Source organism: Coregonus clupeaformis, unplaced genomic scaffold (genome assembly GCF_020615455.1).
Source record: "Coregonus clupeaformis isolate EN_2021a unplaced genomic scaffold, ASM2061545v1 scaf0041, whole genome shotgun sequence".
Classification (NCBI taxonomy): domain Eukaryota; kingdom Metazoa; phylum Chordata; class Actinopteri; order Salmoniformes; family Salmonidae; genus Coregonus; species Coregonus clupeaformis.
The window spans coordinates 999,327-1,071,415 of record NW_025533496.1 but is presented as its reverse complement, the minus strand read 5'-3'; the positions used below and the strand labels follow the sequence as shown (position 1 = coordinate 1,071,415).

Below are 72,089 nucleotides of genomic sequence, written 5' to 3'. Positions count from 1 at the left end.
TTACCATTTTCTTTTACAGTATTACTGTGTGTGTGGCCAGCTCTTCACTGGGCCGTAGTGTACTGAAGTGTACCTCCTCCTCTTCACTGGGCCATAGTGTACTGAAGTGTACCTCCTCATCTTCACTGGGCCGTAGTGTACTGAAGTGTACCTCCTCCTCTTCACTGGGCCGTAGTGTACTGAAGTGTACCTCCTCCTTCTCACTGGGCCATAGTGTACTGAAGTGTACCTCCTCCTCTTCACTGGGCCATAGTGTACTGAAGTGTACCTCCTCCTCTTCACTGGGCCATAGTGTACTGAAGTGTACCTCCTCCTCTTCACTGGGCCATAGTGTACTGAAGTGTACCTCCTCCTCTTCACTGGGCCGTAGTGTACTGAAGTGTACCTCCTCCTGTTAGGCCTACTGCTGCTAGGTAGCTCTCTCTCTGCTCTCCCCCTCCCCTCTGTCTGTTCTTGATTGCAGGAGTGAAGTCTGGTGTGCGGGAGTCAGGGTTCCAGCTGCAGCTCATTCACCATAATCACCTCAGCCTTAAAGACCCGGTCAAACTTGCCACTCATCGTCAGATCATAGTCAAGACGACCATGTTAGTCTCGCTGCTGATTCAACCTGCTTGTTTTCGCTCTTTGTGTTTTTGGCCTGTTCTATTTACATTTCTCCTGTGCCACAGATTATTGGAACCTGACTCCTGCCTCCGCTTCACTCCTGCCACCACCATCCTGTTTACCACTACTGGACTTCCCTTTTGGACTCACCCCGGACACTAGGACGTTACGGTACCACTCCTGCTCAGTACCTGGATCTGTTACCCTCCCTGTAGACCTGGACTTGCTCTTCCCCCCTACTTTTGGAAACCTGGACAAGTTTACTTTGTAATAAACCTGTTAAACCTTCTCTGGCTCGGTGTAGTTGTCTGCATTTGGGTTCCTATCCAGTTAAATCATGACGCCTCCTCTTCACTGGGCCATAGTGTACCTCCTCCTCTTCACTGGGCCATAGTGTACTGAAGTGTATCTCCTCCTCTTCACTGTGCCATAGTGTACTGAAGTGTACCTCCTCCTCTTCACTGGGCCATAGTGTACTGAAGTGTACCTCCTCCTCTTCACTGGGCCATAGTGTACTGAAGTGTACCTCCTCCTCTTCAATGGGCCAAAGTGAACCAAAAGTCCTCACAAGAATAATAAACCAACTCAAATTCAGAGAAGTGAGGACATTTTGCCGGTCCTCAACTGAAAAAAGGCTATTTCAGGGTTAGAATTAGTGGTTAGGTTAGGGTAAAGGTTAGGGTTAGTGTGTGTGTGTGTGTGTAATCATCAATAACACTAACAGCTCTGAGCAGACTGCTAATGAGATATGTGATTGCCTGTGAAGTAGAAGACTGGTTAACTTGATTAGATCGAATCCCAGGCTAGCCTCTCCAAAATGATACAGTGGCTTACGATATTATTCACCCCCTTGGCATTTTTCCTATTTTGTAGCCTTACAACATGGAATTAAAATGGATTTTTGGGGGGTTTGTATCATTTGATTTATTTTTTTGTGTGAAACAAACAAAAAATAAGACATAAAAACAGAACTTGAGCGTGCAAAACTATTCACCCCCCCAAAGTCAAGACTTTGTAGAGCCACCTTTTGCAGCAATTACAGCTGCAAGTCTCTTGGGGTATGTCTCTATAAGCTTGGCACATCTAGCCACTGGGATTTTTGCCCATTCTTCAAGGTAAAACTGCTCCAGCTCCTTCAACCCCTACAACTTATCCAGAACGCTGCAGCCCATCTGGTGTTCAACCATCCCAAGTTCTCTCATGTCACCCCGCTCCTCCGCACACTCCACTGGCTTCCAGTTGAGGCTCGCATCTACTACAAGACCATGGTGCTTGCCTACGGAGCTGTGAGGGGAACGGCACCTCCTTACCTTCAGGCTCTGATTAGACCCTACACCCAAACGAGGGCACTACGTTCATCCACCTCTGGCCTGCTAGCTCCCCTACCTCTACGGAAGCACAGTTCCCGCTCAGCCCAGTCAAAGCTATTCGCTGCTCTGGTACCCCAATGGTGGAACAAGCTCCCCCACGATGCCAGGACAGCGGAGTCACTGACCACCTTCCGGAGACACTTGAAACCCTACCTCTTTAAGGAATACCTGGAATAGTATAAAGTAATCCTTCTACCCCCCCCATTCTTCAAGGCAAAACTGCTCCAGCTCCTTCATGTTGGATGGGCTCCGCTGGTGTACAGCAATCTTTAAGTCATACCACAGATTCTCAATTGGATTGAGGTCTGGGCTTTGACTAGGCCATTCCAAGACATTTAAATGTTTCCCCTTAAACCACTCAAGTGTTGCTTTAGAAGTATGCTTAGGGTCATTGTCCTGCTGGAAGGTGAACCTCCGTCCCAGTCTCAAATCTCTGGAAGACTGAAACAGGTTTCCCTCAAGAATGTCCCTGTATTTAGCGGCATCCATCATTCCTTCAATTCTGACCAGTTTCCCAGTCCCTGCCGATGAAAAACATCCCCACAGCATAATGCTGCCACCACCATGCTCCACTGTGGGGATGGTGTTCTAGGGGTGATGAGAGGTGTTTGTCTTGTTTGGTCTTTATTGTTTACACCTGTTTCCCATTATGTTGTATTGTATTCCCTATATTAACCCCTGTCTCTCATTGGTTATTGTGTGTGATTGTTCTTTGTCATTCCGGCAGTTGCTTTGGTGTTCGGGTTATTGTGTTTTCCTCCCTGTTTGGAGGTTTGTTGTTTTGTACATTATTTTACTGTGTTCAGTAAAAGTACGTTGCCAGCCGCTCTGTGTCCTGCGTTGACTTCGCTGACCGCATACACGTCGCGTGACAGCAACAAAATAGGAAAAACACCAAGGGGGATGAATACTTTTGAAAGGCACTGTATGTATGTCATGAGTTAGAATTGTTTATTATTTATTTATTGCAGTAATTGTATTTAAAACATCAGGGGTTGTAACAGCAGTGAGAAGTGAACAACATGAACAAAAAGAGCCCATAGTGTCCATTCATGCTGATTACGTGTTGGAGATTTTATAGTTATGGAAACCTAGCTGTTATACAGTGGGATGGCAGGATCACTACAATGGTTTCAGGTCATATTTTGTGTGGTTGTTATTCGTGGCACTGTCCTCCAATTTACTGCATAGAAAAGCTAATGAGATTCCACCATATTTCGAATTCCACCATTTCAGACATTTCAGAGGTATTTCAGGTAGTAATGGCAGTTACTGTCTGGAGAGGGAGTTGTCCCTCAGGGATAACACTCACTATCCTTCCCTTCTCTCTCCAACCCCCCCCCCTCTCTTTCTCTCTCTCACTCTCGCTCTTGCTCTCTCTCTCCATTTATCTTTCTTCATTTATTTTCTCCTGCCAGACCTGCTCCTCAAGACAAGACAGGCACATTCCCGTTCTGGAGTTCCGGAACAAGACAGGAGAAGAGAATTACTGAACATTCCCGGAGTCAGGTCTGGACAGGATTCTGTTCCCCCTTTAGCGAAAATATTAGCACTGTGCTAGTGTCATCACCCGTAAGTAACTCCTCCTCCTCTGACTCCTCAGATGGCCTACAGAAACCCGTATTTATGGTACTGTAACTGTATATATACAAACACAAACACTCATAGCTAATGGAATTGGATACAGAAATCCAAGTAGTCAGGTTATGTTGACACCAAATCATCCTCCCCCCTAAAGGAATCTCTCTGCCCTCTGCTCTTTTTCTGCCCTCCCCTCTTTTTCTGCACCCCCAGAGTGGGAATGCAGCTGGATGCAGCAGTCAACAGTCATGCAGGGAAACTCCCCCCCCGCTCTCTCCATTGTCAGGAAATTATTTGTGTTCCGACACTGTGAAATATGCAAGGTGCTGAAATTCTCTGTCCCTGCCCCGCCTCCCATTGCCATAGTCTACATTACATGTCAAATGGAGGAGTGGGTGGGGGAGTTTCCCTGCATGACTGTTGACTGCTGCATCCAGCTGCATTCCCACTCAACAGCTCAACAGCTCCTCCACACATCTGGCTCCTGGGCTGAGGGCTCTCCTCAGCAGGCACAGCTGGATGGACTGGTAGAGTAGAACTGACCCCTTCCCTATGGAGTAGACCTAAACCCCATAGGGCTCTGGACAAAAGTAGTGAACTATATAGGCAATAGGTTGCCATTTGTGCCACAACCATAGAGGCAGGCTGTGATAGTAGAGAACCCCTCACAGCCCTGCTCACCTCACATCCATTAGATGAAATCCAAATAGAAATCCATTTAAATTACAGGTTATAATGCAACAAAATAGGAAAAACACCAAGGGGGATGAATACTTTTGCAAGGCACTGTATATACTGAACAAAAATATTAACGTGTAAAGTGTTGGTCCCCATGTATCATGAGCTGAAATAAAAGATCCCAGAAATGTTCCATATGCACAAAAGCTTGTTTCTCTCAGATTTTGTGCACATATTTGTTTACATCCCTGTTAGTTTCTCCTTTGCCAAGATAATCCATCCTCCTGACAAGTGTGGCATAGCAAGAAACTGATTAAACAGCATGATCATTACACAGGTGCACCTTGTGCTGGGGACAATAAAAGGCCACTCTAAAATGTGCAGTTTTGTCACACAACACAATGCCACAGATGTCTCAAGTTTTGAGGGAGCATGCAATTGGCATGCTGACTGCAGGAATGTCCACCAGAGAATTGTTCATTTCTCTACCATAAGCCGTCTCTAACGTCGTTTTAGAGAATTTGCCAGCCCAGGACCTCCACATCCAGCTTCTTCACCTGCGGGATCGTCTGAGACCAGCCACCCAGACAGCTGATGAAGCAGGAGTATTTATGTCGTTAATAAAGCCCTTTTGTGGGGAAAAACTCATTCTGATTGGCTGGGCCTGGCTCGCCAGTGGGGGGGCCTATGCCCTCCCAGGACCACCCATGGTTGCGCCCCTGCCCAGTCATGTGAAATCCATATATTAGGGCCTAATGAATTTATTTCAATTGACTAGTTTCCTTATATGAACTGTAACTCAATGAAATCTTTGAAATTGTTGCATGTTGCATTTATATTTTTGTTCTGCCCCCTCTGTGGTGTGTAAAACAACTGATTACTGTATAATCACTGTGTGTGTGTGTGTGTGTGTGTGTGTGTGTGTGTGTGTGTGTGTGTGTGTGTGTGTGTGTGTGTGTGTGTGTGTGTGTGTGTATGTGTCACTCAGGGAGAGGGGGGGGAGAGGGAGAGAGAGGGGGGAGAGCGAGAGAGAGCATTTATGAGGTTGTATATGTGGAGAGATACATAGTCACGACGTGTAACATTTTGATGGATATTCCTCTCGCTAAAAGAGGCTTCCTTGAAGAAGAACTCCAATTGCATAAATTATTGATGCTCTCCTTTCAAGCTCTTTCTGTAGGAGCCAATCTCTGTGTCCCAAATGGCACCCTATTCGCTATTTAATGCACTACTTTTGACCAGGACGCAGTCACCGCTTTCTCTTTCTTCTGAGAGGGGTTCCTCTTTGCTGCTGAAGGCTGCTAGTCTACAGTACAGAGCCAGGCATGTGACACACACGTGATGGGAGAACATCCTTCCTTCTAAGATGGCCTCTTTCATACTCTCATAGAAGAAAACAACAACCCACACAAGCACGCAGTATGAGGCCAGATTTGAAGCTCCTTTGGGTGGAGGACCATTCTTGATACACACGGGAAACTGTTGAGCGTGAAAAACCCAGCAGCGTTGCAGTTCTTGACACACTCGAAACGGTGCGCCTGGCACCTACTACCATACCCCGTTCAAAGGCACTTAAATATTTTGTCTTGCCAATTCACCCTCTGAATGGCCCACATACACAATCCATGTCTCAATTGTCTCTAGGCTTAAAAATCCTTCTTTAACCTGTCTCCTCCCCTTCATCTACACTGATTGAAGTGGATTTAACAAGTGACATCAATAAGGGATCATAGCTTTCCCCTGGATTCACCTGGTCAGTCTATGCCATGGAAATGTTTTGTAGACTGAGTGTATTTTTGCTTATCAGATCTCACTATGAAGGACATCATTTGAGCCCCTCTATTCGTGCGTCCAGCGTCCACCCTATTCCCTATGTAGTGCGCTATGTTTGACCAGGGTCCATAGGGCTCAGGTCAAAAGTAGTGCACTATATAGGGAATAGGGTGCCATTTGGGACGCCGCCTATGTCCAGTCAGAGGGGTGTTGTGTACGATCCCGTCATGGCTAAATCTTGACGCTACACTAAATACCCCATGCCAAATTATCCCCCATTTAATTAGAGTATTCTATCAGAGAGAGCATTGCCTTTTCATTTCAGCCAGAGCAAATGTGCAAGCTGCAGCAAAACCAATTACTAGACAGACTTTGATATAAATAACAGCCTATTCTCCCAATCACTGCAAGACAATGTCTGCATGACAGAAACAGGTTTGGACATTTTGTGGTTGGAATACTCAATAGTGAAGAATATTAACCATAATCACTGTATGATGACAATGATGACAATGACATAAATATACTGTGCATAGTTTGATGGATTCTCTGTCTGTATTAAACCTTGGTGCTGTTTCACTGTGTTTTCTGTTGTAAACTGTGAATACAGGGGGTGAATACATTTCAGCATTTGACATGAGAACAAAACACTACTTGCTTTCTCAGATCTGCCATATAGTTAGAATGGAATCAGGAAGTAGGTCTAACAGGGATGATGAGGTCAAGGGGGCTTCCATATCTTCTCTCTGCTCAGAATAGATTATTAACTTTGAAAGATTAACCCTTTAAATATTTAAAGATTATTATAAACTGGGTGGTTCGAGCCCTGAATGCTGATTGGCTGACAGCCGTGGTATATCAGATCGTGTACCACGTGTATGACAAAACTTTTATTTTTACTGCCGTAATTACATTGGTAACCAGTTTATAATAGCAATATGGCACCTCTGGGGTTTGTGGTATATGGCCAATATTCCACGGCTAAGGGCTGTATCCAGGCACTCCATGTTGCGTCGTACATAAGAACAGCCCTTAGCCGTGGTATATTGGCCATATACCACACCCCCTCTGGCCTTATTGCTTAATTTATGTTGAACACAGGCCTTCTGTGCCTGACTTCTTCTGTGACTTCTCACCGTACTCTTCTGTGACTTCCTCTGTGACTTCTCACCGTACTCTTCCGTAACTTCTTCTGTGACTTCTCACCGTACGCTTCTGTGACTTCCTCTACGACTGTCACACCCTGGCTCTGGGGACTCTTTAATGTTGAGCCAGGGTGTTAGTTCCTATGTTTAGTTGTTCCTTGTTTTCTGTCTAGATCGTTTGGATCTATGTTGGCCAGGGTGGTTCCCGATCAGAGGCAGCTGTTGCTCGTTGTCTCTGATTGGGGACCATACTTAGGCAGCCTGTTTTGCACTGTTGATTGTGGGATCTTGTTCTGTATAGGTTTGTGTTGGTGAACCTTTAGACTTCACGTATCGTTTTGTTGTTTTGTTATTGTGTAAAGTACTCATTAAAAGATGTACGCCTATCACGCTGCGCCTTGGTCTGCCTCTTACAACGATCGTGACAGAAGATCCCACCAATATAGGACCAAGCAGCGTGTGCAGGAGCAAACGCCGGGTATGGAACAGGAGGTTATTCTGGTAGATGTCCTGCTCGGTTGGGGGAGAATCACAGAGGAGGAGGCCGTCCGCTACCGGAGGGTGATGAGGGAGGATGCCCAGGCAGGAGAGGAGAAGCGAGAGGCAACCCCAAGTAATATTTTGGGGGGGCACACGGCATGGACGACGGGGCTGCTGGAGGCAGCTACAGGGCGAGTTTGCGGACTAGGAGAGGAGGCCACCAGGTTACGGGGGCCATTGGTCATGAGGGGGAAGGAGAGTGTAGAGGCACGGAGAGGTACTGGGGGTGTGTTACCAGTCCGGTCCGGCCCGTTCCTGATCCCCGCACAAGGCCAGTGGTGTGTGTTCCCTGTACGGTCCGGCCTGTTCCTGCTCCCCGCACCAAGCCTGTGGTGCGCGTCGCCAGCCCGGTCAGGCCGCTCCTGCTCCCGCACCAAGCCAGTGGTGCGCGCCGCCAGCCCGGTCCGGCCTGTTCTTGCTCCCGCACCAAGGCAGTGGTGCGCGGTCGCCAGCCCGGCCCGGCCCGTTCCTGCTCCCCGCACCAAGCCAGTGGTGCGCGTTGCCAGCCCGGCCCGGCCTGTTCCTGCTCCTCGCACCAAGCCTGTGGTGCGCGTCGCCAGCCCGGTTCGGCCTGTTCCTGCTCCCGCACCAAGCCAGTGGTGCGCGTCGTCAGCCCGGTCTGGCCCGTTCCTGCTCCCCGCACCAAGCCAGTGGTGCGGCGTGCCAGCCCGGTCCGGCCTGTTCCTGCTCCCGCGCACCAAGCCTGTGGTGCGCGTCGCCAGCCCGGCCCGGCCCGTTCCTGCTCCCCGCACCAAGCCAGTGGTGCGCGTCGCCAGCCCGGTCCGGCCTGTTCCTGCTCCCGCACCAAGGCAGTGGTGCGCGTCGCCAGCCCGGTTCGGCCTGTGCCTGCTCCCGCACTAGCCAGTGGTGCGGCGTCGTCAGCCTGGTCGGCCCGTTCCGCTCCCGCACCAAGCCAGTGGTGCGCGTCGATCAGTCCGCCCGGTCCGTGCCTGTTCCACCTGTGCCTGGTCCGGCACCGGTCAGCTTCTCCCACGCCGGAGCCAGAGCAATCCGCTCCACCGGTGTTCAGTCCAGCTCCGGCCAGCAGGGCCAGACCACGGGGGCGAGAGAGAGTGGTGGTCAATCCGGAGCCGGATCCGCCTCCGAGGCGGAATGCCCACCCGGCCCCTCCCCTGTGGTGTTTGGTTGGCGCGGTCGCAGTCCGCGCCTTTGGGGGGGGAGGGTACTGTCACGCCCTGGCTCTGGGGACTCTTTAATGTTGAGCCAGGGTGTTAGTTCCTATGTTTAGTTGTTCCTTGTTTTCTGTCTAGATCGTTTAGATCTATGTTGGCCAGGGTGGTTCCCGATCAGAGGCAGCTGTTGCTCGTTGTCTCTGATTGGGAACCATACTTAGGCAGCCTGTTTTGCACTGTTGATTGTGGGATCTTGTTCTGTATAGGTTTGTGTTGGTGAACCTTTAGACTTCACGTATCGTTTTGTTGTTTTGTTATTGTGTAAAGTACTCATTAAAAGATGTACGCCTATCACGCTGCGCCTTGGTCTGCCTCTTACAACGATCGTGACAATGACTTCTCACGGTACTCTTCCGTGACTTCTACTGTGACTTCTCACTGTACTCTTCCGTGACTTTCCTCTGTGACTTCTCACTGTTGTATTTATAACAGTGGCCTTGAACCCTTTGTATTCTATTTCAGGGTGTGCCGTTGCTAAAATTAGATTTGTATCTTCTCTCCAACTCTAAATGTCCACCTGGTTGCATCTCCATGAGAGGAAGAAACAGAGGAAGAAGACGGTGGACGCCTGAGAGAGATATTGCTACATTATTTTCCAGTCTAGCAGCTGCATCCTCCTTCCCTGCCTAGACGAGTCAGCATAGACATAAAGGAATTTGCATTGTAAATGGCACCCTATTCCCTTTATAGTGCATTTCTACCATAGGGCTCTGGTCAAAGGTGCACTATGAAGGAAATTGGGTGCCATTTGGGACAGAACTGACATAATTTTAACACTGATGAACTCCAAACAACCACTTTGGGGGTTAGGCTCACCGTCACCCTGAGAGATGGTAAAAACACATGGTGTAAACAGACACTTGATCATGAGACGTTTGTACAGTAATTTACCCAGAACGCTGCAGCCTACCAACTTCTCCCATGCCACCCCACTCCTCGACACACTCCATTGGCTTCCAGTTGAAGCTCGTATCCACAACAAGACCATGGTGCTTGCCTACGGAGCAGCAAGGGGAACTGCCCCTCCCTACCTTCAGGCTATGCTCAAGCTCTACACCCCCAACCCGAGCTCTCCGTTCTGCCACCTCTGGTCTCTTGGCCCTCCTACCCCTACGGGGGTCAGCTCCCGCTCAGCCCAGTCAAAGCTCTTCCCTGTCCTGGCACGCCAATGGTGGAAGGAGCTTCCCCCATCTTCCGAAAATGTCTCAAACCCTACCTCTTGAAAGAGTATCTTAGAGTGTTTTCACATAGTCCTCTAAAATAACCTATCTCAGTCCTCTTTAAAGTGAACTCTCGGGTAAAAAAAAGAAGCAAAATAACTCAGTTCTCTTTGTATTCACACTGCCCTTCCCTTTGAATGAGGACTCAACTCTTTTGCCAGTTCACTTCACCTATTTTATGGACCGAGTCCTCTTTGCATTCACATTGCTATGTTTAGAAAGGAACCAAGATCTTTTTCCAACATTCACTCAATGCCCTCTGGATTTGTACAAAGTGCAGGACAAGCCATTCCATCAGAACGCGTTATCAGACCTACTTATAAACATTTTGGAAGCTAATAGATTGCATTTAGTTAAAATATGAGACACAATAATTGTAATCAGAAGATACTATTAACATGTACATTTGATTGGTAACAGAATAAATAGCAATAGAATAACTGCAGAATAAATAATGCTGTAATTTAAAATTGTACACCCAAGGTAGTTTACTGCCCCGTTAAGAGATAGGGGACAAAATCAATTCTATGTTGTGATTCTCACCAAATATATTGTCTTCTCACACTATTCAAAACCCACAATCAATAAACAGTTTATGAAGCTCTCTTAGCCTATAGATCACATATTGCAAAAAAATAATCTGAGCTAAAAACACACATTTTGGCATTTCTGTGCATCCTTGACAATCGCTTATCAATATCCAATAACAGCACACATTTTTTTTCCGCAAACCTGCACATCATTTACGTCATTTTAGCAGACGCTCTTATCCAGAGCGACTTACAGTTAGTGAGTGCATACATTATTTTTTATACTGGCCCCCCGTGGGTATCAAACCCACAACCCTGGCGTTGCAAACGCCATGCTCTACCAACTGAGCTACATCCCTGCCGGCCATTACCTCCCCTACCCTGGGCCAATTGTGCGCCACCCCATGGGTCTCCCGGTCACGGCCGGCTACGACAAAGCCTGGATTCAAACCAGGATCTCTAGTGGCACAGCTAGCACTGCGATGCAGTGCCTTAGACCACTGCGCCACTCGGGAGGCAGTTCCCCCACATCATCATCATCTTCTCTGTTTTGTGGCACCAATGTGAGGGTTTATGGCAAGGGAAACGCTGTTGCAGTAGTCTAGTGTGTGGTGCGGAAATAATGACAAGCGAACCTGGGGAGCTTTGTGTTCATATTGTCCTGAAAAAGGAAACCGGACCGCAGAATTCACGCGAACTGAACTCAGACCACCTCTCGAGATGGTCTCAGATCCTTTAGCTTCGGGGGCTCTTTTGAGGGGTCTGAGTTCCTTTGGAGTGTTCACACTGCACAAAAAATTCAGCGAACCGCACTGAGTTCACAGAAATTGGCTAAAAGGGACCATGTGTGAAAACCCTCTTAAATAATCCCACAGGACTTACTATGACTGAGATATGTGGTTGCTCTACAGCAGACTTGCACAACTCAATCCAATCGCTGGTTGAAAACTGTTTTCTGCCCCTCCCAAAATATAGAAGTTGTAGATAACTGGTCCTCTTTCTGGGACTCACCCACAAACAGGACCAAGCCGGGCCTGCTGAGGAGTGACGGACTCCATCCTAGCTGGAGTGGTGCTCTTATCTTATCTATCAACATAACAGGGCTCTAACTCCTCTAGCTCCACAATGAGATAGGGTGCAGGCCAGGCAGCAGGCTGTTAGCCAGCCTGCCAGCTTAGTGGAGTCTGCCCCAGCACGGTCAGTGTTGTCAGCTCAGTTTTCCCCGTTGAGACCATGTCTGTGCCTTGATCTAGGTCAGGCAAAACTAAACATGGCGATGTTCGCCTTAGCAATCTCACTGGAATAAAGACCTCCTCCATTCCTGTCATTATAGAAAGAGATTGTGATAATACCTCGTATCTCAAAGTAGGACTACTTAATATTAGATCCCTCACTTCCAAGGCAGTTATAATCAATGAACTAATCATTGATCCTAAACCTGATGTGACTGGCCTGACTGAAACATGAATTTACTCCGTTAAATGAGGCCTCTCCTCCTGGTTACACTATATATCCCCCGCGCATCCCCTGAAGGCGGAGGTGTTGCTAACATTTATGACAGCAAATTTCAATTGACAAAATAAAGACTGCGTTTTTGTCTTTTGAGCTTCTAGTCATGAAATCTATGCAGCCTACTCAATCACTTTTTATAGCTACTGTTTACAGGCCTCCTGGGTCCTCGCTGAGTTCCCTGAATTCCAAAGGACCTTGTAGTCATGGCAGATAATATTCACATTTTTGTTAACTTCAATATTCACATGGAGAAGTCCACAGACCCACTCCAAAAGGCTTTCGGAGACATCATCGACTCAGCGGGTGTTGTCCAATATGTCTCGGGACCTAGGCATTGCCACAATCATACCCTGGATCTAGTTTTTCCCCCCTCATAATCCTGGACTCATTTACTCAGATCCCAACCAAGGATTATCAAACGCTGCTCTATAAATTCTCGGATTACCCAAAGATTCCTAGATGCCCTTCCAGACTCCCTCCACCTACAATGCATTCGGAAATTATTCAGACCCCTTGACTCTTTCCACTTTTTGTTACGTTACAGCCTTATTCTAAAATGGATTAAATAGTTTTTCCCCCTCATCAATCGACACACAATACCCCATAATGACAAAGCAAAAACAGGTTTTTAGAAATTTTTGCAAATGTATTAAAAATATAAAACGGATATTACATTTACATAAGTATTCAGATGCTTTACTCAGTACTTTGTTGAAGCACCTTTGGCAGTAAATAAGGTATTTCAGTTTTTTTATTTTTAATACATTTGCAAGAGAATCTAAAAACCTGTTTTTGCTTTGTTATTATAGGGTATTGTGTGTAGATTGATGAGGATTTTTTATTTATTTAATCTATTTTAGAATAAGGCTGTAACGTAACAAAATTTGGAAAAGGGGAAGGGGTCTGAATACTTTCCGAATGCACTGTACCCAAGGACGCCGGAGTACGAAAATCAGTTAACCACCTAACCGAGGATCTAAACGTAACCTTGATGCAGTCGCATCAAATACCAGAGCCCTGAAGCAAGCTTCCAGAAAATTGGAACGGAAATGACGCTCCACCAAATTGGAAGTCTTCCGACTATCTTAGAAAGACAGTACCGTACAATATGGAAAGCCCTCACTGCTGCTCGATCAGCCTACTTCTCCAACCTGATTGAGGAGAAGAAAAACGATCCAACATTTATTTTGGAAACTGTCACAAAGCTAACTAAAAAGCAGAATTCCCCAAATCAGGATGGCCTTCACTTCCGCAGCGATGAATTCATGAACTTCTTTGACGAAAAGATCATGATCATTAGGAAGCAAATTACGGACTCCTCTTTGAATACGCGTATTTCTCCAAAATGTACTTGTCTTGAGTCTGCACACAACTGCCAGGACCTCGAATCAATGGAGACACTCAATTGTTTTAAATTCTGTATCTCTCGACACATTCACGAAAATAGTCATGGCTTCTAAACCTTCCAGCTGCCTACTGGACCCTATTCCAACTAAACTAGTGAAAGAGCTACTTCCTGTGCTTGGCCCTCCTATGTTGAACATAATAAACGGCTCCCTATCCTCCAACACAAACTTAGGCACAGACACATGCATACACATGGATCTTGTACTGTAGATATGTGGTAGTGGTGGATAACTATGGCAAAAAAGCAGAGGTTGAATTGGGCTTTTTTTGTGTATAGTGGATCTGTATATTATATTTTCTACTGTATGCAGTTGTCCCCCAATCAAACTCCTACAAACCAGTTTACACTGTAGTAGGCTACTGTTCACTTATTCCCGACAGTAGATAACTATTTCCAGCTCTAGTATGTGAAATGTGCAGTTACAACTAAGATCAATAGCCCAGTTACAACTGATGTTAGACAACTAACTGACAGAGAGAGAAATAGAGTAAAAGAAACCCTAGACGTATGGGCTAATTGTGTGGGCAAATTTTGTGGGCTAATTGTGTGGGCTAATTGTGTGGGCTAATTGTGTGGGCTAATTGTGTGGGCTAATTGTATGGGCTAATTGTGTGGGCTAATTGTGTGGGCTAATTGTGTGGGCTAATTGTGTGGAGAGTGTCTCTGTATGGGCCACTCAGTAGGGCAGTGTTCTCTGAGAGCTGTTCCACCAGCATGAGACAAGCTGTAGTGATGACGAGATGGACTCCACAGAGCCATACATTCTCAAGTGAGGAGAGGGGCTGTTTGGATGGCTACTGTTGTCACTGCTCGACAGGACAGCGAAATCTGTGTGTGTGTGCGTGAGTGTGTGCGAAAGCTTGGGCTAAAACAACTGGAGTCCATTATCTGACAAGCTTCAAGATGTTCAACCTGTTATCGGTCAGCTTAGTCAAATGGGCTGACCGTAATGACAACAGTTTGTTGGCTAACAGTAATGAAAACAGTTTGTTGGCTGACCGTAATGACAACAGTTTGTTGGCTGACCATAATGACAACAGTTTGTTGGCTGACCATAATGACAACAGTTTGTTGGCTAACAGTAATGAAAACAGTTTGTTGGCTGACCGTAATGACAACAGTTTGTTGGCTGACCGTAATGACAACAGTTTGTTGGCTAACAGTAATGACAACAGTTTGTTGGCTGACCGTAATGACAACAGTTTGTTGGCTAACAGTAATGACAACAGTTTGTTGGCTGACCGTAATGACAACAGTTTGTTGGCTGACTGTAATGACAACAGTTTGTTGGCTGACCGTAATGACAACAGTTTGTTGGCTGACCATAATGACAACAGTTTGTGAGTGTATATGAATTCAGTGTAGAGTGTGAGCTATTCTATTTCACTCTCTCTCTGTATACACGCGCACACACAAACACACACACACACACATACACTGAGGGATGCGAAAGGTTGCCTGGTCTGTCTGTGGCCGGCCGGCTTGGCCGGCTGATCCCAGGATCTACGGTGTCAGTCAATCTGCACGGCAGCAGGCAACACTCCCTTGGTGTTTAATGCCATGTAAGCACTTGGAGAATAAATTACTTTGATGTCTAGCGCTGTCAAGAAGCACTGGACTTGGTGCACCGCTGAGGAAGAACTCCTCAAATCACCCAGTCAGACAGTTATGTCTGGAATCTTGTCTGACACCTGCAGCTTGTCTGACAGTCTTTTCAATTAATGAACTATTTCCCCTGTTGTTGTTTTCTATGCCCTTACATAGAAAAAGGTGTTGTACTGTACACCCATTTATAAAACAGCAGCAGGATGCTTCATCCAAGAGAACAATATGTTGGTATCTCATCCCCATTAGTAAGAAAATAATGTTAGAGATTCCCTCCCAAATAACCCAGAGCTTTTTAAGCTCAGTGCATTTCTTCCAGAAGGTTGAATAGATTAATATTTAAACACAACGAGCACTAAAAACTGTGTTTTGCCTAGTTTACCACTAAGCACTGTGTTTAGCCCGGTTTAGCCTTTGCAGGCTTCCATAAGGGTGCTGTGGGTGATGACCGGGCCGTGGCCCCACACTCTCAGGACTAAAGGGCAGCTGGACCGCTGCCAAGTGGACAGCACTGTGATATTGACTCTGAAAGTGATCAAGATCAGTTAAGAGGCTACAAATTCAAAATTATTAAATTAGGATACAATTTCTGGTGCCAATAAATTCACTTCATATAGCAGGCTGCAACTCCTTTTGATTGCATGGATATCACAATTCCAGATGTTGTAAGGTGGAATATTCTGTTACAGACCAACTCAGTTACATTCTCTATAGTAATGGCACATAATAGGTCCTCCCAGACAGATGAAATAGATATAGGAAAATCAATATGTGGTGCAGTGAGCACCCAGACAGATGAAATAGATCAATAGGAAATCAATATGTGGTGCAGTGAGCACCCCGACAGATGAAATAGATCAATAGGACATCAATATGTGGTGCAGTGAGATATGAGAAACGTGTTGAAAAACCATGACCCAGCGAGGTTCAGTCAGATATCCTCCTGAGCGTTTAGATTATGCATGGTGACAAAGCAGTATATTAACAGACCCAGAAAGGAAGGCGATTATACATGACTCAGCATTATACTGCACGGTATATTAAACCACTTCCAAGAAGCTACCACAGCCAGTGCTTCAAACAGCGGCCATAAGTTGTACTCCTCCGCCCTCAGATAATAGATAGGTTCTGCTGTCCTCTGCAGCATCCCAAATGGCACCCTATGGGCCCTAGAATTATATGCCATTTGGGAGGCTGTCCTCTTCTGAGATTTGATGGATTTGATTGATTTGATTCAACAATCTCAGTATGCATCCAGCCATACATCAACACACACGCGAGCAAAATACCTGGATGGAATGGGCCCCAGTACAGACCCTTATCTGGTACTAGAACCTGATAGCTCAGGGCTCCTGGGAAATTGACACAGAACAGGAGCACCATTTTCTAAGAAGCAGTGCTGTGGGCTGTTCTTCCCCTTCGTCCGTGACTAAGTTTTGCGTCACAAATGGCACCCTATTTCCCATACAGTGCCCCACTATGGGCCCTGGTCAAAAGTAGTGCACAATATAGGGAATACGGTGCCATTTGGGACGCAGCTGAGTTAGTTCTCTTCCCTTAGTCAAGCTCACCATCTTCTATTATTCATGTAAATCATGTGGTTCCTTGGAGGCATTAAAGTGTGACACTGAGAAATATCTCAGCATGTCAACTGGCCCATTCTCTCCCTTCCTCAGAGGAATATACAGTATCTGATTCATATGAATGGGATATCTTGTTCATGCACATTTCAACTCACTGTCTGTGAGGGTTAGTGTGTGTGTGTGTGTGTGTGTCTGTGTGTCTGTGTCTGTGTGTATGCGCGCCCATACGTCCATGTGTTTCAGTTTCAGACAGTATTAGTCTAGAGCAGAATACAAAACACTTCCTCTAATATCTATTGTCACAACACTCACGACTGCAATGTGTTTGCATGACAACGGGTCTTACTATACATCACACAATGCCAAACTGATCAAGGCTGATATATTCTCCCATCCAACGGGTCTGGGTCCTGCCTGACCTGTCTGTATTAACACCACCCACACGCCTGAATTTCCTCCCTGCCGTCCTCTCTCCCTCTACGTCCCAATTGACACCCTATTCCCTATGTAGTGCACTGTTGTTGACCCGAGCCCTATGAGCCCTGGTCAAAAGTAGTGCATTATATAGGGAACAGGGTGCCATTTGGGACACACCCTCTGTCTCATTATCCCGCTTCCAGACAGTCTCCTTCTGATTACAGAGATATCAGATCATCACCACTCGCTCCCATCTGTACACTGTCAGACAAATTGAATTGTGATTAAAACATGTTTATCTCGGCCTCTTTCTATTCATTCTATTCTTGCCATCCCCATATATTATGGCTGATCTTTTCTGTCTGATTTCCTTCTTGAGACAGTTTTCAGTTCCGCGCTGATACAAGAGGGGGAAGGATATCGTCTGATTAATATTAATACAGCAGATTGAAACAGTTGTCATACACATTTATCATGTTTGATTGTTACCGCTGTACCCCACAGCTCATGTATCAAACTTTCATTAGCCAAATGTATTTTCCCCAAAAAATCGATATACCATTTGCATTATGTAGATGACATTTCTACTTGATCACTAAATGGTGAAAGTCATTGGACTGTAGACACATCCCTGAGGAACACCCAGGCACCCTTTGGTTGTACAGAGGAAGTCATATGGAATGTTTTATGATGAAGAACATGACACATCTCTCTCTCTGTACACTAAGGCACAGGTAATCAATGAGGTGGTTTCTTTTATTTATTTATTTATTTGCACTTGGAAGTCCAAGGGCTTATATGAAAACCACACCAAAATAATAATTACACAATACATAAGTACAACAATAAAAAAGGTTTGTTAAAACAGATAACAAAACCTACTAATTATAAATGTATAAATTAATTTATCAGTAAACACGAAAAAAATAAAATATTTTGTTTTGTTTAAATGTGTGTGTGTGAGAGTTAGGCTATGTGGAGGAGATTACTGAGTAGTTTGGTTCATCAGGCCGACCCCCAGTCTTCACTTGAAGTTATTGAGGGATGATGATGTTTTGGCAACGTGAAGATAGGAATTCCAGAGTATGGTACCTCTATATCTGATAGAGAATTGACTATGTGAGGTACGGCAGTGGGGAGGGTGAAGGTTATCGCAGTGGCTTGTGTTATATAGATCGATTTCAGAATTAACTTGGAAGAATCCATTGAAAGATAAACTGTCTGGGAGGTATGAGTATTTGTAGAAGTGCATAATTGGCGTACATTAATGTCGTAAATAGACAAGATATTGAGTTTCTTAAACAAAGGTGCAGATGGAGCCGGTTAATTAGAGAAAGTGGCTAGTCTTGCAAATTTTGTATGATGAGTAATTTGTGTAGGTAGGAGGCATATGTACTGGCCCAGACAATATTACAGTAAATTAGATATGGGTCAATTAAGCTATAGTATAGAGTTAGGAAGCAAGCTTGATGAACCAAACCACTAATGATGATACCAACAGATTTCATCACTTTGCTGCAGACAAATTGAATATGATCTTTCCAGGATACCTTTTCATCAATTAGAACTCAGAGGAATCTAGAGGATGTGACTTGCTCCATTTCATTCCCACCAATTGAGATTCTGGCTCTTTTTTTCTTTATTCTTACTAGTGAATACAATAAAGTAGGATTTTTTTTTACATTTAAAGATAATTTGTTTATCTGGAACCATTCCGAAAACGTGGCCATGCCTGAGTTAGCTTAATTAATTAGTGAATCAAAATTATTGTGATAAAATCAAATTGGTTTCATCAGCAAAGAGAATGGGAAGTACTGTAGAAGACACAGCAGCAAGGTCATTGATATAGATTAGGAATAACAAAGGTCCAATTATCAAACCCTGTGGCACGCCACAGGATATCTTTGCCCTGATAGATACACACGCGTTTGCATAAACAAATTGTTCTCTATCCTAAACATAACTATGTAGCCAATTATATGTATAATCATGAAAACCGTAATAATGCAATTTAGAAAGTAATATTTCATGATCAACCGTGTCAAATGCTTTGGATAAATCTAAAAAGATGCCAAGAGCGTATTCATTGCTGTTCAGGGTTGTAAAGATTTTATCCACAAATTGTAAAAGAGACGTATCTGTGGAGTTGTTTTTATAAAAACCATATTGTTGCTCATAGAGAATACAGTGTTGATTTAAATGTTAAATGTTCAGCTGCTGATATCTTTAAGTTACCAATTACCTCCATCACCTCCATTACAGCAGGTGGATCAAACTGAAGCAGAGAAGGGAAATGTCCCTTAATGTAATCTAAGGGATTTCCATCAGTTTTCTTTGACAGAGAGAAACCCACATTCACAAAAAAGTTATTAAATTCACAAGAAATAACATCAGGATCACTATAGGTCTTACTTCCAACAATACATTGAGATGGGTCAGAGGTAGATGCCTTTTTATGTTTCAACAGTTGATTGATGATTTTCCAAGTTGACTTGTATTATTTAATGATTCTTGGAATTTGTTACTTTGGGTAGAGTGAAACTAAGGGTGACACATCCATCACACATGTATCAACGTTGTTTCTACTGACTCTTTCTTGACTCAAAGTTGCATGGAATTCCTAATGTGTCTGTGAAATAAGGGACAGTCTTAAATGGTACGGTGGTCTTGTTTGACATCATGATGACAGTATCTCTCAAAGGGAATTACAGAAGGATCTCTCTATGTACCATAGAGAGCCTATTAAATTAACACGATACAGATGTAGGATCTTAATTTGATCACTCTTTTGTTGCTGAGAATTTTGTGGGGACAGAAAGCACCATGTAACGCTAGCTACCCCTGGAGCATCATGATGACTCAGCATTTCAAGGTTAACTCATCAAGAGCGTGAAATTCACTGAGCTGAAAATGACATTAAAGTCCCTTCAGCTTTGTTAAAAACGTTTTCTTTCTCAATTTCACGGTAGAGAAAAAAATGAGAAAAACTCACTAATTGTGTTGGGGAATTAGTTCCAGTACCGCCGAGCAGAGCAATACCACAGATCTTTCGAGGGACATTGTGCATGCAAATGTGAGTGATGAAACTGCAATAACATTATAACGATTTTAGAAATTTCACTCGAGCTTGGTGCAAAGTTTGACTTTCATATTCCTATATTTTTTAGTGGCATTGTTGTGGAGGAAGGAGGAGGGAGTACATGGATAAAACCATGCCTGTGTAATCATAGCTCACCACAATCAATGTACCATCTAAATAAGGTGCTTTTGGAACAGTCAGGAGGACATAAGTAGGGCTGTGTGTTCCAATGCCATGCTGACTGCACTACAAGGCACAGCAGTAGCAGACAGGGAGTGTGGGGTTGAGGAGGGAAGGTGGAGTGGGGGTTGGTACTCACTGCTCAGGCTGAGTTAGTGAGCCCTGTTTCCAGGCAGGTTTCAGGAGACCAGACAACGCCCAAAGGCTTTTTTTCTCTCTCTCTCTTTTCTGAAAGAGTGCCTGTTACGAAATCCCGCTCGACAGCTCAGGCCTTACGCGGCGGCCTGGGGGATCTGCTTGGCTGACGGGAAGAGAAGCGGGATGGGTGTGTGTTAGAAGGGGTGTGGGGGTGGAGGCTACTGGCATCTGGCAGGGGCAGAGCCACTCCCTGGCTACCTCTTTACTCACACACACACACACACACACACACACACACACACACACACACACACACACACACACACACACACACACACAGAGAGAGAGAGAGAGAGTTCTGACAAAGCAATGTCTGTGTGGCTGTTCCAGCTGTAATCCAGAGGAGTGGGTAATGGCTACTCTTACCTCTAGCCATAGTACTTCACCTCTCCTCCCTCCGCGCCCTTCTGTTGACCCCCCCTCTACACACAATCAGATGGCTGTGGCTGTTACCGTTACCCACACCGGGCCTCTTTTTACTCTCTCTGTCCCTGTGACTCTCTTTCCCTCTCTTTTTCACTCGTCCTTGCTATATCCCTCTCTCTTTCCTCTCCCTCCAGAGCTGGTGCAGTATATCAGAAATCCTCTGAGATAAAGCCTGGGCTGCGGTCGTTGAACCCATGACACATCTCTGACACATTAACGTGTCACTGAACTGTGTTTGTCTAATGAGGTGGGTGAGACTGCTGACTGAGAATGGCTCATACGTAAATGAGAGGAGAGGATGGTGACCAATGGACAGTACAGTGCTGCTTTTGTTCTCAGTGACTCATTTGCACACAAAAAAGACAATCTTAACAGCACAACATAAGAAATTAATTAGCTTCAGATACAAAGCCCTATAGCTTTCTCTGGATTATGTTGACGTCTGTGAGTTTCACACATTTCTCTGGGGTGTATGAAATATAAGATTTAGCAAGGACAGAAAAATTGCTGTGTGTTGTATCATTCTGCCTCTGGCATATAGGGATGGGATTACAGCTCAGGAGAACATTCCAGACTTCCAGAATCTGATCCATAGGTAACTAACTCTACTACAGAGAAAATCACACCATTGTTCTAACTATCAGCAATAGAACATTTTACAGACCAATAAACCGTCTCCAAAGTTTTCATCAAAGCTTTCCTAATACTGGAGGCTGTAGCCAAGCACAAAGTCGTAAAAAGGTAAGATAATGCTTCCTTCTAGTTCCACCGACACATTCAGCTCCATCTCCCCTGTCTATTCACTGTTGAGCCTTACCTCACCATGCATATGCCCAGACTTGCCCGTCTTAAAGCCTGTGTAACACCATAATTATACAGCACAACAGGAGACGGAAGACACCTCTTTCCTTGTTTAATGTGATTTGTTTTGTGCTAATACACAGATTACTCTGTCTTGCTTTTTGAAAACACACCTTTGACCTTGACTGACTGATTGGGCGCATGTAATGAGTAAAGTCAAAGTGCCCATAAATCAAATCTCCTGAGGCGACTCAAAGTGCCAAATTCGGAAGAGTTCACTTAAACTCAATCATCCTGTGGTATTCGCAGAATGGGGTGTTTTCCTGGCTGACACACCTACAGGGGTTTCATGGCATCAATGTCTTCTGTCATAGATACACATATAAAAGCTTTGGCCTTCACTGGGAGATGAAAGGTTGTCTGTGTCTTCTGGCTGTGGTCTCCTGAGGGATAGGGAATTCTACCTCCAACCAGTAGCCCCCCCATATTACAACCTATCTGTTGTGATAATTGCGTTGTTTGCTCTATCAGTTAATTCATATGCCTTGCTACCATGATATATAGGCCGAGACAATAAGAAGACACAGTGGCAGAACCACACCTTTGTTTTATCACAAAACCGGATAGCAACCTCTGTTCAGTGAAGTCCACAAAGCATATTACATTTACGTCATTTAGCAGACGCTCTTATCCAGAGCGACTTACAATATTGCATGTAACAGACAGCTACATGACCTACAGCACGGTCAAGCAAGTTAATGTTTCCGACCACTAAACAACTATTGATTTAGAACCACAGAGTTACCACAAGTCGCAAAGAAAACAGGAGCTGCCTCCACTATTCCAGCACCATTTCAACATCATCAAATCACCTCTGCTTAGTCTAATAAAAAGATACCAAAAACAATTTAGTCCAATCAACTTAAACTAAATATGATGTGGCTGTCCATGGTTCTGATTTCTGTGTGTGTGCGTGTGCGTTTGTGCAAGTAGAAAAACATGTTGACTCACCCTACTTGTAGAGAAACGCCAATGCCATCCTCCTTTCTTTCATGTTCACGAAACGGTCTATCCCTCTGTCATACAGTACACGCTTTTATTTTTTGTTGTTCTAGGCTACCTGGCTAAAACGCTTGCTCGCTACCCTAACTTCCATTCATGGGCAACGTTAGCTAGTTAACATTAGCCTTCTAAATCTAGCTACATATTGAACTTCCATCCTCTCAGGCCAGGGGCACAACAATGTATGAATTAATGGTTGGATCAGAATTGCCGTTATAATCATTGGCCAGTAGGGAGAATTAAGTAAAACCACAAGTCCAAATCCCTATCTCCACCCATGGCAAATTTAGGAAAGGGACAATTTTAACTAGCTAGCTAGCCACCGGAGGGCAATAACACAATGAGATGCAACAATTGAAGTTTTTCTGTCAATGACATATGCTCACAATGGGATTTGATTGGAGTGACACCAAAATCCAAACGGTTTCCCTTGACACTTTTTTCGGTGCGCCAGGACCATTCACAGTTGAGCTCGCTCAGTTTAGCTCAACGCTGATTGGCAAATGTTTTATACTTTTGTTTATCAAGGGAGGCCAAATGCTTGCTGGCTTCCCTTGCCTTCAACGCTACGGGCGGCAACAATGTCATACTCGTTTGGACCAGACAGCATCAGATAGATGGCCTACGTGTAGAGAGACAGAGGGGTGCTGTTTCGCTCGCTCGGATGCTTTCTCCTGTGAGATACACTCAGCCTCTTGCGAATTGAAGGAACATTATGAAACACAGAGAGCCAAAAGATAAATTATGTTATGTTTTTTAATTGGTGCATTTTTTGGGGAAGCAAAGCTTCCCTTGGCTTCCATGAATGCACACCACTGCCTCCAACCCACTCTATGGGCCCTGGTCAAAAGTATTGCACAGGGAATAGGGTGCCATTTGGGACACATACAGAGAATATCGACTGGGCTTCTCCGTTTCTCCTCCTCTCTCACTGTGTGACACCATCTCCATGACAGACACTGGGCTCCGTCTCCACAGCCTCCCTGCATGACTGTCTCTAATAATGGGGGGATGGAGCTGGAGCAGGAGCCTACCACTGGAGCCAGGCGCTGCCATCCGGAATGATTGCATCCTAGCTTTGTATAAATACACATTTAATTTGTCCTTTATTTAGGCGTACAACAGTCATCATGAAAATAATATGTTAAAGGTGCAATATCCAGAAATCGTTCCGCCATTTCCTGGTTGCAAAATTTCTAATAGTTTGCTTGGTTTCAGTTTATGTGACAAAACAAGCAATTCAGTGTATGGAATCATTGTACCATCTAAACCGCTGTGAAACATCTTTTCACATAACCAAAAATATTGTATTTTCAGCTGTTTGAAGCTGGTGTACAAAACCGAAAGTAAAAGACACAAAAATGAAACTTAAAAACGGGAAGCATAGAAATAGCGTACATAGAACAGATGTACCGCTTCTTAGACTTGCTTTCAATGAGAATGACAGATCTATAAATCACATTTCTATGTGAATTTAGTCAGGTAAAAAGTTACATATTGTAGCTTTAAAAGCTACATAATAAAGAATACAATTAAAAACTAGTTGGTTTACTTGACTATTTCATGTCACACACACGCACTTGCACACACACATGCCCAACAAGTCATACAGTATCCCTGTATTAAATATTGTTCACGTAGTGACATATTTGTTTCATGAGGACATGATACCCATTAAGCGTTGCAGAGGTATTCTACCTCTGTGCTGCTTAGATAGGGAAGTGGGGTTTTCCAGGGGGGGCTGCGTCACTAATGGCACCCTATTCCATATAGTGCACTACTTTTGACCAGGGCCTGGTCAAAAGTAGTGCACTATAATAGGACTTTGGTCAAAATGTGTGCACTATATAGGGAGGATAGGGTGCCATTTGGGACGCAGAAGCCCTCGGCTGGCATGTCACCTCACAGGGAGAGTCGTGACTAGCCTGAGACAGCAGGGAGGAGTCCCATGTAGCTCAGTTGGTGGAGCATGGCGTTTGTAACGCCAGGGTTGTGGGTTTGATTCCCACGGGGGACCAGTATGAAGAAAAAAAATGTATGTACTCACTAACTGTAAGTTGCTCTGGATAAGAGCGTCTGCTAAATGACTTAAATGTAAAATGTAGGAGGAGGTAGTCTAGTTATCACCATGTAGTGCTGCAGGGACAGTCTGTCTTTCTTTCTGTCTGTCTGCAGCTCTCACTCCTTTCAAAGCAAAACAGTACATTATGCTGATAGATCAATTCCTCAGCCATTAGAGATCTACATGTGCGTCCCAAATTAGGTTTTAGGTTTTATTTATTCGCACCAAAGAAAATAAGTGAAAGACAAAACAGTACAGATAAAAAACTGGTAAAAACAATGTGCAGGTGAGGTTGGAAGCCCAAAAGGGCTGATATGAAAACCACACCACAAATATAAGTACCAAAAAAAAAGTTTGTTCAATCAGTTAAACAAAGCATATTAATTATAAATGTACATGATATACTCAGTATAGAAGAAAAATCATGTTTGATTATGTGTGTGTGTGCATGTGTTTGTGTATGGAGTGTGAGAGTTAGGCGACATGGAGGGGATTATTGGGTAGTTTGGTTCATCAGGCTGACCCCCAGTCTTCGCTTGAAGTTATTGAGGGATGATGAGGTTTTGGCAAATAAGAATTCCAGAGTATGGTACCTCTGTATCTGATAGAGAATTGACAATGCATGGTGCGGCCGTGGGGAGGGTGAAGCTTTTCGCAGTGTCTTGTGTTATATAGATGGATTTCAGAATTAACCTGGAAGAATCCATTGAAGGATTTAGGTAAACTGTCTGGGAGGTATAAGTATTTGTAGATAAAGGTGCATAATTGGCGTACATTAATGTCGTAAATAGACAAGATATTGAGTTTCTTAAACAAAAGTGCAGATGGAGCCAGGTAATTAGAGAAAGTGGCTAGTCTTACAAATGTATTTTGTATGATGAGTAATTTGTGTAGGTAGGAGGCATATGTACTGGCCCAGACAATATTACAGTAAATTAGATATGGGTAAATTAAGCTATAGTATAGAGTTAGGAAGCAAGCCTGATGAACCAAACCACTAATCTTTCTGATGACACCAATTTAATCACTTTTCTACAGATAAATTGAATATGATCTTTCCAGGATAACTTTTCATCAATTAGAACTCTGAGGAATCTAGTGGATGTAACTTGTTCCATTTCATTCCCACCAATTGAGATTCTGTCTCTTAAAAAAAAAAAAAACATGTATTATTCTTACCAGTGAATACAATAAAGTTGAATCTTTTAACATTTAATTATAATTTGTTTATCTAGAACCATTCAGAAAATGTGTCCATACCTGAATTGGCTTCATTAATTAGTGAATCAAAATTATCAAATTGGTTTCATCAGCAAAGAGAATGGGAGTATGATAGAAGACACAGCAGCAAGGTCATTGATATAGATTAGGAATAACAAAGGTCAAATTATCGAACCCTGTGGTACACCACAGGATATCTTGGCCCTGGTAGATGCACAGCTATTTGCATAAAACAATTATTCTCTATAATAAACATAACTCTATAACTAATTATATGTATAATCATGAAAACCGTAATGATGCAATTTAGAAAGTAATATTTCATGATCAACTGTGTCAAACGCTTTGGATAAATCTAAAAAGATGCCAAGAGCGTATTCATTGTTGTTAAGTTGCAAAAGAGCCATATCTGTGGAATAGTTTTTACGAAAACCATATTGGTGCTCATATAGAATACAGTGTTGAAACCATATTGGTGCTCATATAGAATACAGTGTTGAAACCATATTGGTGCTCATATAGAATACAGTGTTGAAACCATATTGGTGCTCATATAGAAAACAGTGTTGAAACCATATTGGTGCTCATATAGAATACAGTGTTGAAACCATATTGGTGCTCATATAGAATACAGTGTTGAAACCATATTGGTGCTCATATAGAATACAGTGTTGAAACCATACTGGTGCTCATATAGAATACAGTGTTGAAACCATACTGGTGCTCATATAGAATACAGTGTTGAAACCATACTGGTGCTCATATAGAATACAATGTTGAAACCATATTGGTGCTCATATAGAATACAGTGTTGAAACCATATTGGTGCTCATATAGAATACAGTGTTGATTTAAATGTTTCAACATTCTCTTATACACCAATTGTTCTAGGATTTTAGATAAACATGGTAGTACAGATATTGGGCGATAATTTTTAAAAGATCTTGGATCCCCAGATTTATAGAGGGGGAAAACTTTGGCAATTTTCAAATCTTTAGGAACAATACCAGTTTGCATAGATTTGGTGAAGATATTTGTTAGAAACTCAGTAATCGAGGAAGACACTGATTTCACCAATCTCATCATGGCCTGGTGGCGCGATATCTTTAAGTTATCAATTACCTCCTTCACCTCTATTACATCAGGATCAAACTGAAGCACAGAAGGGAAATGTCCCTTAATGTAATCCAAAATAGTCTGGGTAGCCATTTGATTAGATGTTCAGAAGTCTTATGGCTTGGGGGTAGAAGCTGTTTAGAAGCCTCTTGGACCTAGACTTGGCGCTCCGGTACCACTTGCCGTGCGGTAGCAGAGAGAACAGTCTATGACTAGGGTGGCTGGAGTCTGACAATTTTTAGGGCCTTCCTCTGACACCGCCTGGTATAAAGGTCCTGGATGGCAGGAAGCTTGGCCCCAGTGATGTACTGGTCCGTACGCACTACCCTCTGTAGTGCCTTGCGGTTGGAGGCAGAGAAGTTGCCATACCAGGCAGTGATGCAACCAGTCAGGATGCTCTCGATGGTGCAGCTGTAGCACCTTTTGAGGATCTGAGGACCCATGCCAAATCTTTTCAGTCTCCTTAGGGGAATAGGTTTTGTCATGCCCTCTTCACGACTGTCTTGGTGTGCTTGGACCATGTTAGTTTGTCGGTGATGTGGACACCAAGGAACTTGAAGCTCTCAACCTGCTCCACTACAGCCCCATTGATGAGAATGGGGGCGTGCTCGGTCCTCTTCTTTTTCCTGTAGTCCACAATCATCTCTTTTGTCTTGACCACGTAGAGGGAGAGGTTGTTGTCCTGGTCTCTGACCTCCTCCCTATAGGCTGTCTCGTCGTTGTCACATGAAATAACATCAGGATCATTATAGGTCTTATTTCCAACAATGCATTTAGATGGAATAGTTGTACTGTAGATGCCTTTTTCCTATTCAACAGTTGATTGATGATTTTCCAAGTTGACTTTATATTATTTAAGTATTCTTGGAATTTGTTAGTAAAATATATTTTTTGGGATATCCAAAGTAGGTGAGTAAATATGTTCTTATACTTTTTACAATTTGCAGAATTCAGGGGAGAGGGATTTGTGAGAAACTTTTTATACAGCTTTTAACTTTTTAACGGAGGATCTTTTGAGACCGGTTGTAAACCAAGGTTTCCAGAACCCTTCCGTTGCTCTCTTACGTGGTTTAACTAAGGGAAAGCAGTGGTGAAATACAGAATTGAACGATGTGAGAAAAGTCTGGTAAGCAGACTCCACATCGGCCTGATCATAAACATTTTCCCATGAAATATCATCAATCAACATCTTAAAGCGCTCACAATTACTTTTGTTAAATATTCTACATGTAATCCTACTAATCATTCCCATCTGTTCATTTCCAGCTGCCAAAGAGAAGTGGTACCCTATTCCCTACATGGTGCACTACTTTTGACCAGTGCCCTATGAATAACTATTTCCTAACCCCATGATGACTGTAGGCAATCTATCCTATGCAAATCTATCCAATGCAAATAAAACAAGTGGACTGATTCATAAACCTTGTAATAGCTTATTCCCTTAATCTAGGTGGTCACACGTTTGGGAAAACAGTATAGGCTGATGCATCCATCAATTACATGTTAACTGTAAAAAATAAATAAAAAAAAAAGAGCAAAGTTGGGTGTATGTATGTATGTATGCCTACAATCCTTTTGTGTGTGTGTGTGTTGCCGCGTTCAAAACAACAGGTAACTTGGAACTGGGAACTGGGAACTCGGAAATCTCCGACTTCCGACTTCAGTGCGTTCAAAACAACTGCGAACTCGGGATAAAACGAGCTCTGACTGTGAAAAATCGATTTGAACGGTCATCGAACTCGGAATTCCAACTCGGGAACTCGGGCCTCTTTCTAGAGCTCCGACTTTCCGACCTGAAGATCACTGACGTCATGATTAGACCTCGTATTTTGCCGAGTTCCCAGTTGTTTTGAACGCGGCATATATGACGATGAAAAGTGCTGGATATCCATGGTAATGATGACGTCTTCTCCCTTGCTTTAATTGGAGGAAACCCCGTGGCCTCAAAGCCCGCCCTCTTCCCCCGCGCTATCATCCTATTGATTGTTATTTTGAACGATGTTGGTTGATCCGTCTTAAAGACGGGTTCTCATTGGGCTATCGTTTTTGTTGGACACGCCCTTTGGTCAGGTTTGGTTGAAGTCGTAGATAATTTTCCCTGACAGAAGAACCTCATAACGTATCTACTCGGAGTGGCGGATCGGAACCACTTAAAGGTTGGGAAATATATTAACAGCTTTTTCTTTATATCTTGGAAATTAATGTGTAGGTTATTATATTTAACATGAAGTTCGATTGTTCCAATTTTGTAAGGAAATGTAAACTGTCTATGGATAGTTAGTTTACGGTGTCGTTTGGTTGGCAGTCCAGCCAGTGCAGTGGTGTTTCAGAAAAAGGATTCATTCGGTCTCGCGCGGGTTAGTCAAGCCGGCCAGCTAGCTAGCTAACATTAGCTTGTCAGGCAATAAAATATGGATGTTGGGCAAACAACACACTTGCTTGTAAACTAGATGGCAGCAGTTGTAATAGCTAGGATATTAACTCTCGAACAAGTCTTTTGAATTACAACATATCAGTCCTCCAACCATTATATTAACTGTCTAACGTTAGCTAGCCAAGTGGTGAGTGAACTTTACGTAGCAACTAATTAGAAGATGTTACTTTAATCAAAGATATTTATAACTAACCCAAGATAGTTCACCTGTGTCGTTTTCAATGGGAGCAAATTAAGCATAGTGGAGAGAACAAGCAAGAAGGTGGGCAGAGCCAATCAGGAGTTAGCGAGATCCTATTGGCGTGTTCTAGTATGTATTTGCATATTTCCTTTAGGGAACGCCTTCTCTGAACTGTGCTTGTGCAATAACTCAAATTGCCCTTGCACTCCTTGTAAATGCAATTTTTAGAAACTGGCAAAACATTGTATATACAGAACTTAGTGCAGTCTATTCGTGACACTGCTGGCCACTGGGCTTCATCTCCTCATCATATTTGTTGGTGAGTGGAAATTCCAACCAGATGCTTCAGATTTATACATCCGTTGAAACATCTGGCTCCTTGTTTTTTATGGAGCTATTAGAGAAAGGAGGAGATAATAATCCCATTGAGTAATGTATGGAGAAACGTACAACGCCCCACCCAGCAGACTGTCGACCAATCGTGCTGCGTCAGGCGGTTGCTAAAATAATCGTTGCACAATCCCTTCTCAAAGTCAGGATATGAGTCGTGAAACCTGCCTGTTTTCCATTAAAGTACGTAATGTGGTGATTCCAAAGCTATACAATATTACAGAGAACAAGTAAATTTTCTCACATCTCTGAAAAGATTTGCGATGTTGTACTTGTTCACTAAATTCATGCTAGTTTTGGTTTTTTGAGCTAGCGCCCAATTGACTCCCATTCACTCATTGAATGAAAGCTCAGAATTGTGCAGATTGCACCGTGCTGCCCATTGACGATTCACGGGCAACGTACACAATGGGCGTTAATACAATTTAAATGGCGTTTCCCATCTCCTCAAAAGTATCTCTGGTGTAACGTTATCTGGCTAGCCTCGGTTGCAGATAGCTAGCTAACGTTACTAGCTAATTGGCAGCATACGTTTTCAAAAGCAGTAACGTTACTGTAGTATTGGGGATGCGGGAAGGTTACACATTGTCTGGCTAGTACCATTTCACTGAACTGGGTTCGCTCACCATGACTGAGTTGAGTGGGTTGACTTGACTGATGCTGGGAGTGAAAGCTGTGTTCAGTCAACATTAGTCGGAGTAAGAGGTGTCAAGCCAGGACATTTCGGTATCCCAGCTAACTAATATTATCTTAACAAGCTATTGAATTGATTTGTTTTTGTTGCAGGTGAACTAACGGCAGTTAACTAGCTAGCCAACCAACGACCTTATAAGGTGTGCATGCATTGACCATCCTAAATAATCATCAAATGTTCTTCCCCAGGTGTCTGGATAACATACCTGTACCTCCACCCACCTGCCCAACGATTATAACTATCTTTATACACGATCTGTCCCCACACCGTTGTCCCCTTCCTTCCCCTCTCTTCGGACTCTCTTTGAAACTGCGAGCGTCAAAACTGCAAGCGACAGTTTTAACATAAGATAACACACAAACATGGATAAAACAGAGCTGATTCAGAAAGCCAAGCTGGCGGAGCAGGCCGAGCGTTACGACGACATGGCTTCGTCCATGAAGGAGGTAACGGAGCAGGGTGCAGAGTTGTCATGCGAGGAGAGGAACCTTCTCTCGGTCGCCTACAAGAACGTTGTCGGGGCCCGGAGGTCTGCATGGCGGGTGATCTCCGCCATCGAGCAGAAGACAGAGGGCAGCGACAAGAAGCTTCAGATGGTCAAGGAGTACCGGGAGAAGGTGGAGACCGAGTTGCGAGATATCTGCAACGATGTACTGGTGAGTTAATGTATTTCTTCTAGCCAGTACGGGTGGGCATGAATGGCTTTGAGAGAGCCAGAATTGATTTACCTCATTCACCTTCTCTGCTGAAAATTGAGGACACACTGTGACGACAGCAAGAAAACATCTCTGAGCCTGGGGGCTCACACACAACAAATGGGGTCACTCGTGATATAAAAAGCTTCTTGATTGATAGAATCACCAACACACTGTGTTTCCTTGAGGCTGAGGGTGGCACCAACTTGGATAGATGGTATTCTAACACAAAACAGGATTCATAAAATTGCCAATGGCCTCTTGATTTGAGATACTAAAAACCAAAATAAGCTGTCATCCATTATGTTTCTTGGGGAATGAGATGGTGATTGGGTTGACTGAGTGATGGTATTCCCCCCCCTCTCTGTATGAGAATCATCTCTTTACTAGTAGCTGTTCTATAAGCCCCTCATTCATGGACTTTGACATTGCAATGCTTCTATTGGTGTGACATTTATCTGAAACTATGCAGAAAGGCTGCACCAATTCATTCTGAGCCACAGTGGTGAAGTGGAATGACCTCGCCTTTCCACTGCTGCTCCCATTCAGTAATGTGTCACATGGCAGGGCACTGGTCGCAAAGGCAGCCAGCACCGCTTTCCTTCCTCTTTTTAAAGTTTCACTGAATAGTTTAATTAGGGTTGTCAACGGAATAGTAAGACATTCTGAGTCAAAGGCTAATGCAAATGTTCACATAAGGGGCTCTACTTTGTCTTGGCAGACGTGTGTTTGTCTGCTTAAGTTTGATACGCCAGATCAATGAGGCAGAGCAGCAGTCGGTGTAAGTTGGGCCTCCGGTGGGGATGTTACAGCATCTAGATATGATGACGCGTTAAAAAATACTCAATATTTGAATTGGACTTGTGCTACTGATAATATTGGCAAATGACAGCGCAGCAATAATTATTTCACTACTACATTTGTACAGGATGGTTGTTACTTGTTTCATACATTTCCTGTGGAACTGAACTAATTTTAAGCACACACCTTCCTTCCTGTGTAGTAGTGAACACTATTTTGGGGATCAACTGTTAAGTTTGGCTGTCATGGGCTGGTCATATCGCCCAACCCTATGTGGTGGATCCTGTGGCCTTTGCTGTCCCTCAGTTCTTTGTTCAACAGAAGGCCATGGTTGCGTCCAAAATGACACCCTATGGGCCCTGGTCAAAAGTAGTGCACTATATATGGAATAGGGTGCCATTTGAGACGCACAATTTGTGTTAGCTGGAAGTTGCCTGACCTGTTTGCTCCCGGTGTCCCATCTACTGCCACTATGGAAAAGTTTATTGTTGCACCTGGCTGTAGGGTTTGAGTGGGTGTGGCCATGGTGACAGACAGCACCTGTTATCTCTCACAGATTACGTGCCACAGCCCCTAGTGTTCATCCACTTTAACAAATACGGCTGCTTGACAACCAGGTTGTACAGGGGCTATGGGCTAAATATCAAACAAGGTTCATTTACTTTTAATTCCAGACTGCGCTTGCCTGTATCACTTGTGTTTTTATTTATTTTAAGTATCGGACCTCACGACCTTCGTCAGAGCTTTGGCATTCTTGACATACTCGCCCAATGCGAAAAACTCGATTTCGTTTGTCTCATTGGTAGTGCATGACCTTCCCATGGCCTCACTGTATTCAGCTTTTATGTAGTACTCTACTCTCTAATGTTAACCACTCAACCAGCACAATAACCCTGTGCCAAGGAAGTGTGTGTGTGTGTGTGTGTGTGTGTAAAGTATGTATGTCGCCACCCTGCTCTAAATAGGGCAGAGATATTAGTGCTGTTGGCGGATTAAAAGATGTTTGTGCAACGCTTAGCTGTATTGTTCAGTTTATCCCTCCGAACAGTGAGGTGTCCTCCACATCAGGGTTTGCGTCCCAAATGGCACCCTATCCCCTATATAGTGCACTACTTTTCAAATGGCACCCTATCCCCTATATAGTGCACTACTTTTGACCAGGGCCCATTGGGAATATGTCATTTGGAACGCATACCCGGGCTCCAAAGGAAAGGGGATGGATCGGTTCTAAAAGCCAGGATAGTTTGATAGAGCACATCCTTGACACAGAGGAAGAGTGGTTCCTGTCAAAAAGGCAACTCGTGTGGCGGTGACTTCATTCAACAGGCTGTGTCTGAAACCTTTAACATATAGCAAGGTAGACAGGCACATTAGTCCTGAGCACGTGTTTTTTTTTTTTTACAGTTATCCAGACACACTTATTGTACATTAGCTAGATGTTTGGTGATGGAGGATAAACTCAATATTATATTGCTTCTCTTGTAGATCAGGCTTAGATCAATCACTCTGGTGGATTAAAGCCAGATGGTTCCATCCTTTATTCTCAACACCCTTTGATCTGGTCTGTGATGGGGGTGTTCATCAACGCAAGCCAAGCTCTCGTCCACACAGGCCCTAAACTTAACCTACACACATGGCGTGCAGAGCCGTGATCAAGTGGGTGACACTCACGCCACGTGCACACGCCTCCCCACCGAAGACCACGGCTCAGTCCCCGTCTCTACCCTGCATCCTATGTCTCCCTTCTAATTTATATCTACACCTGTCCAATAAAGCCTCATATGGTTGAGTGGAACTCTCCTTTTAAAAAGAAACACATTTGGCGTTATCCTGCCGCGTCACTTCCTGTATAGGAAGCTGTAACCCTGACAGATGGATGTTCATTGAGGGTGTATTGTGTTGGTGTGGCAGGCTCAGCACTGAGCTAGCGCGCACACTGACTGAGCTGCATCTGTGTGCTCTAATTCTGCACTGGCCATCTGTTAGAGCACTGTACACTCTACAGGGCCCCTCTGGGCCAGTGCCCTACACTCTACAGGGCCCCTCTGGGCCAGTGCCCTACAGGGCCCCTCTGGGCCAGGGCCCCTCTGGGCCAGTGCCCTACAGGGCCCCTCTGGGCCAGTGCCCTACGCTCTACAGTCGTGGTCAAACGTTTTGAGAATGACACACATACTAATTTTCACAAAGTCTGCTGCCTCAGTTTTGATGATGGCAATTTGCATATACACCAGAATGTCATGAAGAGTGATCAGATGAATTGCAATTAATTGCAAAGTCCCTCTTTGCCATGAAAATGAACTTTATCCCCAAAAAACATTTCCACTGCAATTCAGCCCTGCCACAAAAGGACCAGCTGCCATCATGTCAGTGATTCTCTCATTAACACAGGTGAGTGTTGACGAGGACAAGGCTGGAGATCACTCTGTCATGCTGATTTGAGTTAGAATAACAGACTGGAAGCTTTAAAAGGAGGGTGGTGCTTGAAATCATTGTTCTTCCTCTGTTAACCATGGTTACCTGCAAGGAAACACGTGCCGTCATCATTGCTTTGCACAAAAAGGGCTTCATATTGCTGCTAGTAAGATTGCACCTAAATCAACCGTTTATCGGATCATCAAGAACTTCAAGGAGAGCGGTTCAATTGTTGTGAAGAAGGCGTCAGGGCGCCCAAGAAAGTCCAGCAAGCGCCAGGACCGTCTCCTAAAGTTGATTCAGCTGCGGGATCGGGGCACCACCAGTGCAGAGCTTGCTCAGGAATGGCAGCAGGCAGGTGTGAGTGCATCTGCACGCACAGTGAGGCGAAGACTTTTGGAGCATGGTCTGGTGTCAACAAGGGCAGAGAGTAAGCCACTTCTCTCCAGGAAAAACATCAGGGACAGACTGATATTGTGCAAAAGGTACAGGGATTGGACTGCTGAGGACTGGGGTAAAGTCATTTTCTCTGATGAATCCCCTTTCTGATTATTTGGGGCATCTGGAAAACACCTTGTCTTACCATCAGTCCTGTGTCATGCCAACAGTAAAGCATCCTGAGACCATTCATGTGTGGGGTTACTTCTCAGCCAAGGGAGTGTGCTCACTCACAATTTTGCTTAAGAACACAGCCATGAATAAAGAATGGTACCAACACATCCTCCGAGAGCAACTTCTCCCAACCATCCAAGAACAGTTTGGTGACGACCAATGCCTTTTCCAGCATGATGGAGCACCTTGCCATAAGGCAAAAGTGATAACGAAGTGGCTCGTGGAACAAAACATCGACATTTTGGGACCATGGCCAGGAAACTCCCCAGACCTTAATCCCAGTGAGAACTTGTTGTCGATCCTCAAGAGGTGGGTGGACAAACAAAAACCCACAAACTCCAAGCATTGATTATGCAAGAATGGGCTGCCATCAGTCAGGATGTGGCCCAGAAGTTAATTGACAGCATGCCAGGGTGGATTGCAGAGGTCTTGAAAAAGAAGGGTCAACACTGCAAATATTGACTCTTTGCACAAACTTAATGTAATTGTCAATATAAACCTTTGACACTTATGGAATGCTTGTAATTATACTTCAGTATACCATAGTAACATCTGATAAAAATATCTCATAACACTGAAGCAGCGAACTTTGAAGACCAATACTTGTGTCATTCTCAACTTTTGACCACGACTGTACTCAGGGCCCTGCTGGGCTAGTGCCCTACACTCTCCAGTGGCCCTCTGTCTTGATTATTGTAGGTAATTTTGTAACCTACAGTAAGTTTATGAACCCTTACAAACTCAACCAATGTTTATGATGATGGATAACTACAGCTGCTGGTATACTGGAGTCTCAGTATTATTGTGTATGGCACTGATAACCACCTTTACCATATATTCCTACTCCTCTTGTGATCATTGTGCATGCTGTTCTTTTGATCTGACCACCGTGGATAATAGGGCTGGGAATTGCCAGGGACCTCACGATTTGATCTCATGATTCTATTGTGATTTGATGTTACAAACATATTGCTTACAATATGTCTGCTGCAGAGAGACGAGAGCCATATAAAAACGTGCTGAAATCCTGTTGGCTCACTATTTTTAAAAAGAAGAGGGAGAACGCTGTAGGATAAAAATAAATGCTGGAGTTTTGTCACAGTACAGCCAACCTAGCACTACCTAGCAAAACAAAATGATACTTGGAGTTAAGTATCGATATGTAACTGTATTGATCCCCCCCCTCCCGTCATTAATGATTTAACGCAGCCCTGCCATCTGAGATCAGATGCTCGTTCTAAGAAGGCTATGGAATGAGTGGAGCACCCTGGTCATCACCGTCATGTTACTCTAATTCACCTTATTTCACGTGCTCTGGACAATCTGACAGCCTGCGTGCGAAGCACAGCACGGGCGTATAGGCAACTACACCTGCCATTACCAACTGTGCAGTGAAAGCGTAAAATACTGTCACTTTCTGGTGGTTGCTTGTAGGGTTGGACGGTATCCAGATTTTCATATCGTTCTTCTTATCCCGGGATTTACGGTATTACCGGCTTAGTACACAAGGGGCACCAAAAAAAAGCCCATTGGGCGTCTATTACCATAATGTTAACAAAATTAGCACAAGTAATAGCATATTTCCATGGAGGCTGCTAGCAAAATATGCTAACGAGTGCAAACGGGGGGGGGGGAAATGGCAGTCCAGCTCATAAAGTTATAACATTTTTGACATGCGTTTTTCTGGATTTTTTTTTGTTATTCTGTCTCTCACTGTTCAAATAAACCTACCATTAAAATTATAGACTGATCATTTCTTGTCAGTGGGCAAACGTATAAAATCAGCAGGGGATCAAATACTTTTTTCCCTCACTGTAACAGATTCACTACAAAAGGACGTTTGTTCTGAAGTGTCTGTCCTATATCTGAGAGATATAAGAAAGATCAGGATATTTTTTTGGGACATGTATTTAACCTCTTTTTGGCACTAAACCGTCTCCATATAGAGCAAAACAACAGTGTTGTGAGAGTCTCACCCTTCCACAGAGGGGCCATATTAGTGTGTAGCCCAAACTGTTCGGACGCTACAGACAGAAGTTGGCAGATCGGCTGTACCAACTTCAGACGAGTCCCAAGACTCTTGTGGGGGTCGTAGAGCAAAACGGAGACCACCGTGTTCATGAGTGTCTCATCTTTCAATGGTGTGGTCAAAATAGTTTGTAGGCCAAACCGTTTTGGATGCTACAGACGATTTTGTGAGAAGACCGATTTTCGGGGTGTCTCATGGTCTGACAAACACCGCTCTCTCTTTCACCGCAGATGCGGAAGTGCGACGTATGCGGATACAGTGGATTGAGACTCATCCATAGCAAAAAAAACATCTCTAGTTTAAACAGACTTTTTATTTTATTTTTTATGGGGATTATTATTATTAGGCGGACATCGACCTTAGGGGGTTCAGAAAAACATTAGGAAATGTAGCTGGCTACATTCTTTCTATAATTAACATAAATATGTTGGCCATGCATAGTTTTTGCAAAAAAATCCTAGTTTTTTTCATCGTAAGCTCATTTAACCTACTTGTGTGGCTGCCAGTCAAATAGCGTTGCACTTCTGTTGTCGTCTGAAAATGAAGCTATTTTCTGTGAAGGAAAACCTATAGCACTTGAAAAAATATTTACAAACAAACACGTGACTGGCTTGACTGTTCTGGGGAACTACGGTAAGCGTCATAATGTGACCGGCGAAATGAAGAACGCAATCTTCTCTAGGTATTTACTTAAATAGTTACAAATATAAAAAATATATAGAAAAACTTCCAAGAAATAGTTTTTAAATGGTATTGATAAACCATCCTGTGCCCAGTTCCAAATACCCCAGTGTACTGCCCAAGCCTGGTTGTTTGGGTGCATAGGGAGGTCGTTGGTAGGGCTGGGCAATATGGACAAAATATCATATCACTATCTTTCATATTTGACGGTTTTTGAATAATGAAAGTTCTAAATGGGTTAATGAGATACTCAGAAATGATATGGTGGCAACACCTAAATTAGAAGTGATTTCAATGGGGCTTTCTCCATTTTATACTGTTCAATCCAACTCTAAACTAAAATAATTTTCATCCATTTCTCAATTTCTTGCACTTTTATTATAATTTCCACACTGCCAGGCAGCATGATATGGGCAAAAAATCTAGGCCTAGTTAATTGGTGAACTGTTGGAAATAATTTATTTATTCTAAAGTTGGAATATAGTGGGCAGCACCCTGAATACGTTGTTGTTGGACATGACAACGAATGAGTAAGCCAGTGAGGAAATATTGACAGGGTAGGAAGACAAATTGCTGGTCAGTGTTTCCAGGTGACCCTAATTAGACGTTACATTACACTTTCTTACTTCATGTAGCTAGCTAGCTAACCAAAATATTAATTATTTGCCTATTTTGGTATTTTTTAAATCAGGATCCCCATTAGCTGTTGCAAAAGCAGCAGCTACTCTCCCTGGGGTCCACACAAAAAATAGATATATTGTAAAGTGGTTGTCCCACTGGCTATCATAAGGTGAATGCACCAATTTGTAAGTCGCTCTGGATAAGAGCGTCTGCTAAATGACAAATTTGAAACATGACATTACATAACATGAATAGATTAGCATTAGCAGCTAACACCTTATTATTTTAGCAATGCCTTGCTAAGAAAATAAACTAGCAAACAGTAGTTTGCAAGACAGTAATATATATATATATATATAGAAAGAACGCTTATGAAAAGCAGCATGTCTCCAACATTGATGCATCCATCTGACCATGCAGAGTGAACGTCAAGAAAGTGCTTGTGACTCCGTGGTCGAGCAACTGCTCTTTCCTTGAGTGACGGGGCAGGGCTTGGTGTGGTTAGCGGCATGCTGCAGGAGGAGGGAGAGCGATGACCTTGAGTGACGGGGCAGGGCTTGGTGTGGTTAGCGGCATGCTGCAGGAGGAGGGAGAGCGATGACCTTGAGTGACGGGGCAGGGCTTGGTGTGGTTAGCGGCATGCTGCAGGAGGAGGGAGAGCGATGACCTTGAGTGACGGGGCAGGGCTTGGTGTGGTTAGCGGCATGCTGCAGGAGGAGGGAGAGCGATGACTCAAGTAGGAAACGGAGTAAACTATGAAAAAGGACATAAGTGCCAGAGTTGCGTATCACATTTAACAAACCTCGGTCCATGCATCAATACGTGTGTGTGTATATAGTCAAATACGGTATACCGCCCAGCCCTTGTCAGTGGCTAACATTTTGTGGTGCAGAGGGAAAGCCAATGTTAGTCAAGTGTTAGGGTTGGGGACATGGCAGGGCCCAGCTCTCTCGCTGTCTCTCTCTGTGTTTTAAATGGCGGTGTCCCAAATGGCATCCTATTCCCTTTATAGTGCACAACCCATAAGGTCCTTGTCAAAAGTAGTGCACTATATAGGGAATAGGGTGCCATTTGGGACACATGCTGACTGTCTAAGCACATGTTTGTTGTGAGGCGGTAGGGAAGGTGTACAAATCCCCCATTATCTGTGAAGGTTGCTGCCGACGACACGTGGAGAAAATTGATCTTCTCTCCTGATTCCCATCCTCCCTCCAGGGGTGTCCCAAATGTCACCCTATTCCCTACATAGTGCACTACTTTTGACCAGAGTCCTATGGGCCCTAGTCAAAAGTAGTGCACTATGTAGGAAATGGGGTGTCATTTGGAGCTCAGGAATGATGTCTATATAATTCAGTAAGTCTTGACCCAGCATGTTCATTTGAGGGGATCTACAAGCGTCTCTTCACTATAACTGTCAGGCTGGATTATGAGGTTTTTATTTTTCCTCGTAAAATGGTCAGTGGTGCTAAATCATGCCTTGAGCCTGTGAGGAGAGGGACCTCTGCTTCACTAGGCTGCTACTAACACACACACACACACACTCTGTGCTGTGGCTGCTGAGGATACAGGAGTGCCTCTCTCAATGTTTGTGATGAAGATGCCATGCAGAGGAAATGGTGGCCGGTCCAGCCCTGTTCCTGGGTTGGCTGCTCGTCTGAAGTGTGTGTGTGTGTGTGTTTTTTAAGCGAGTGACTTCTCAGAACAAGCAGCAGTTAAGCTGTACTCTCCCCTCTGGCTGTCCATATCTATAGCAGTATTATGTCATCTCACTGAACAGTTGGTAGGGCAGGTGTAGTTGCCTGTACGTCAGCGCTGTGAGGGGCAGGTGTAAGTTGCCTGTACGTCAGCGCTGTGAGGGGCAGGTGTAAGTTGCCTGTACGTCAGCGCTGTGAGGGGCAGGTGTAAGTTGCCTGTAAGTCTCTGTGCGTCTCACTCAGGTTGTCGTCAGCCCATGCCGAGCTGATAATCGGGTATTAGAGAGCCAGCATGAACGGCAGCTTGTGGTTGGTATCACCTTCACTCAAGCCTTCCACTGGGTTATCTCTGTGCCTCAGCATCTTTCACTGAGTCATCTGGGTTCAGGTCAGTGCTCCCTCTGGACCCAGATTAAACTGCCTTTGTATTTCCTCCCTCCTTTGGGCTGAACATTGGCTTCACCATGTGGTACTACTGACCTCCGCAGGGAGCAGGCAACTGGGTAGCTGTTAACTATGCCACACGTGTAGTCTTAGAGCCAGCATTTGTGCTGTCATGCCAACTCCCTGTCACTCATTGCCATGTCAAACACGTTTGACTTGACAATGACAGCAATGGAGTAGACAAGGGCACAAACAGATGTAGGACCAGGCTACCTGTCACACGTGATCTCTAGGCAGGACTTTGTCTTCGGCTGTTAGCAGCTTGCCCTTAAGAGGAAGTGGAGTGGTGTTCAGTTCACACAGGAAGCTGGCTGTAGAGTGCTCATTGTTGTGAACCGGTGTTATGTGAATGCCACCACAACCTGTTTTTGTGTTCCACCCACAACAAATTGAGGCAACTAATCGAATAATTCATCAGAAGTAAAGTTGCTACATCCTGTTTTTTTTGTTGCACGAAACCCCTTTTTTTTTTTTTTTTCTTTTTGAGTGTTTTTTGTGTGAGACAGGCAGGCAGGCAGGCAGGCAGATTATGGTGTTTTTAATTAGATGGAAGGAGTCCATCACATTTATGGATGTGACGACAAATATCTAACTAGTTGTGATAGGATGTGTCCCATATGGTACCCTATATAGTACACTACTTTTGACCAGGGCCCAAAGTAGTGCATAGGGTGCCATTTGGGACATAGATATGGAATTCGTCACATTAATATTAACTCTCCTCCTGTCTGTTTTCTCCCTCAGGGGCTGCTGAGCAAATATTTGATTGAAAATGCCCCTAATGCGGAGAGCAAAGTGTTCTATTTGAAGATGAAGGGAGACTACTACAGATACCTGGCTGAGGTGGCCTCCGGAGACGACAAGAAGGGTAAGTGGGTCTCTGCACTGATAAGTCTGTCTACTTTGGCCCATGGCCCCATATCCCCTATAAGGTACACTAATTTTGACCAGTCCTATGGGCCCTGGTCAAAAGTAGTGCAGTATATTGGGAATAGGGTGTCATTTGGGACTCAGATCCAGTCGCTCAGGACATCTTGGGCTGCTGTCCCTCCCCTCAACTGGCCTCGCTGGCCCTCTCTCCCCTTTAACTTGAGTCAGGCATTCAGTGGATAAAAGACTCAATAGTAGTAGAAAGGTTTACAGGGGCTTTTGAGGTTGTAGTCTGACCAAGAAAGGAAATTAAATGATGGTCATGTTGCAGAGCAGACAATATGTGAGGACCGCAGATACAGTATCTTGTCTGAGTTTCAAATGGCACCCTATCCCCTATATAGCAGGGTCGACATTAACACTTGTCCTCTGGTCCGGGACAAGTGGAAAAAAAAAAGAGGGAAAAAAGACACAAATATTATAGAGATAGATAGATATAATATTTGGAGAGGGAGAGATCTCGCACACAATTCACTATCTAACAACTACTCCGATCAGAGAGTCCAACATTGGAATAATGTTCATGTACATAAATAAAAAAGCCTACATGTCAAAGTGTATGTGATATGCATATTGACTACAACCTCATGTCCAAACCGACGCTGACATGAGGGAGGTGGCAGAAAATGTAGCCAAACTTTAATGACACTTTCAGTTACATAAATATAGACCAAACGCCAGTGATGTTTGACAAATATAATTAAGGATATTTAACGTCTAAAGGCTTGATTCTTTCGACATACTCGAGGCACGGTTTGTTCAGATCAAATGGTCACAAGACCAGAGTGAAGGAAGGTGCCTGTTGAGCACCACACATCACCCACCTTGAATCTGAGCGGAGGTGCTCAGCATTTTGAAACTGTTTAGCATTAACTTAATTGTTTAAAACCTGGACGTTTTTATATCATTTTATGAAGCAAAGTAGCCTAGCCAATATACGACCACAGAAATGTTGAGGGAATTGTTTTATAAACACTTAATATGCCATTGAAATCCGCATTAGTCTCATGTTATTGGTTTTCAAATCAACTTATTTTTTTTGTGCAGCCAAAGGCATAATACTAGACATATAAGTAAACTATGCTAATTGATGCATCTTTAGATCTCCCGTCTTAACTCCTAACTGATATTTTCATCTGTCACATGAAACCGCTCACGCGTGCGGTGTGCTTTTGAGAAGTGTTTTCCCGCTAATTGCATTTTGGAACATTCCTGTGTAGCTTACAGCCATGTGCGCATTGTTGAGCTTATATGAAGAAATTAAACTTGATCAACATTTAAGCTAAACGGTCTGATCGGTTGCATCAGCCTCATTTGCTTTTTTATTGATGTATTATTTAATGTGTAGTGGTTGTATGGGATTTTAGATCTGTCATCCCAGAACTGTCCCAGTCTGTTTTGAACCGTAGACATATTTTTTTATCAAAATAGTTACAATTTCGTATTAACACTGGAATGATAGATGTGCAAATAGAGATACTGGGGTGCAAATTAGCAAAATAAATAACAATATGGGGATGAGGTAGTTGGGTGGGCTAATTTCAGAATGGCTGTGTACAGGTGCAGTGATCGGTAAGCTGCTCCGACAACTGACGCTTAAAGTTAGTGAGGGAGATAAGTGTCTCCAGCTTCAGAGATTTTTGCAGTTCGTTCCAGTCATTGGCAGCAGAGAACTGGAAGGAATGGCGGCCAAAGGAGGTGTTGGCTTTGGGGATGACCAGTGAGATATACCTGCTGGAGCGCAGACTACGGGTGGGTGTTGCTATGGTGACCAGTGAGCTAAGGTAAGACAGGGATTTGCCTAGCAGTGATTTATAGATTACCTGGAGCCAGTAGGTTTGGCGACGAATATGTAGTGAGGGCCAGCCAACAAGAGTGTACAGGTCACAATGGTGGGTAGTACAGTGGGGAAAAAAAGATTAGGCAAGTTTAAAAAGACGAGAGGCCTGTAATTTTCATCATAGGTACACGTCAACTATGACAGACAAATTGAGGGGAAAAAATCCAGAAAATCACATTGTAGGATTTTTTATGAATTTATTTGCAAATTATGGTGGAAAATAAGTATTTGGTCACCTATAAACAAGCAAGATTTCTGGCTGTAACTTCTTCTTTAAGAGGCTCCTCTGTCCTCCACTCGTTACCTGTATTAATGGCACCTATTTGAACTTGTTATCAGTATAAAAGACACCTGTTCACAACCTCAAACAGTCACACTCCAAACTCCACTATGGCCAAGACCAAAGAGCTGTCAAAGGACACCAGAAACAAAATTGTAGACCTGCACCAGGCTGGGAAGACTGAATCTGCAATAGGTAAGCAGCTTGGTTTGAAGAAATCAACTGTGGGAGCAATTATTAGGAAATGGAAGACATACAAGACCACTGATAATCTCCCTCGATCTGGGGCTCCACGCAAGATCTCACCCCGTGGGGTCAAAATGATCACAAGAACGGTGAGCAAAAATCCCAGAACCACACGGGGGGACCTAGTGAATGACCTGCAGAGAGCTGGGACCAAAGTAACAAAGCCTACCATCAGTAACACACTATGCCGCCAAGGGCTCAAATCCTGCAGTGCCAGACGTGTCCCCCTGCTTAAGCCAGTACATGTCCAGGCCCGTCTGAAGTTTGCTAGAGTGCATTTGGATGATCCAGAAGAGGATTGGGAGAATGTCATATGGTCAGATGAAACCAAAATAGAACTTTTTGGTAAAAACTCAACTCGTCGTGTTTGGAGGACAAAGAATGCTGAGTTGCATCCAAAGAACACCATACCTACTGTGAAGCATGGGGGTGGAAACATCATGCTTTGGGGCTGTTTTTCTGCAAAGGGACCAGGACGACTGATCCGTGTAAAGGAAAGAATGAATGGGGCCATGTATCGTGAGATTTTGAGTGAAAACCTCCCATCAGCAAGGGCATTGAAGATGAAACGTGGCTGGGTCTTTCAGCATGACAATGATCCCAAACACACCGCCCGGGCAACGAAGGAGTGGCTTCGTAAGAAGCATTTCAAGGTCCTGGAGTGGCCTAGCCAGTCTCCAGATCTCAACCCCATAGAAAATCTTTGGAGGGAGTTGAAAGTCTGTTGCCCAGCGACAGCCCCAAAACATCACTGCTCTAGAGGAGATCTGCATGGAGGAATGGGCCAAAATACCAGCAACCGTGTGTGAAAACCTTGTGAAGACTTACAGAAACGTTTGACCTGTGTCATTGCCAACAAAGGGTATATAACAAAGTATTGAGAAACTTTTGTTATTGACCAAATACTTATTTTCCACCATAATTTGCAAATAAATTCATAAAAAATCCTACAATGTGATTTTCTGGAGGAAAAAAATCTCATTTTGTCTGTCATAGTTGACGTGTACCTATGATGAAAATTACAGGCCTCCTCTTTTTAAGTGGGAGAACTTGCACAATTGGTGGCTGACTAAATACTTTTTTTTCCCCACTGTATATGGGGCTTTGGTGACAAAACGGATGGCACTGTGATAGACTACAGCCAATTTGCTGAGTAGAGTGTTGGAGGCTATTTTGTAAATGACATCGCCGAAGTCAAGGATCGGTAGGATAGTCAGTTTTACGAGGGCATGTTTGGCAGCATGAGTGAAGGAGGCTTTGTTGCGAAATAGCAAGCTGATTCTAGATCTAACTTTTGATTGGAGATGCTTAATGTGAGTCTGGAAGTAGGCTACTGTAGCTATTTGATCATAATGTAGGCCTACCAGAGTGGCCTACCATCTAAAACAATGGAGAAAATGTATCCCATAACATTTTAACGGAAATAGCTGTTCTATCATTAAGCCTACAGTAGCAGCCAATGTGTGGTGTTTTTTGGGAAAGAAAACATGTAGGGTTTATAATAATAATAATAATATGCCATTTAGTAGACGCTTTTATCCAAAGCGACTTACAGTCATGCGTGCATACATTTTTGTGTATGGGTGGTCCCGGGGATCGAACCCACTACCTTGGCGTTACAAGCGCCATGCTCTACCAGCTGAGCTACAGAGGACGGTTTGACATTAACCTGTTTATCCACTTGTCCTTCAGACAAGGAGGTGACTGAAAATGTTGTTTGATGCAAGAAACCACTTTACAAAATAGAATTCATTATTCCCTTACCATTATTACAGAGAATCAGACAACTTATGCTACCCTCTGCGAATTGGCTACTTAGCTTATTCAAGCCTGTCTCAAAATAAAACACTGCCCCTTTAAGACAGAAAAAAAGCTCTTTACCTGACTTGCTTTTCAAAGATGGCTAGAAATGCACGTTTTGTGCACTTGTAGGAAGCAACCCCTCTGCCATTGCTGACTAGAAATGAGCTGTAACTGGGCTAATAACTCACTAACAGAATATGAACAGATGTGCACACGTGGATACATGCAGATCTTGCTTTGATCTCAAAACAAGCCATCTAACAAATGTTCTGTGTGTCTCTGTTGGAGCTCCATTCAGACCTCTCGCTCCAGGGGATGCAAGCTTGTTGGTTTAATGCAGGCTGAGTGAGTTTGGGCTGTGAACGTGGTGATGGGTGTACGAATGTTCCCTCCCTGCTGCTTCGGGGTTCTTTCCCCCTCTCCCTCTCTCATCCCTCCCCCATGTCTCCCCCTCTCTCATCCATGCTGTCCTTCTCCTCTATCCTTCCCATACTGCTCTCCCCTCCTTGCCTTCCCTCCCTCTTTGTCTCCCTCCCTCCCCCAGTGAGTCAGCCCTCTCTGCCTGCCTGGGCTATGTCTGCCTCCCCCTTCCTCCCTGCCAGCCTCAGCCACTGAACACGAGACTACACAGAATTACTGTCATGGTTTTCCCCTTACAGCATCGCCGCCCCTTCTGAAGACTGAGGTGGTTTCGAACAGGGGAGGGAGGATGTGTGTCTGGCACATGCTTCAAATGAACAGTTGAAACGTAGGCCTAGTTAGTTAGTAGCCTAAAGCTTGCTGGCTTATTTTGGCGGCCAGGCACTTTGCATCTTGGCCCACATGTATCATACCCAGGGATTATTTGTTACATTGTTGTTCATAGAAAATGCTGTGGCACTATTCAAATCAAATTTTATTTGTCACATGCTTCGTAAACAACAGGTGTAGACTAACAGTGAAATGCTTATTTACGGGCCCTTCCCAACAATGCAGAGAGAAAGAAAATGGAGAAATAATAGAAAAGTAATAATAATAATAATAATAAATACACATGAGTAACGATAACTTGGTACTGCTACCCCGTGTATATAGCCGAGTCGATGTGCAGGGGTACGAGGTAATTGAGGTAGATGTGTACATATAACTAGGAATAAAGTGACGGATAATAAACTAGCAGCAGCATATACACTGCTCAAAAAAATAAAGGGAACACTTAAACAACACAATGTAACTCCAAGTCAATCACACTTCTGTGAAATCAAACTGTCCACTTAGGAAGCAACACTGATTGACAATACATTTCACATGCTGTTGTGCAAATGGAATAGACAACGGGTGGAAAGTATAGGCAATTAGCAAGACACCCCCAATAAAGAAGTGGTTCTGCAGGTGGTGACCACAGACCACTTCTCAGTTCCTATGCTTCCTGGCTGATGTTTTGGTCACTTTTGAATGCTGGCGGTGCTTTCACTCTAGTGGTAGCATGAGACGGAGTCTACAACCCACACAAGTGGCTCAGGTAGTGCAGCTCATCCAGGATGGCACATCAATGCGAGCTGTGGCAAGAAGGTTTGCTGTGTCTGTCAGCGTAGTGTCCAGAGCATGGAGGCGCTACCAGGAGACAGGCCAGTACATCAGGAGATGTGGAGGAGGCCGTAGGAGGGCAACAACCCAGCAGCAGGACCGCTACCTCCACCTTTGTGCAAGGAGGAGCAGGAGGAGCACTGCCAGAGCCCTGCAAAATGACCTCCAGCAGGCCACAAATGTGCATGTGTCTGCTCAAACGGTCAGAAACAGACTCCATGAGGGTGGTATGAGGGCCCGACGTCCACAGGTGGGGGGTTGTGCTTACAGCCCAACACCGTGCAGGACGTTTGGCATTTGCCAGAGAACACCAAGATTGGCAAATTCGCCACTGGCGCCCTGTGCTCTTCACAGATGAAAGCAGGTTCACACTGAGCACATGTGACAGACATGACAGAGTCTGGAGACGCCGTGGAGAACGTTCTGCTGCCCGCAACATCCTCCAGCATGACCGGTTTGGCGGTGGGTCAGTCATGGTGTGGGGTGGCATTTCTTTGGGGGTCCGCACAGCCCTCCATGTGCTCGCCAGAGGTAGCCTGACTGCCATTAGGTACCGAGATGAGATCCTCAGACCCCTTGTGAGACAATATGCTGGTGCGGTTGGCCCTGGGTTCCTCCTAATGCAAGACAATGCTAGACCTCATGTGGCTGGAGTGTGTCAGCAGTTCCTGTAAGAGGAAGGCATTGATGCTATGGACTCGCCCGTTCCCCAGACCTGAATCCAATTGAGCACATCTGGGACATCATGTCTCGCTCCATCCACCAACGCCACGTTGCACCACAGACTGTCCAGGAGTTGGCGGATGCTTTAGTCCAGGTCTGGGAGGAGATCCCTCAGGAGACCATCCGCCACCTCATCAGGAGCATGCCCAGGCGTTGTAGGGAGGTCATACAGGCACGTGGAGGCCACACACACTACTGAGCCTCATTTTGACTTGTTTTAAGGACATTACATCAAAGTTGGATCAGCCTGTAGTGTGGTTTTCCACTTTAATTTTGAAGGTGACTCCAAATCCAGACCTCCATGGGTTGATAAATTTGATTTCCATTGATCGATTTTGTTGTTAGCACATTCAACTATGTAAAGAAAAAAGTATTTAATAAGATTATTTCATTCATTCAGATCTAGGATGTGTAATTTTAGTGTTCCCTTAATTTTTTTGAGCAGTGTATGTTGAGTCAAAAAAGTTAGTGCAAAAAGGGTCAATGCCGATAACCAAATAACTACCTGGACTATCTAACTATTTAGCAGTCTTATGGCTTGGGGGTAGAAGCTGTTCAGGGTCCTGTTGGTTCCAGACTTGGTGCCGTGCGGTAGCAGAGAGAATAGTCTATGACTTGGGTGGCTGGAGTCTGACCATTTTTTTCCCCATGGCCTTCCTCTGACACTGCCTGGTATAAAGGTCCTGGATGGCAGGGAGCTCGGCCCCACTAATGTTCTGGGCCGTACGCACTACCCTCTGAAGTGCCTTGTGGTCGGATGCCAAGCAGTTGACATACCAAGCGGTGACGCAGCCAGTCAAGATGCTCTCAATGGTGCAGCTGTATAACTTTTTGAGGATTTGAGGGCCCATGCCAAATCTTTTCAGCCTACTGAAGTGTTGTCGTGCCCTCTTCACGACTGTCTTGGTGTGTGTGTGGACCATGATCGATCCTTAGTGATGTGGACACCGAGGAACTTGAAGCTCTCGACCTGCTCCGTCGATGTAAATGGGGGCGTGCTCAACCCTCCGTTTCCTGTAGTCCACGATCCGCTCTTTGTCTTGCTGACGTTGAGGGAGGGGTTGTTGTCCTGGCACCACACTGCCAGGTCTCTGACCTCCCTATAGGCTGTCTCGTCGTCGTCGGTGATCAGGCCTACCACCGTCCTGTTGTCTGCAAACTTAATGATGCTTAATGTAGCTCCGGTGCTCAACAAAGGATATTTATAAGCCCATTACATAATGTAGCCTAGCTTTCAGGAACACTTCCAGATAGGCTGACGGTGGCCAGACCAGGGAAAGGAAAGTGACCCCATTTGCAGCAGTGATTGGATAGGCTTACCTAGAGGCATAATATGACGTTTTATATTTAAATGTACAAAGGTTGTAGAATGAAACGGAAACTGGTTCCGTCCCAAATGGCACCCTAGTCCCTATATAGTGCACTACTTATGACCCTATGGGCCTTGGTGAAAAGTAGTGCATTATATAAGGAATACGGTGCCATTTGAGTCGTAGACCATGTTTTAGTTGGAGCTCTATCTTAATGGTTCCTCCCTCTCCACAGAGACGATATCCAACTCTCAAGACTCCTACCAGGAGGCGTTTGACATCAGCAAGAAGGAGATGCAGCCCACACATCCTATCCGCCTGGGCCTGGCCCTCAACTTCTCTGTTTTCTTCTACGAGATCCTCAACTCTCCAGAGAAGGCCTGCTCACTGGCCAAACAGGTAGGGATGATGACACAACACAGCAGCCCACACAAATGGCACCCTTTTCCCTATATAGTGCTTTCTTTTGACCAGGGCCCATGGGGCTTTGGTCAAAAGTAGTGTACTATATGGGGTGCACTATATACAGTGAGGATACAAAACATTAAGAACACCTTCTCTTTCCATGACATAGACTGACCCAGGTGAATCGAGGTGAAAGCTATGATCCCTTATTGATGTCACTTGTTAAATCCACTTCAATCAGTGTAGATGAAGGGGAGGAGACAGGTTAAATAATTATTTTTAAGCCTTGAGACATGGCTTGTGTATGTGTGCCATTCAGAGGGTGAATTATCAAGACAAACGCTTTAGGTGCCTTTGAACGGGGTATGGTAGTAGGTGCCAGGCGCACCAGTTTGAGTGTGTCAAGAACTGCAACACAGCTGGGTTTTTCACGCTCAACAGTTTCCTGTGTGAATCAAAAATGGCCCACCACCCAATGGACATCCAGCCAACTTGACACAACTGTGGGAAGCATTGGAGTCAACATGGGTCATCCCTGTGGAATGCTTTTGACACCTTTTGTAGAGTCCATGCCCTGACAAATTGCAGCTGTTCTGAGGTCAAAAGGGGAGTGGGGTGCAACCCAATATTAGAAAGCTGTTCTTAATGTTTGGTGTACTCAGTGTACACACAGAGCTGCATTATGTGCCAACTCTCTCCTCTCCATCTCTCTATCTTCGCCTCATCTCCCTGTTCATAAGCATATCAACCATTGTTATTTGTGTGTTCGCAGGCCTTCGATGATGCCATCGCCGAGCTCGACACGCTGAGCGAAGACTCGTACAAAGACAGCACCCTCATCATGCAGTTGCTTAGAGACAACCTCACTGTAAGTATCCAGTGACCTCCCCCCACCGAGCCACAGGATTGGTCGCTTCATCAACACATCCCACACACACCATACACCCACAGGCATGGTGACTGCAACCCCGTCTAGTGTATGTGCATCTCATTTCAGTGTTTTAATGACTACCAGGAGCCAGTGCCATTTTGTGAATTATAATTTCAAATCCTTATCATAGCTTATTTGACCCAAGTGGAGCATAGGTATACTATATACAGTGCATTCGGAAAGTATTCAGACACCTTCAGCCTTATTCTAAAATTGATTACATTCATTTTTTCCCTCATCAATCTATAGACAATACCGCATAATGACAAATCGAAGACAGGTTTTTGCATATTTATTAAAAATAAAAACAGAAATACCTTATATACATATAGACCCTTTGCTATTAGACTTGAAATTGAGCTCAGGTGCATCCTGTTTCCATTGATCATCCTAGAGATGTTTCTAAAACTTGATTGGAATGCACCTGTGGTAAATTCAATTGATTTGGAAAGGCACACACCTGTCTATATAAGGCTGGCCGCCCGGCCAAACTGAGCAATCTGGGAGAAGGGCCTTGGTCAGGGAGGTGACCAAGAACACGATGGTGTCACTGACAGAGTTCCTCTGTAGAGATGGGAGAACCTTCCAGAAGGACAACCATCTCTGCAGCACTCTACCAATCAGGCCTTTAAGGTAGAGAAGCCAGATGGAAACCCCTCCTCAGTAAAAGGTACATGACCGCCCGCTTGGAGTTTGCCAAAAGGTACCTAAAGGACTCTCAGACCATGTGAAACAAGATTATTTGGTCTGATTGAACTCTTTGGCCTGAATGCCAAGCGTCATGTCTGGAGGAAACCTGGCACCATCCCTACGGTGAAGCATGGTGGTGGCAGCATCATGCTGTGGAGACGTTTTTCAGGGACTGGGAGACAAATCAGGATCGAGGGGAAAGGTGAACAGAGCAAAGTACATAGATATCCTTGATGAAAACCTGCTCCAGAGTGCTCAGAACCTCAGACTGGGGCGAAGGTTCCCCTTCCAACAGGACAACGACCCTAAGCACACAGCTAAGACAATGCAGGAGTGGCTTCGGGACAAGTCCCTGAATGTCCTTGAGTGGCCCAGCTAGAGCCCGGACTTGAACCTGATCTAACATCTCTGGAGAGACCTGAAAATAGCTGTGCAGCGACGCTCCCCATCCAACCTGACAGAGCTTGAGAGGATCTGCAGAGAAGAATGGGAGAAACTCTCCAAATACAGGTGTTTTTTGGATAACTGAAATGCTTATTGTCAGTTTAATGGTGTTTTGTCTTGTGTGTTTCAGCTATGGACATCTGACAACGCAGCAGATGAGCCAGAGGCTGGAGATGGAGGAGAGAACTGAGCTGCTCCCCGTCCATCCTCGCCAAGAAATAAAAATAAAAGTTGAGGCGATAAGTCATTTTCCTTCATTCCTTATTGTTCCACTTGAAATTATTCTAGTAAAGAATGCCCGTCGTACAATTGAGCTGCAACGTGTGGGACATTTAAAATCCTTTTAGTTTTCACCACAGCTCTGCTTTTTGGTATGAAGAAAAACTAAATTAAGTAAATAATATTATTGCCATTCCTGAGTTTGTTTGTCCCGGCCTTTCTGATGTGCAGTTTCTGCTGTAGAAAACTATTAGCTTCACTTTAACATGAATTGTCTGTTCAACATGACAATATAGGCTATGTGTGCGTGTGTCCCCAGAAAGGTCAGTTTTCTGAATTTTGAAAGGCCATTTGCATACAGCGAGCATCGTGCAGCCTGGGCATATGGTTGGGAGGGAAAGGCATGTCAAGCTGACCCAAATTTGACAGGAATTCTGGCTGTCTCCCTGTGTTGGTCTTCCAAAAAGGTTGCTAGGTAGTTGCATCTGTCAACACCTCCTGGACCATGAAAGCCAATCTGACATATTGGATATGTCCCAAATGGCACCCTATTCCCTCTTGTAATGCACTACATTTGACCAGAGCCCTCGTCAAACGTAGTGCACTATAAAGGTAATCGGGTGCTATTTGGGATGCATATTGTCTGGTAACTTGAACACTCCTGACACCTGTATTTTATGAACCTGTGGGGGCTGTCCAGCCAGTGGTTGCATCCCTATCACCTGTATAGTGCAATACTTTTGACAAGGGCCCCTAGGGCTGTGGATGAAAGTAGTGCACTATATAAGGAATAGGGTGCTATTTGGGATGTAGACTGTCAACAGAGCAAGTGCTGTCCATGGGCTCTTGTAACAAGGTCTCCCTCGACGGTTACGAAAAACTCCTTCCTAGTTATTATTCACCTCAATGTGATACTTTTTAGCATGTCTGACAAAAAGGTGGTACTTTAGGAAGACTTAAAAAAAGAATGTGGAATGACAAAAGAATAAGTACATGCATGCCCATTTTTTTTCAATGTACACTGGAATGGGGAATCAATATTGCATACAGAAAGTCAAATTTTTGTTCAGTACTTTCCTTTGCAGGTTTGCGCACATGTAAGAGGGTGTTTGATTTGTCATTAGAGATTGAGACCACTAGTGTTTTTGCTAATCATTGATTGTAGTCCCCAAACCCTTGTGAAAATGTTTAATGCCCTAATGTTATGTAACAGCAATGTTGAATAAAACATGAATAAAAATGACATTTTGTAAACCATAATTTGTGAGCAGACAGTGTTTATGAACCAGTTATTTTGTGGTTTTATTTGGTCCCCAAGTGTTTTTTTGTTGTCTGGTGTTTTTAGTAATCAGCTCCACGTGATTTATATTTTGGAAATCTATTCCAAAGTATTCTCACGCATAATAGAGATGCGGGACCATATACAAATATAAGCAAGGTTTGAAATGATTGTTTTAGTCAAATATTAAATCTGTTTGGGGTTCTTTCGGTCAATTTATAATTCTGTTCTGGCCCACCTACCATCCGCTCAAGAAAAAATCAGTTTGCGGCTGAATCTAGTTGATCCCTGCTTTACAGCATGTTTTACTTGGTGGTGCATTGCCAATTATGCTGCACTAAACCTATTCACTTTCATTTTGTCTTGGAGCTGTCCATGGACAACAAACTGCCCCGTCCCAAATGACACTCTTCCCTATAGCGGGGGCGGGGCGGGGGGGGCAGGACCAAGTTTGGGAAACCTGCCCTATAGTGCACTACTTTTGATCAGGGCCCTAGTCAATAGTAGTGTGCTGAATAGGGTGCCATTTGGGACACAAATAATACAGTCTGTGTCTATGGTAAAACTATGTGTCTGCATGAGGTTCATACAGCCTATCCTCATGGGAATACCATGTCCCAGTAGCCTCATAAAGCCCAGACATATTAATAGACTTGGACTTCAGAATGAAAATAGCAGGCTTTTAAGCCCAGCTCACATCACTTCAAGAATAGTGTTCACCACTAATGTACCTCATACTGTACTTCATTTGTCACAATGATTGTTACATAATGTCCATTTGTGCAGGAATAGATGTAAAACAAATGGAATATGCTTGCTACTGTATAATATAGGTTATTTAATTGTCAGTAAATGGCAAAAATAAAAAGTAATATTTGACTGTAAATTTCACATTATGGGTCTATACACACATTACTACCCCAGTCAAATATTGGTTCGGATTTTAACGCAAATGTTAGAAGTTAAAATTGGATGACAAAGCATAAAAAATAGATCAGCCCAGATGTTGCTCGGTTTGAAATCCCTCTTCTGCTGCTAAAGCTTTCTTATCCTTATGAAGAGTGCTGCAGTGACTTAAGCTACAATTTTCTGCAAGATCTTCGGAACTCAGATCGACAGATGAACAGAACAATTTCTTATTTTCGTAAGTAAAAGCAGTCTATGATAGCGGGTAGATTCAATGCAAAGGAAATATTCGAGTACCGCGTCCTGTTACTGTCACTGAGCTATAAAAAGAACTCGAGTGAACTATAGGCTACTGTATATCCCCCCATAATTTCTATTTTTTTTCTCTCAACACTTCCGGGTATGCGGCCCTGGTTTTCAAGAATAGTTCAAATGTTTTCCTTTTTACATATTATTTCGCCGATACATGCTGATATGCAGATATTCTATTTATTCATAATTTCCCTTTTTTAACGGATGGTGCAACAAAACCGCCGGCGGAGGTTGTAGATCCCGAATATGGTGAGTTGAGAGTAGCCTAACTCGATTTTCCGTTTAACAAATGTTATTTATTTATGATAATTCTCGAGATGGGAATGTCCACAAACAAAGCACACACTTGCCCAGCTGCCAAATAATACATATAAAAAAAGTAGTCGGAAGTTTACATACACCTTAGCCAAATACATTTAAACTCAGTTTTTCACAATTCCTGACATTTAATCCTAGTAAGAATTCCCTGTTTTAGATCAGTTAGGATCACCACTTTATTTTAAGAATGTGAAATGTCAGAATAATAGAATAATAGTAGAGAGAATGATTGATTTCAGCTTTTATTTATTTTCATCACATTCCCAGTGGGTCAGAAGTTTACATACACTCAATTAGTATTTGGTAGCATTGCCTTTAAATTGTTTAACTTGGGTCAAACGTTTCGGGTAGCCTTCCACAAGCTTCCCACAATAAGTTGGGTGAATTTTGGCCCATTCCTCCTGACAGAGCTGGTGTAACTGAGGCAGGTTTGTAGGCCTCCTTGCTCGCACATGGTCATTGTCCATTTGGAAGACCCATTTGCGACCAAGCTTGAACTTCCTGACTGATGTCTTGAGATGTTGCTTCAATATATCCACATCATTTTCCTTCCTCATGATGCCATCTATTTTGTGAAGTGCACCAGTCCCTCCTGCAGCAAAGCACCCCCACAGCATGATGCTGCCACCCCCGTTCTTCACGGTTGGGATGGTGTTCTTCGGCTTGCAAGCGTCCCCCTTTTTCCTCCAAACATAACGATGGTCATTATGGCCAAACAGTTCTATTTTTGTTTCATCAGACCAGAGGACATTTCTCCAAAAAGTACGATCTTTGTCCCCATGTGCAGTTGCAAACCGTAGTCTGGCTTTTTTATGGCGGTTTTGGAGCAGTGGCTTCTTCCTTGCTGAGCAGCCTTTCAGGTTATGTCGATATAGGACTCGTCTTAATGTGGATATAGATACTTTTGTACCTGTTTCCTCCAGCATCTTCACAAGGTCCTTTGCTGTTGTTCTGGGATTGATTTGCACTTTTTGCACCAAAGTACGTTCATCTCTAGGAGACAGAATGCGTCTCCTTCCTGAGCGGTATGACGGCTGCGTGGTACCATGGTGTTTATACTTGCGTACTATTGTTTTTACAGATGAACGTGGTACCTTCAGGTGTTTGGAAATTGCTCCCAAGGATGAACCAGACTTGTGGATTTCTTTTGATTTTCCCATGATGCCAGGCAAAGAGGCACTGAGTTTGAAGGTAGGCCTTGAAATACATCCACAGGTACACCTCCAATTGACTCAAATGATGTAAATTAGCCTATCAGAAGCTTCTAAAGCCATGACATCATTTTCTGGAATTTTCCAAGCTGTTTAAACGCACAGTCAACTTAGTGTATGTAAACTTCTGACCCACTGGAATTGTGATACAATGAATTATAAGTGAAATAATCTGTCTGTAAACAATTGTTGGAAAAATTACTTGTGTCATGCACAAAGTAGATGTCCTAACAGACTTGCCAAAACTATACTTTGTTAACAATACTTTTGTGGAGTGGTTGAAAACAAGTTTTAATGACTCCAACCTAAGTGTATGTAAACTTCCGACTTCAACTGTATGTCAGACTTTTTGCATATGGTGTCCCGAACACATAACATGTCTATTATTGTACAGGCAAATGTAGCAATCATGGGCATGGCAGCATGGCATGGCAGCATGGCATGGGAGCATATTATGATAGTAGAACCAATAACAGTGGGTTAACCATCTTTATTATTTGGCATATAGCTGTTTCTCAAAACATTGGGTTAGCTGGCACTGAGAGTTATGAGAAAACTGTTCTGAGATAAAATATAATAAAACTGAATAGTTTTAGGTTGAATATGATAGAATAGGTTGGTATATGAACGTTCTTGTGTCAGTGCAATTCAGTGAGGAAAAATGTGTTCTGTACTTTTCTGTTCTGTTATTCCTCTGCCTTTCAGACTTCCTCAGTTCCATGCTCTCAGACTTAGAGGTGCTGCCCCTCGCCAGTCTCCAGACTCACTCGGTTTGGCGGCGGGACGTCCAGACACCATGTTGAACGACATCTCAGCTTCACTGCCTTACAGAGGTAGGAACTCCAAGGCTGTGTTCAAAAGTAGTGCACTATATAGGGAATAGGGTGCTATTTGGGATGCACATCAAATGTCAATGCCTCAGTTGCACTAGTCGCTTGTCTTATTCATCATGAGCATTGTGATTTACATTCACCCTGTCTCTTCTTGTGTGTGTGCTAGGCATTTCAAGCTGTATCTGAGGACCAACACGGAGCTGTTCACAGAGGAATTCAGGGCCATGTTCGTGGATGAGGATGGATAGGAGGACAGATACGAGGTCAACAGACAGAACTTTTTCATTGGCCATGTCATTGGTAAGACAGACACAACTGGTTGGACTGTGTTGGACTCAGAAACAATCAGACTTAGGTCACATACATTGTCAAGGGGCCTTTAAGTGGATTCATTTGAGATTGAGGCATATAGCTGAATCTACAGGTAGCCTGAGATATGGACTCATCAACTTTACACCACTTTTGAGTTCTGAAAACATCTGGCTAACATCTGATTTTGGAGTGAACTATCACTTTAACGTCTCTTCATGCCTCAAGAATTTGGTTTGGCTTTGTTCCATGTTTATATTTTGTGCTCTTTTTCAGTAAAGTTGTTTACTCAGTGTTGTTCATTTGAAGTGGAGGAGAACTCCAGAGTGTAAGCGCACATCGATGACAACGACTTCTTGGCACACATCCTCACTGACAAAGCGGAGTACAACATAGAGTTATCATATTATACTATTTCAACAACGGATTATGATACGAAACCAATATGACAATCTACTGAAATGCCTCAGTGTGATGGATATACTGCATATAAACTACTGGAGTTTATAGGGTGCCTCCCAAATGGCACCCTATTCCATACTGCACTACTTTGGACCAGGATCCACAAGGCTCTAGTCAAAAGTAGTTCACTTTCCCCTACATAGTGCACACCTTTTGGCCCTATGGGCCCTGGTCAAAAGTAGTAAATACTGAATAGTGTGCCATTTGAGACACACAGCCTTTATCCTTATCAAACCTCCTAACAAATCAAATCTCTTTCCCTCCTCAGCCCCTATGGAGGTTCACGGCGGCGCCCCCCGATGGCCGTCTGCTGGTATACCGCTCTGAGGACATCAGGAACATCAGCCGACTGGCCTCGCCCAAAGTCTGTGGCTACGTGAAGACTGACTCTAATGACCTACTGCCTGAGAGCATGAGGTCAGCTAGACTGGAGGAAGAGGAGGAGGGGTGAGGAGGAGGAGGAGTGTGATGAGGGAGTGAAAGGAGTAGGGTGAGAAGGAGGAGGAAGAGGGAGAGGGTGAGTAGGGGAGGAGGAGAAGGGAGAGGGTGAGTAGGAAACACCGACCTCAGACCTCCCCTGTGTCCTCTGTGCTTTCCCAAATGAATAATTACAGTAAAATCCTGTCCCTCATAACTCTTAAGTCCAAACCACATGTAGACTAGGGACCACTCAAACTAACGCAACCCTTATATGTGCTATTGTAATATGATTGAATTACAATAAAACTAAACATATTCACATATGAGGCTATCCACCAGCCCAGGCAGTCAAACTCAGGCCACATTGTCAGTGTCTGTTAAATTAATCATCATCTCCTCATTGCGTTAATCCATTATTCATGCTAGGTTAAATATGAGGCAGCTGTAATGGCAGACCGATGATGATGACGACATAACTGCAGAGAACATGGCTATGGTGTTTGAACCAAATAACTCTTGAGGGGAAGCACTCATTAATCTCAGCTGCTGCTGTTAATGTCTAATAGCAATATTTGTTACATTGACAGCTTGGATCTGCCCAAGGCTCTATTTATGGCAGTGCAGTGTAGAAAAGAAAAGTGCAGTGTAGTTCAGCTTGACAATGTCTCAATGGCTTTCACTCAACAATTAAACGTTACCTGACCTTGGTCCTCCAGAGTGCTGATGCAAGTCTCCTCCCCTCATCTCCCTTCCTCTCCTCTCCTCCACAGAGCCCCTGGTCAGAGAGAAGAGACAGGTCCATGGCCACAAGAAGAACACCTGTCCTTTACTGCTAGCGGCTGACCATCACTTCTTCCGAGAGATGGGCCGCAGCGAGGAGAGCACTACCCTCAACTACCTGGTGGGGGCGCTGTTCAGTCAGATGTTACGGGTACGTCCCAAATGGCACCCTATTCCCTATGTACTGCACTACTTTTGACCAGGGCCCATAGGGTTCTGATCAAAAGTACTGCACTATAGGGAATAGTGAGCCATTTGGGACGCGACCCAATGTCGTGTGGGGTAGTCTTTGGCTTGATGGTTGCATGTGAAAAACACCATTTACATTCTCACTGATGTGATTGGTCGGGCAGATTGAGCTGATTGACCGTGTGGATGACATCTATAGGACGACGTGGTGGGATGATGACTTCTGATAACCAGGTGGCGAATCGCATCTCTGCATGTCTGGCCGACATATCAGTATGGATGACGGATCACCACCTCAAGCTGAACCCTGGCAAGACGGAGCTGCTCTTCCTCCCGGGGAAGGACTGCCCGTTCCATGATCTCGCCATCACGGTTGACAACTCCGTTGTGTCCTCCTCCCAGAGTGCGAAGAGCCTTGGCGTGACCCTGGACAACACCCTGTCGTTCTCCGCTAACATCAAGGCGGTGACCCGATCCTGCAGGTTCATGCTCTACAACATTCGGAGAGTACGACCCTGCCTTACACAGGAAGCGGCACAGGTCCTAATCCAGGCACTTGTCATCTCCCGTCTGGATTACTGCAACTCGCTGTTGGCTGGGCTCCCTGCCTGTGCCATTAAACCCCTACAACTCATCCAGAATGCCGCAGCCCGTCTGGTGTTCAACCTTCCCAAGTTCTCTCACGTCACCCCCCACCTCCGCACACTCCACTGGCTTCCAGTTGAGGCTCGCATCCGTTACAAGACCATGGTGCTTGCCTATGGAGCAGTGAGGGGAACGGCACCTCCGTACCTTCGGGCTCTGATCAGTCCCTACACCCAAACGAGGGCATTGCGTTCATCCACCTCTGGCCTGCTGGCTCCCCTTCCTCTGCGGAAGCATAGTTCCCGCTCAGCCCAGTCAAAACTGTTCGCTGCTCTGGCACCCCAATGGTGGAACAAGCTCCCTCACGACGCCAGGACGGCGGAGTCACTCACCACCTTCCGGAGACATTTGAAACCCCACCTCTTTAAGGAACACCTGGGATAGGATAAAGTAATCCTTCCACCCCCCCCAAAAAAACAACAAAAAAAGTATAATTGTAAAGTGGTTATCCCACTGGCTATAGGGTGAATGCACCAATTTGTAGTCGCTCTGGATAAGAGCGTCTGCTAAATGACGTAAATGTGCCCTTGAGCAAGGCACTTAACCCTAATTGCTCCTGTAAGTCGCTCTGGATAAGAGCGTCTGCTAAATGACTAAAATGTAAATGTAAATGTAATGAAGGATAAGGTGTTCAGATCCAACAGGTGAGCTAGCTGCAACAGGCTGATGAACCAGGATAGGTTACACCTCTTAGATGATCATTGTATTTTTTCCCTTGTTTTCTTAAGGAGAATCGTTCTCCTTCCGTATTTTCACTTGATTTGACAGTTTGTAATGTAGATTAATCAAATCAAAGTTTATTGGTCGCGTACACAAATTTGCAGATGTTATCGCAGGTGCAGCAAAATGCTAATGTTTCTAGCTGCAACAGTGCAGTAATATCTAGCAAGATAATAACAATACACACATAATCCCCCCCCAAAATTAATCAATTAGATCAGAACGAGCAATGTCAGAACGAGTCCGGAATATACACTACATGACCAAAAGTATGTGGACACCTGCTCGTCGAACATCTCATTCCCTGTAGCTCAGTTGGTAGAGCATGGCGCTTGCAACGCCAGGGTTGTGGGTTCATTTCCCACGGGGCGCCAGTATGAAAATGTATGCTCTCACTAAACTGTAAGTCGCTCTGGATAAGAGCGTCTGCTAAATGACTAAAATGTAAATGTAAATGTAAAATTCCAAAATATGGAGTTGGTCCCCCCTTTGCTGCTATAACAACCTCCACTCTTCTGGGAAGGCTTTCCACTAGATGTTGGAACATTGCTCCGGGGACTTCCATTCAGCCACAAGAGCATTAGTGAGGTCGAGCACTGATGTTAGGCGATTAGGCCTGGCTCGCAGTCGTGGTTCCAATTCATCCCAAAGGTGTTCGATGGGGTTGAGGGCTCTGTGCAGGCCAGTCAAGTTAAGTTCTTCCACACTGATCTCGACAAACCATTTCTGTATGGACCTCGCTTTCTGCACGGGGACATTGTCATGCTGAAACAAGAAAGGGCCTTCCCAAAACTGTTGTCACAAAGTTGGAAGCACAGAATCGTCTAGAATGTCATTGTATGCTGTAGAGTTAAGATTGATCTTCACTGGAACTAAGGGGCCTAGCCCCAGACCATTATTCCTCCTCCTCCAAACTTAACAGTTGGCACTATGCATTCGGGCAGGTAGTGTTTTCCTGGCATCCGCCAAACCCAGATTAGTCCGTCGGACTGCCAGATGGTGAAGCGTGATTCATCACTCCAGAGAACGCGTTTCCACTGCTCCAGAGTCCAATGGCGGCAAGCTTTACGCCACTCCAGCCAACATTTGGCATTGCGCATGGTGATCTTAGGCTTGTGTGCGGCTGCTAAGCCATGGAAACCCATTTCATGAAGCTCCCGACGAACAGTTCTTGTGCTGATGTTGTTTCCAGAGGCAGTTTGGAACTCTGTAGTGAATGTTGCAACCGAGGACAGACGTTCTTTACGCGCTTAAGCACTCTGCGGTCCCGTTCTGTGAGCTTGTGTGGCCTACCAATTCGCAGCTGAGCCGTTGTTGCTCCTAGATGTTTCCACTTCACAATAACAGCACTTACAGTTGACCAGGGCAGCTCTAGCAGGGCAGAAATTTGACGAACTGACTTGTTGGAAACTCTTCAGTAAGGCCTTTTTCTTTTTTTTTCACCTTTATTTAACCAGGTAAGCCAGTTGAGAACAAGTTCTCATTTACAACTGCGACCTGGCCAAGATAAAGCAAAGCAGTGTGATAAAAACAACAACACAGAGTTACATATGGGGTAAACAAAACATAAAGTCAAAAATACAACAGAAAATATATATACAGTGTGTGCGAATGTAGTAAGTTATGGAGGTAAGGCAATAAATAGGCCATAGTGCAAAATAGTTACAATTTCGTATTAACACTGGAATGATAGATGTGCAAAAGATGATGTACAAATAGAGATACTGGGGTGCAAAATAAATAACAATATGGGGATGAGGTAGTTGGGTGGGCTAATTTCAGAATGGCTATGTACAGGTGCAGTGATCGGTAAGCTGCTCTGAATACTGACGCTTAAAGTTAGTGAGGGAGATAAGTGTCTCCAGCTTCAGAGATTTTTGCAGTTCGTTCCAGTCATTGGCAGCAGAGAACTGGAAGGAATGGCGGCCAAAGGAGGTATTGGCTTTGGGGATGACCAGTGAGATATCCCTGCTGGAGCGCAGACTACTGCCAACATGGCTGTGTGCTCGATTTTATACAACTTTCAGCAACGGGTTTGGCTGAAATAGCCGAATCCACTAATTTGAAGGGGAGTCCACATACGTTTGTCTATGCCGTGCATTCGGAAAGTATTCAGACCCCTAGAATTTTTCCACATTTTGTTACGTTACAGCCTTATTCTAAAATTGATTCAATTGTTTTTCCCCTCATCAATCTACACACAATACCCCATAATGACAAAGCAAAAACAGTTTTTGTTTTGTTTAATTTAGCTAATTTATAAAAAATAAATAAAACGTAAATATCACATTTACATAAGTATTCAGACCCTTTACTCAGTACTTTGTTGAAGCACCTTTGGCAGCGATTACAGCCTCAATTATTCTTAGGTATGACGCTACAAGCTTGGCACACCTGTATTTGGGGAGTTTCTCCCATTCTTCTCTGCAGATCCTCTCAAGCTCTGTCAGGTTGGATGGGGAGCGTCACTGCACAGCTATTTTCAGGTCTCTCCAGAGATGTTCGATCGAGTTCAAGTCCGGGCTCTGGCTGGGCCACTCAAGGACATTCAGAGACTTGTCCTGAAGCCACTTCTGCGTTGTCATGGCTGTGTGCTTAGGGTCGTTGTCCTGTTGGAGGGTAAACCTTCGCCCCAGTCTGAGAACCTGCTCCAGAGCGCTCAGGACTTCATCAAGGATCTCTCTGTACTTTGCTCCGTTCATCTTTCCCTCAATCCTGACTAGTCTCCCAGTCCCTGCCGCTGATAAACATCCCCACAGCATGATGCTTCCACCACTATGCCTCACTGCTTTCCTCCAGATGTGACACTTGGCATTCAGGCCAAAGAGTTTAATCTTGGTTTCATCAGACCAGAGAATCTTGTTTCTACCATAAAGGCCTGATTGGTGGAGTGCTGCAGAGATGATTGTCTTTCTGGAAGGTTCTCCCATCTCCACAGAGGAACTCTGGAGCTCTGTCAGAGTGAACATCGGGTTCTTGGTCACCTCCCTGACCAAGGCCCTTCTCCCCCGATTTCTCAGTTTGGCCGGGCGGCCAGCTCTAGGAAGAGTGTTGGTGGTTCCAAACATCTTTCATTTAAGAATGATGGAGGCCACTGTGGTTTTGGGGACCTTCAATGCTGCCAAAATGTTTTGGTACCCTTCCCCAGATCTGTGCCTCGACACAATCCTGTCTCGGAGCTCTACGGACAGTTCCTTCGACCTCATGGCTTGGTTTTTGCTGTCATCAAGGCAAAGGGTGGCTACTTTGGGACACTGTAAAGTCCATGGAGAATAAGAGCACTTCCTCCCAGCTGCCCACTGCACTGAGGTTAGGAAACACTATCACCACCGATAAATCTACAATAATCGAGAATTTCAACAAGCATTTTGCTACAGCTGGCCATGCTTTCCATCTGGCTACCACTAACCCGGCCACCAACTCTGCACCCTCTGCTGCAACTTGCCCATGCCCCCCCCGCTTCTCCTTCACACAAATTCAGACAGCTGATGTTTTGAAAGCGCTGCAAAATCTGGACCCCTACAAATCAGCTGGGCTAGACAATCTGGACCCTTTCTTTCTAAAACTAGCCGCCGAAATTGTCGCAACCCCTATTACTAGTCTGTTCAACCTCTCTTTCATAACGTCTGAGATCCCCAGAGATTGGAAAGCTGCCGCGGTCATCCCCCTCTTCAAAGGGGGTGACACTCTAGATCCAAACTGCTACAGACCTATATCCATCCTGCCCTGCCTTTCGAAAGTATTCGAAAGCCAAGTTAACAAACAGATCATCGACCATTTCGAATACCACCGTACCTTCTCCGCTATGCAATCCGGTTTCCGAGCTGGTCACGGGTGCACTTCAGCCACGCTCAAGGTCCTAAACGATATTATAACCGCGATTGATAATAGACAGTACTGTGCAGCCGTCTTCATCGACCTGGCCAAGGCTTTCGACTCTGTCAACCACCGCATTCTTATTGGCAGACTAAATAGCCTTGGTTTCTCAAATGACTGCCTCGCCTGGTTCACCAACTACTTCTCAGATAGAGTTCAGTGTGTCAAATCAGAGGGCCTGTTGTCTGGACCTATGGCAGTCTCTATGGGGGTGCCACAGGGTTCAATTCTTGGGCCGACACTTTTCTCCGTGTATATCAATGATGTCGCTCTTGCTGCTGGTGACTCTCAGATCCACCTCTACGCAGACGACACCATTTTGTATACATCTGGCCCTTCATTGGACACTGTGTTAACAAACCTCCAAACGAGCTTCAATGCCATACAACAATCCTTCAGTAGCCTTCAACTGCTCTTAAACACTAGTAAAACTAAATGCATGCTTTTCAATCGAACGCTGCTAGCACCCGCCCACCCGACTAGAATCACCACTCTCGACGGGTCTGACCTAGAGTATGTGGACAACTACAAATATCTAGGTGTCTGGTTAGACTGTAAACTCAACTTCCAGACTCACATAAAGAATCTCCAATCCAAAGTTAAATCTAGAATCGGCTTCCTATTTCGCAACAAAGCCTCCTTCACTCATGCTGCCAAACATGCCCTCGTAAAACTGACTATCCTACCGATCCTTGACTTCGGCGATGTCATTTACAAAATAGCCTCCAACACTCTACTCAGCAAATTGGATGTAGTCTATCACAGTGCCATCCGTTTTGTCTCCAAAGCCCCATACACTACCCACCACTGTGACCTGTACGCTCTTGTTGGCTGGTCCTCACTACATGTTCGTCGTCAAACCCACTGGCTCCAGGCCATCTATAAATCACTGCTAGGCAAATCCCCGCCTTATCTTAGCTCATTGGTCACCATAGCAGCACCCACCCGTAGTCTGCGCTCCAGCAGGTATATCTCTCTGGTCATTCCCAAAGCCAACACCTCCTTTGGCCGCCATTCCTTCCAGTTCTCTGCTGCCAATGACTGGAACGAATTGCAAAAATCTCTGAAGCTGGAGACTCTTATCTCCCTCAATAACTTTAAGCATCAGTTGTCAGAGCACCTTACCGATCACTGCACCTGTACACAGCCCATCTGAAATTAGCCCACCCAACTACCTCATCCCTATAATGTTATTTATTTTGCTCTTTTGCACCCCAGTATCTCTATTTGCACATAATCTCTTGCACATCTAGCATTCCAGTGTTAATACTATTGTAATTATTCTGCACTATAGCCTATTTATTGCCTTACCTCCATAACTTGCTACATTTGCACACACTGTATATATATTTTCTGTTGTATTTCTGACTTTATGTTTTTTTTTTACCCCATATGTAACTCTGTGTTGTTTTTATTGCACTACTTTGCTTTATCTTGGCCAGGTCGCAGTTGTAAATGAGAACCTGTTCTCAACTGGCTTACCTGGTTAAATAAAGGTGAAATAAATAAAATAAAAATACTTTGAAGAATCTAAAATATTAAATATATTTTGATTTGTTTAACACTTTTTTGGTTACTACATGATTACATATGTGTTATTTCATAGTTTTGATGTCTTCACTATTATTCTACAATGTAGAAAATAGTAAAAATAAAGAAAAACCCTTGAATGAGTAGGTGTGTCCAAACTTTTGAGTGGTACTGTATATAAATGGTGTGTATAGACAGTATGGACAGGATATGATTGGAAAAGGTGTGTACAGCAGTAGTTATATAGAATGAGCCATGACTCGAAAACAGCATATACATATAAAGTGGGTAAAACAGTATGTAAACATTATTAAAGTGACCAGTGTTCAATGACTCTATGTACAGTGGGGAAAAAAAGTATTTAGTCAGCCACCAATTGTGCAAATTCTCCCACTTAAAAAGATGAGAGAGGCCTGTAATTTTCATCATAGGTACACGTCAACTATGACAGACAAATTGAGAAAAAGAAATCCAGAAAATCACATTGTAGGATTTGTTATGAATTTATTTGCAAATTATGGTGGAAAATAAGTATTTGGTCACCTACAAACAAGCAAGATCTCTGGCTCTCACAGACTTGTAACTTCTTCTTTAAGAGGCTCCTCTGTCCTCCACTCGTTACCTGTATTAATGGCACATGTTTGAACTTGTTATCAGTATAAAAGACACCTGTCCACAACCTCAAACAGTCACACTCCAAACTCCACTATGGCCAAGACCAAAGAGCTGTCAAAGGACACCAGAAACAAAATTGTAGACCTGCACCAGGCTGGGAAGACTGAATCTGCAATAGGTAAGCAGCTTGGTTTGAAGAAATCAACTGTGGGAGCAATTATTAGGAAATGGAAAACATACAAGACCACTGATAATCTCCCTCGATCTGGGGCTCCACGCAAGTTCTCACCCCGTGGGGTCAAAATGATCACAAGAACGGTGAGCAAAAATCCCAGAACCACACGGGGGGACCTAGTGAATGACCTGCAGAGAGCTGGGACCAAAGTAACAAAGCCTACCATCAGTAACACACTACGCCGCCAGGGACTCAAATCCTGCAGTGCCAGTACATGTCCAGGCCCGTCTGAAGTTTGCTAGAGTGCATTTGGATGATCCAGAAGAGGATTGGGAGAATGTCATATGGTCAGATGAAACCAAAATAGAACTTTTTAGGTAAAAACTCAACTCGTCGTGTTTGGAGGACAAAGAATGCTGAGTTGCATCCAAAGAACACCATACCTACTGTGAAGCATGGGGGTGGAACCATCATGCTTTGGGGCTGTTTTTTCTGCAAAGGGACCAGGACGACTGATCCGTGTAAAGGAAAGAATGAATGGGGCCATGTATCGTGAGATTTTGAGTGAAAACCTCCTTCCATCAGCAAGGGCATTGAAGGTGAAACGTGGCTGGGTCTTTCAGCATGACAATGATCCCAAACACACCGCCCGGGCAACGAAGGAGTGGCTTCGTAAGAAGCATTTCAAGGTCCTGGAGTGGCCTAGCCAGTCTCCAGATCTCAACCCCATAGAAAATCTTTGGAGGGAGTTGAAAGTCCGTGTTGCCCAGCGACAGCCCCAAAACATCACTGCTTTAGAGGAGATATGCATGGAGGAATGGGCCAAAATACCAGCAACAGTGTGTGAAAACCTTGTGAAGACTTACAGAAAACATTTGACCTGTGTCATTGCCAACAAAGGGTATATAACAAAGTATTGAGAAACTTTTGTTATTGACCAAATACTTATTTTCCACCATAATTTGCAAATAAATTCATTAAAAATCCTACAATGTGATTTTCTGGAGAAAAAAAATCTCAATTTGTCTGTCATAGTTGACGTGTACCTATGACGAAAATTACAGGCCTCTCTCATCTTTTTAAGTGGGAGAACTTGCACAATTGGTGGCTGACTAAATACTTTTTTTCCCCACTGTACATAGGACAACAGTCTCTAAGGTGCAGGGTAGAGTAGGAATGTAGATGAGGAGGGAAGAAAGTGGATGGGGTAGGATTCCAGCCCATGTCCCTCCTGGACAATGTGTGCTCGGTAGACTGCAGCACTACTGCGGTGCCATGCTGCTGGAACAGATGATCACTGTCTTTCCCATGAGGTGTGATTAATGATAGATGGTTCTTCCTTAGAAAAACGAGAAAGATATGCACATCCAACAGGTGCAGGACAGAAGAACGTATCAAATAACAAAGGAATATCCGCAACTCTGGGACGCTCCCATGGTGATTTAATCAGACACACAATAAAGAGAACGTTTCGATCCGAGTTGGATCTTCGTCAGGTCATACACCACTGTTGGTTCTTCCTTCCCATCATTTTCAATCTCTAATATTCATATGAAGATCATCATTGAGAAGCACCCCACTCGCGTATCTCCAGGGGGCGCCCACTTCAACATGAAGGTATGTCCCGTGGAGGGCAAGGATGTCTAGGACGAAAATAAGCTTTTGGTGAGCAGTATGTTTAACCATCTGAATTATTCATAATAATCATCCAAAAACCAGTGTAAAAAACTGCACTCTAGAGATGACAGATGACTGTTCTTGACTTAAGTTATATTTTTATTTTTCATTGCAGAGTGCATAGTCATAATAATCATGTTATAATAATAGGCTATAATACTAGTTTCTGATTGGCTTGAAGGGCATTCTAGAGCGTGCATTATTTCCCTATAACGCACAGTATATTTTGCACAGTAGAATTTAATAGCTACAGTGCATTCGGAAAGTATTCAGACCCCTTGACTTTTTCCACATTTTGTTACGTTACAGCCTTATTCGAAAATTGATTAAATTAATTTGTTTCATCATCAATCTACACACAATACCCCATAATGACAAAGCGAAAACAGGTTTGTACAATTTTTTGTAAATGTATTAAAAATTGAAATATATTTATTTACATTAGTATTCAGACCCTTTGCTATCAGACTCGAATTGAGCTTAGGTGCATCCTGTTTCCATTTATCATCCTTGAGATGTTTCTACAACTTGATTGGAGTCCACCTGTGGTAAATTCAATTGGACATGATTTGGAAAGGCACACACTTGTCTACAGTGAGGGAAAAAAGTATTTTATCCCCTGCTGATTTTGTACATTTGCCCACTGACAAAGAAATGATCAGTCTATAATTTTAATGGTAGGTTTATTTGAACAGTAAAATAATCCAGAAAAACGCATGTCAAAAATGTTATAAATTGATTTGCATTTTAATGAGGGAAATAAGTATTTGACCCCCTCTCAATCAGAAAGATTTCTGGCTCCCAGGTGTCTTTTATACAGGTAATGAGCTGAGATTAGGAGCACACTCTTAAAGGGAGTGCTCCTAATCTCAGTTTGTTACCTGTATAAAAGACACCTGTCCACAGAAGCAAACAATCAATCAGATTCCAAACTCTCCACCATGGCCAAGACGAAAGAGCTCTCCAAGGATGTCAGGGACAAGATTGTAGACCCACACAAGGCTGGAATGGGCTACAAGACCATCGCCAAGCAGCTTGGTGAGAAGGTGACAACAGTTGGTGCGATTATTTGCAAATGGAAGAAACACAAAATAACTGTCAATCTCCCTCGGCCTGCGGCTCCATGCAAGATCTCACCTCGTGGAGTTGCAATGATCATGAGAACGGTGAGGAATCAGCCCAGAACTACACGGGAGGATCTTGTCAATGATCTCAAGGCAGCTGGGACCATAGTCACCAAGAAAACAATTGGTAACACACTACGCCGTGAAGGACTGAAATCCTGCAGCGCCCGCAAGGTCCCCCTGCTCAAGAAAGCACATATACAGGGCCGTCTGAAGTTTGCCAATGAACATCTCAATAATTCAGAGGAGAACTGGGTGAAAGTGTTGTGGTCAGATGAGACCAAAATGGAGCTCTTTGGCATCAACTCAACTCGCCGTGTTTGGAGGAGGAGGAATGCTGCCTATGACCCCAAGAACATCCTCCCCACCGTCAAACATGGAGGTGGAAACATTATACTTAGGGGGTGTTTTTCTGCTAAGGGGACAGGACAACTTCACCGCATCAAAGGGACGATGGACGGGGCCATGTACCGTCAAATCTTGGGTGAGAACCTACTTCCCTCAGCCAGGGCATTGAACATGGGTCGTGGATGGGTATTCCAGCATGACAATGACCCAAAACACACGGCCAAGGCAACAAAGGAGTGGCTCAAGAAGAAGCACATTAAGGTCCTGGAGTGGCCTAGCCGATCTCCAGACCTTAATCCCATAGAAAATCTGTGGAGGGAGCTGAAGGTTCGAGTTGCCAAACGTCAGCCTCGAAACCTTAATGATTTGGAGAAGATCTGCATAGAGGAGTGGGACAAAATCCCTCCTGAGATGTGTGCAAATCTGGTGGCCAACTACAAGAAACGTCTGACCTCTGTGATTGCCAACAAGGGTTTTGCCACCAAGTACTAAGTCATGTTTTGCAGAGGGGTCAAATACTTATTTCCCTCATTAAAATGCAAATCAATTTATAACATTTTTGACATGTGTTTTTCTGGATTTTTTTGTTGTTATTCTGTCTCTCACTGTTCAAATAAACCTACCATTAAAATTATAGACTGATCATGTCTTTGTCAGTGGGCAAACGTACAAAATCAGCAGGGGATCAAATACTTTTTTCCCCTCACTGTAGAGTGGGAGAGGATGCTCACTCAGTCAGCACTGAAGGGCAGACCGCAAAGTAGAACAAGCAGGACTTGTGTAGGACAGAATATGTGGGCTGACAGTTATATAATGTATTATATGGAGTTGGAGAGCAGCTTCAGTTGAAAATAGGAATTCAGTTGAAAGTACCCACAGAGCTAAAAATTAAACCTATTAAGCATTGAAAAGCCATATTCTTATAAACAGAAATTATAAATCAACATGGTTTATTCTATGAAAGATTGACAATCAATTGTAGAATTTTCTGTATGAATTGTAGTGCCTGACAAATAACAAATCGCAAACTGTTGCTGCGATGACCAGGTCATATTGATGTGTTTTTGAACATATACAGACCTGTACAGCCTGGCATATCAACATGCTATAAATCCCCCATGAATAGAATATGTTTCTAAACACTTCTACATGAATGTGGATGCTACCATGATTTGGGGGGTGGGGGGGTGTCGTGTCGTCAGTTGACCTGCCCTGGGTTGTGTTCATTAGGGCAGGGTTTCACAAACTTGGTCCTGGGGCCCCCCCGAGTGCACGTTTTGGTTTTTGCCCCAGCACTACACAGCTGATTCAAATAATCACAGCTTGATAATGAGTTGGTTATTTGAATCAGCTGTGTAGTGCTAGGGAAAAAACAAAACGTGGGGGCCCAGGACCGAGTTTGGGAAAACCTGCATTACGGAACCCCCTCCCTCCTGAACATTTCTTATTGGGCAAGAACCACACAAAAAAAGTATGTTCTTGTTTCCTGCCTTTTGATCACGACCCTATTCTATCTTTCCCCACACAGTGCATGCATACTGCATAAGCTAATGAACATAACCTTGTCTGTGGTATTTTCTTTGTTGTTTCATTGTGATCTGCTAGCGACGTTATCTCACCGACGTGTTATGCTTTTATTTTGTTTACATTGTACTTCTCCCAAAATCCCCCTGATATTTCTGAATTTCTTTGAGATTATTTTATGGTCTCACATCTTTGATCTGGATAAAAGAATGCCCCATAAGCCTCCTACATCAACCATATCGGATGTGTGATTAATTTGTATCATGCCACAGGCAGGTAGCCTTCAGAGGTTATAGTGACTATATATTAAAACTTCAGAGACATCAGTCAGAACACTATCATTGTGTTTTATGTGAAGTTGTTGGCCCCTGTGAAATGTACCCTTTTTATTATTAAATTGCTCACATTGTTGCACTTGTCAATGTTTAACAAATGTACAGCTTTGCCTCACAGAAATA

General features: G+C 44.1%; 1 protein-coding gene across 1 annotated transcript; it reads left to right on the top strand.

Moving 5' to 3' along the window:
* The first annotated feature begins 29,354 nt into the window (after positions 1-29,354).
* Positions 29,355-53,638, top strand: LOC121552201 (14-3-3 protein zeta). Its single transcript, XM_041864932.1, has 6 exons — positions 29,355-29,459; positions 31,191-31,658; positions 41,736-41,859; positions 49,925-50,088; positions 50,867-50,962; positions 52,290-53,638. The coding sequence occupies exons 2-6, from the start codon at positions 31,365-31,367 to the stop codon at positions 52,347-52,349; spliced, it is 738 nt and encodes a 245-aa protein (XP_041720866.1). The 5' UTR covers positions 29,355-29,459; positions 31,191-31,364; the 3' UTR covers positions 52,350-53,638.
* The last annotated feature ends 18,451 nt before the right edge of the window (positions 53,639-72,089 follow it).

Bases quoted from the DNA above. Each gene is read 5' to 3' on its own strand.
- LOC121552201 (XM_041864932.1), top strand. From the start codon at position 31,365: ATGGATAAAACAGAGCTGATTCAGAAAGCCAAGCTGGCGGAGCAGGCC. The intron at 41,860-49,924 runs GTAAGTGGGTCT...CCCTCTCCACAG, and splicing joins CTCCGGAGACGACAAGAAGG to AGACGATATCCAACTCTCAA. The intron at 50,963-52,289 runs GTAAGTATCCAG...TGTGTGTTTCAG, and splicing joins TGCTTAGAGACAACCTCACT to CTATGGACATCTGACAACGC.